Source organism: Talpa occidentalis, unplaced genomic scaffold (genome assembly GCF_014898055.3).
Source record: "Talpa occidentalis isolate TD23 unplaced genomic scaffold, MPIMG_talOcc4v2.1 talOcc4.16, whole genome shotgun sequence".
NCBI classification, from domain to species: domain Eukaryota; kingdom Metazoa; phylum Chordata; class Mammalia; order Eulipotyphla; family Talpidae; genus Talpa; species Talpa occidentalis.
In genome coordinates, this window is record NW_023601653.1 from 85633441 (window position 1) to 85694058 (window position 60618).

The 60618-nt window shown below is 68.2% G+C and overlaps 3 protein-coding genes across 8 annotated transcripts; 1 reads left to right on the forward strand and 2 right to left on the reverse strand.

Moving 5' to 3' along the window:
• Positions 1 to 555: 555 nt before the first annotated feature.
• On the reverse strand, positions 556 to 10361 carry LOC119248130 (actin-binding protein WASF1-like). 6 transcript variants are annotated; one of them, XR_008552326.1, is made up of 10 exons: positions 10226 to 10361; positions 8193 to 8377; positions 6281 to 6417; positions 5433 to 5690; positions 2481 to 2687; positions 2176 to 2279; positions 1781 to 2044; positions 1280 to 1654; positions 916 to 1153; positions 556 to 785 (listed from the first exon to the last, which is right to left on the reverse strand). XR_008552326.1 is itself a non-coding variant. In XM_054696756.1 (9 exons), exons 5-9 carry the CDS (start codon positions 2507 to 2509, stop codon positions 984 to 986), a joined length of 939 nt encoding a protein of 312 aa, XP_054552731.1. In that variant the 5' UTR covers positions 2510 to 2687; positions 5433 to 5690; positions 6281 to 6417; positions 8193 to 8377; positions 10226 to 10361; the 3' UTR covers positions 556 to 983. The 6 variants fall into 6 exon arrangements, 5 of the variants coding, with proteins under 5 accessions (XP_054552731.1, XP_054552727.1, XP_054552728.1 ...); XM_054696756.1 differs by having other exon boundaries at positions 556 to 1153; positions 1781 to 2041; XM_054696752.1 differs by having other exon boundaries at positions 556 to 1153.
• On the forward strand, positions 10190 to 11982 carry ALG10 (ALG10 alpha-1,2-glucosyltransferase). The gene is made up of 3 exons (XM_037513331.1): positions 10190 to 10372; positions 10628 to 10825; positions 10935 to 11982. Exons 1-3 carry the CDS (start codon positions 10190 to 10192, stop codon positions 11964 to 11966), a joined length of 1413 nt encoding a protein of 470 aa, XP_037369228.1. The 3' UTR covers positions 11967 to 11982.
• Positions 11983 to 30703: 18721 nt separating this feature from the next.
• On the reverse strand, positions 30704 to 58162 carry CPNE8 (copine 8; the record flags this gene model as incomplete). The annotated part of the gene is made up of 20 exons (XM_037515124.1): positions 58065 to 58162; positions 49391 to 49431; positions 48944 to 48990; positions 48556 to 48659; positions 47764 to 47803; positions 47219 to 47295; positions 44397 to 44460; positions 43939 to 44042; positions 42773 to 42877; positions 41887 to 41928; positions 39463 to 39538; positions 38603 to 38656; positions 38032 to 38093; positions 37631 to 37677; positions 35225 to 35406; positions 33827 to 33954; positions 33014 to 33116; positions 32402 to 32459; positions 31640 to 31713; positions 30704 to 30859 (listed from the first exon to the last, which is right to left on the reverse strand). Coding segments are annotated over exons 1-20 (1662 nt in total), but the record flags the coding sequence as incomplete, so codon positions are not given.
• Positions 58163 to 60618: the final 2456 nt, after the last annotated feature.

Consider the following 60618-nt stretch of genomic DNA (forward strand, 5'->3'; position numbering starts at 1 on the left):
GCCTGTGCGTCTGGGGGGGGGGGCTGTGCGCCGGGGGCTCCAGCGCTTCATAGGATCCTGCTTCCCGAGCAGAGGCGGCCTCAGGTGAGGGGACGTGGCGGTGGCTTCTGCTTCACTCTGACCCCGGATCTGTCGTTTAACGAAGCTCCGGGGCCGCGGCCCGTCGTCGTCACGCGGAAGGCACCCCCGGGTGTGTTCGTGTGTTCACAGCAGCCAAGTCTCAGGGACAGCTTGGGAGCCCTGCGGCCCCCGTGTCCACGGTCATGGCCGCGAGGCCGGCACGAAGCCGAGGAACCAGCTCGCGGGGAGGAGCCCCCGGGCTCAGCGAAGGCCGAGGTGGAAGGGTCCCGGGTGTCGGGGCCCGGTCGGCACCGCGAGGACACGGTTGCGGACGGGGGGCCAGGACAGGCCCCCAGAGAGCGGGCTGGGCAGCAGAGGGCGCTGGGTCGCCCGCGTGGGAGCCTCACGGAGTGTCACGATGGACGCGGACTGAGGGCGAAGTGCGGAGTGGACGGGCCGCGCCCTCCCCACCGGAGCCCTGGGGCCCAGCCCGGCCGCCCGCCCGCCTCTGCTCCCAAAGCCTTCCTCCACCCGGGGCGCGGCGGCTGCGCGCGGGGACGCCTCGGGGTGTTTTCTTCATGTCCGCTGTAGGGACAAGCTAATGTTCTTCAGGAAAGGTCGGCAGCCTGTCAGCCATCTTTCCTGCCGGTGTCTGCCCGTCGGAGAGCGCCTCCCCTGGACGCGCCGGGGCGGGGGCACTGGCAGGGCGGGGGAGCAGGCTCTGCCTGGAGACAAGGGGCCGTTTCTGGGGCAGCAGGTGGAAGGCCCCGGCGTCTTCCCTCTGACAGGCGCCCCCGTGGGGCCGGCTCGGCGGGGGCAGACAGGGCAGACAGGCCGGGAGTGGGGGGGACAAACCTGAGTGGGTAGCGGCACAGGAACCCTCTGCGCCCCGCACCGGGCTCATGGACGACAAAGGGGCAAAGTTAACAATGATTCGGTTCAGAAAACGGCTCCTCGGGAGGGAGGCAGCGCCATGGGGCCGGGCGTGGGCGAGCACCTGTCAGAGGCACAGCCTGGACGGGTTCGCGCTGCCCCCGGGGGCTGACAGGCAGCAGCGAGCTCCGGCCTGAGCTTCGTGCCCGAGGGGAGCGAGCTGCGGAAACGGAAAAAGCAGCTACTAAAATAACTGCTGCGGCCCGGGGCTGTGCTGCGTCACTGTGATTCATGGTTCGGAGCCTGTCGGACAGACGCGCACGATTTACAGCGCTGGGAAACTCACCTTTCTCTGTCGGCTCCGCCCCTCCAGAAGCGATGACACACGCGGTCACGAGCAGGCCTGGCCGCGCCCCCGTGACAGGAGCCGGTGGGGGGGAGGGGGAGGGGGGCAGCTGCCCAGGAGGCTCCCGCAGCAGGGGCCGGGGCGGGAGGGCTGGGCAGGCCTCCAGGAGCTGGGCCTGAGGATAAGCCTCATGGTCCACGGCGCATGCAGCACGGCTCCCATGAGGACGGCCGGCCCCTGTGTGCCGCCCGCAGAGGCTGAGGACTGGGGGCGCCCCACAGCAGAGCAGGCATGAGTCGGGGCTTCTCCCACCGCGAGGGGAAGTAGTGTGTGCGGGTCCGGCACCCGTGGGGGTCACGTCGTCGCTGCGTGTCCCTGCAGTACACACACACGGCAGGAGGACAAGGCAGGGGCAGGAGGGGGAGAGACGGTGTCAGGCTTCACCTGGGCCCAGGACGTGGCCTCGCTAGGCCCTACCCTGACCCCAAACACGCATCCCACCTGTGAGGACACAGCCCAGCAGCACCCCAGGGTACCGCACAAGCCAGCCAGGCCGCAGGGTGATGGCGGAGGACGGGGTGACCTCACATACAAGACACGGCCTCGAACAGATTCTCTCTTCGGGGGAAAGTGCCGGGAAGACTGTGACGAGGGCCTCTGAGGAAGGCAGGGTGTGGGCCCCCTCGGCCTCGCGCTGCTGTGCTGACTCTCCCGGGACGCTGTGGTCCTCTCTGGGCCAGAGGCCAGTGCTCTCAGGGAGACCTACTGAGAGTCTTAGGGTTGGAGTCTGGAGGCACGTGTCTCCAGAACACTTTTTTTTTTTAAAGATTTATTTATTTATACATATACCAGCTGGGGTACAGGCCAGAGTTTTTTAGGGGGGTGAGAGGACTCACCAGAGACAGAGTGGGGAGCAGAACAGGCAGACTGACTGAAATCCACTGCTGAGGGGAGCAACGGGTGCGACAGGAGAGGTCTGCTGCGCCGTGTGGGTAGCTCCCTGGAAAGGAAAGGATCGAACTTGTGCTGCAGAAGCTGCGGTGAGCTTCATAGGTTGCGTCTTAACCCCTTGCGCCACCAGGGAGGCCCCTTCTCCAGAACACTCTTGAGGTTCAAAAAAGGAATCTGCGGGCCAAGAGCGAGCCCTGAGGCAGCAGAGGCCCCTGCTGGCCTGACAGCCGCGGGCCCCTGCATTGCTCACAGCTTCTCCCAGAGCTGGGAGTGGGTCATGTGGCCAGAGTCAGCTCGGAGGCCCTTGCCCACGTGCGGCGTGGCGTGCTGTAAGGTCTGTGCCGAGCTCGTCGCCTCCGCTTTTCTCTGGGGTCCTGCCCCCGCGTCCACCAGCACCGCCCTGGCGGGCAGCCTGTCCTGGCTGCTGACCGGACATCTTGACCGTGCCACCAGGCCTCTGAAAAATAAAACCAAGTGGGTTGTCTGAGCGGCCAGCAGGCCCTGCATCCTCACGCCGCCCTCCCCACCCGTGGGCCCGCGGCCGGACAGGGCACGGGGACTCGTCTTTCCTGCTTCTCTTTGAGCAGAACTGAAACCGCGCGCCGGCTGGCGGCGGTCCCCGGGGCCTGCGCTCCTTGGAGGACGAGGGAGAGACGACACGTGTACCTCACCTCTGCCGTTCCCGCATCCCAGAACCGGCTTGGAAACCGTGGGAGGGAGCGTGGCCAACCATCACCCTCCGGGCAGCAGGTGCCAGGCAGACGCGGGGGTGGGGTGGGGAGGGGAGCCGGGATGGGGGTGGGGGCTGCGGGCAGCCTGCTTCCAGCCGCTCAGCTCTCATTCCAGTTTATTCGACTCCAGCCACGTCTCCTCCTCCCCTGGATCCCAAACGCCAGCCATGTCTCCCTGGGACAGAAGCCCCTTTGGGACTGAGAGGCCTGAGGGTCTGACCGATTCCAGGCATCCTCCTCCTCCCGGCATGCTAAGCGCTGAGAACTGTGTTCTTGTAAATGTGACAATCACGGATATTTCCCTCCCGGCCTGCTAGAAGACCCAGTCTTTCTCGCCTGAGCGACAGGGAGACTGCAGGGCCTCAGAGGACGACGTGCCTGGGCGCAGACTGAGCAGCATGGGTGCGTGTCAGCCTCCAAGAGAAGACAGGAAGAAGCAGGAGGCTGGCAAGGAGTGCTGCACCCAGCTCCCGCAGGGTCCTCGGTTCTGAAGACAAGGCGAGGGGAGCACCCTCAGGACATAAACACCTCTCACCGATGAGGTGTAGGGCCACTGCAGCAGAGGTGATCAGGTGACTGAGAACTCAGATTCATAAATAATAGAAATTAAAGTATCTTAACAATGTAAAATAGGGCCTCCCTGGTGGCGCAAGCAGTTGAATGCGGCACTGTGCAGCTGTCCGTAGCCTCTGCAGTGCGGGTTTGATCCAGGCCGGCTGGCGAGCATCCCACATGGCGAGGCAGACCTCTCCTGTCTTTCCCGCTGCTCCCCTCAGCAGTGTATTTCATCAGTCTGCCTGTTCTGTTCCCCGCTCTGTCTCTGGTGAATCCTCTCACCCTCGCACGCATCTGGCCTGTACCCCAGTTCTTGTATAAATAAGTACATCTTAAAAAAAAAAAGTGAAATAGGGGATGTCATCAGTATGGCCGAATAAGCAGCTAGCAGCAAAGAAAAGCATGGGGCAAGATTCACCACCCACTTATGATAAAACTAGAACTAGAGTAACTGAGGTCACAAGTGATAAAGTCACAGCCGGCATCACACTCGACGGTGAAAGATTTTCCTCTGAGGTCAGGGACAACGTGAGGGTGTCCCCTTCTCCACTGTTACTCACTGCAGATGATACAGTAGCTTACATTACAAAAGATTCCACTAAAAAAAGGTAGAGATAATAAATGAATATGAAAGGGCAAGATAAAAATCAATATATTAAAATCTGTTGCACGTATATATGCCCGCAATTAGAAGAAAGAAATTAAGAAAGCAATCCCATTTACAAACTGCACCACAAAGGTAAAATAGCTGGGGCTAAATTAACAAAGGAGGTGAAGTATACATCCTCTGATAATTCCAAGATATGTTAAAAGAAATAGGAAAAAAAACCAAAAGAAATGGAAAGTTTTATGCTTGTGGGTTGGAAGAACTAACATTGTTAAAATAGTATCCTGACCCCATGCAATATGCACATCCAATAATCCCTAAAACACCCCCGTGGTACTTTTCCAGGAAATGGAACAAAGAATACTAAAATTTATATGGAACTACAAAATAACCCAAAAGCCAAAACAATTCTGAAGAAACAATGAAAGAAAATGAAGGTATCAAAGTCCCTGACTTCAAACTATATGACCAAGCCGTAGTCATCAGAACAGTCAGGTACTGAAGTAAAAACGGACAGACAGACCAATGGAATGGAATTGCGAGTCCAGGGATAGAGTCACACAAAATCTGCAGTTAGTTTACGACTCGGAAGGCACGAGCACACACTGGAGAAAGTCTGTTCAAGGAATGGTGCTGGGACGACTGGACAGCGGCATGCAAGAGAGCGAGACTCGTCCACCGTCTCACGCCAGACCTAGCAGTTGTCAAAATGGACTAAAGACTTGGCTTTCCAGCCTGAAGTCACACAATGCACAGAGCAGGCGATAAACTCCATGACACGAGCTTCACCGCCATCTCTGGGAACTCACCACTGTGCACACGCCAGGTCCAGGCTCAGACCTCGCCACATGGCACCACCAGCTGTAAAACTCCTACCTAACTCAACCAACGAGGAACACTGAGGAAATGTAAGGACACCGGAGAGCTGGAGGGCGGGGTGGGGGGCACGCGGCCGGGGCTCCCCAGGAGCCCAGGGAAGCAGCCACAGCCTGACACAGTGACAGACTGACCTGCGACGTGGGGACCGGGCAGGAGGGCATGACACTCAAGGGGAGGGTCAAGCAGTGGCCGAGCCACAGGTCCTGGCTGGTGGGCAGGGCGGAGGCCCCAGAGGGTGAACGTGGCAGAAGAAAGTCACAGGAAAGTGGGAAATCACGGGCTGTGTGCTGTCAGCAGGAGGCAGAGGCGCTCGAGCCGAGGAGGAGCAGGATGAGGAGGGCGAGGGCCCTGTCCGCTGAGTGCCCCCAGGGGCCCCGCCCGCCCGCTGCCCGGTGCCGCTCCTGAGCCAGCCCTGACCCTGGGTCCGCACCTGGAGGCCCCAGCACGCTGTGTTTGGGGTCAGAGACTCTGGATGGGCGTGTTTCGGGTCCGTGGCCTCAGTTCCCATGACGCAAGCTCGCCGCAGGCCAGTGAGGCGCCCCGACCCGTCCGTGGTGGGTCCGGGAGCATGAACCCTGCGGCCCTCGCCGAGCCCTGGCGTGTTGAGGGGGGTGCTGCCCCTTCTGCGGGCGCCACACAGTCCGCGCTGGAGGGGTGTGCTGCCTTGGAGACTCCTGAGGTTCTGGCCCTGAGGATGCAGAAGCAGCATCAGCCGTGGCACCACTTCCGGGGGTGAGGGAGTTGGGGGCGCAGTGCCCCAGCCCCGCCGCAGGACACGGGAGCCCTCAGGCCCCCTCTTGGCTGAGTCCCTTGTGTTCTGGACAGAGTCGTGGAAAAAGCTGTTCCTTTAGCAGGGAGAGGACTGCTCCACCCTGGTGCACTTCCGTTCCTTTACCGGTAAGGCTTTTTGTAACGGGGAGTCCCCAGGAAAGGGGGGGTTCCAGGTCCCCTGCCTGGACCAAGGGAGGTGGGGGAGAAGCTGGAGAGGAGCCGGGAGGAGGAGGGTGGGGCGGGAGGAGCCCGGGGAGGACGGACGCGGAGCGGAGACGCGTGAGAAGCCGCGGGGCCTTCCCGGCCCTGGACGGTCGGGACGGACGCGGGCCCCAGGGCGGGACGGGGCAGCTCGCACCTGGATTCTGAGGTTGCTCTTTTCCTCCCGGACGCGCCGGCCCCCGCTGCCCCTTTCCCGCAGGTCCCCAGGAGGGGCCGTAGACCGGGGCCGGCTCTCGGGCCTCAGTGGCCCTACGTTGGGCCAACCCTGCTTGCCTGGAGCCATACCCCTGAGGGGCGGGTGACTTTGGGTGCTGGGCTTGGAAACGCTCTTCTTCCCCTTTTCTGTGCTGCACGTTCACTGCACGGACGCTGCTCCCCGCCGCGGTCTGTGAGTGCTGTCCTGACGCGGCGGACGGCAGAACCTGTTTAGAGCGGGCAGGTTTGGGGGCCCTGGGCTGCCCCTTCCTGCCCTGTAACAGCTTCATTAGTGCTCGCATTGAAAGGTTCGTCTTATAATTAGAGATCTTCCAGCTCGTAGTTTCTACTAGTTGAGAAGTGTTAAAGAAATTCATTTTCAAAGGAGACATTTGCCACCTTCTGTGTGTAACAGAATCGAATGCTCAGAGTGTGGACTTCAAGTGAGCAAATCCTGAAATACATTTGCTCCCAAGACGAGATGTAAAATAAGTGATAAAATCGAGTGCATTTCGGGGCATCCCTGGTGGCGCAAGGGGTTTAGCACAGCAGCTGTGAAGCTGTCCGCAGCCTCTGCAGCACGTGTTCGATCCCCGGCCAGGGAGCTGCCCACAGGGCGCAGCAGACTCTCCTGCCTCCCCGCTGCTCCCCTCAGCAGTGTGTTTCAGTGGATCCGCCTGTTCTGCTCCCCGCTCTGTCTCTGGGGAGTCCTCTCACACATACCCCGCCTCTGGCCTGTACCCCAGTTCTTGTATGCATAAATAAATATTTTTTAAAAATTGAAAAAAAATAAACTCTAGTGCATTTCTGTGAACTACGATGCTTTGTTCTTTGCAATTCTAAGAATGGTGATTCCTGGAGCAGCTGCTGCTCTGTGCAGAAGGAGGTCACAGCCACGTTTCGGAGCTGCTGTGTGAGCGGCTGCTGCTTGCAGACCTCCTCTTCTGGGTGCAGGCCTGTGAGCCGGCCACCGGCGACAGGCTGGGGAGGGCACGGTGGGTTCAGCCCTCGGCCTTTAGACCTGGGCACTGGAGGCTGGTGGGCCAGGAACTGGCAGTGGACCCCAGGCTCTGGCCACCCCCCACCCCCGCCCCGGTGCAGGGACCCGCAAGAGGCCAACACTGGACGACTCCATGTCCGTCTCTGCGCGGACTGGTTCAGGATTTTTCTCCAACGTGTTTCCTCTAACCTAAACCACGATGGCCTGTGACGCTGCAGCACTGGAAAGCTGACATCAACGCATACGTGTGTATTTTAAAAATTAAATTTACAGTAAAAACACCCCCATGGCACTATCCGTAGAGCCAGTCCTGCGATCCCGGTGAGCTTCCCCAGCCGCCCCTCGGCGGAGGTGATCCCATCAGGCGAAACAGCCCACGCTTGCAAGCGGAAGAGAAATCAAACCACAGACCCGCAAAGATCTGTGAAAGGCCTCCACCAAAGGGCTGCTCTCCAAGCAGGGAACTCGTCACACTTGGCAACCAGCAGCCCAACCAGACGGTGGCAAAGGCCTACAGACCCCTCCCTGGAGGCGGCCCAGCCCTGGCGGGCCTCAGCTGCTGCGGGCCACCCTCTGCAATCGCGCGGACTCGCTGAGCCGAGACGGCGAGAGGAAGGAGGCGACGCTGTCCTTGAGCGTCTGGACACAGACCAGCAGAGCCCACGCCCCCGGGCGCCCCGGGCTGCCATGCAGTGAGCGCACTCCGGGTGCAGGGCCGCGTCTGGATGTTCCCGGGGGACGGAGGCCGGGGCTGAGGGCTCCGGGCCAAGACACCACACGTGACGCTGCTCCCTCTCCTGCCGAGAGTCGGGGCACCAGCTCGACCCCGGACACGTGCAGTTCGATTTTACGTGTCAGCGCAATGTCCCCGTCGCCTGCGGGCCCTGAGCCAGGACTGGTGACTAGACAGTGGGCCCGGCAGCGGGAGGGGGCTGAGGGCTCCCGAGTCGAACACGCAGGAGAGTTTCCTTCCAGAGCTGTCATCGCGGCGTGACCACTTACCCTGTGCCGCTGCCAGCGCCGCGTCACCCCAGAGCCGAGCTGCCACCGGTCCCGGGGCTGTGACAGACCCCACTGCACACCCCGCCGTCCGCACAGACGTCGACTTCAGACCTCGACGACGGGAACGAAGTCGGCCTCAGAAACGGAACATTCCTGGACGCCGCTGTCCTCTGCCGCGGTGCGATCTGTTGTGGCGAGAAAACATTCACTTTGAAGGGCCTTAGGGACAGAAACCCGGGCCGCCGCCTCCCTGCCCTCAAGTCCACGCCCGCTCCCCAAGGTGCCGCTGGTTCGGGCAGGAAATCCAGTCACGCGGAGGCGGGGGTGCCGGCCTGAGCCCGGGCAGCGGCGAGGAAAGCAACAGACTCCACCAGCATCGCCGCGGGTCTGGCCGGCAGACGGCTCTGGGCGACGTCCCTGGGCCGAAGCACGGGCAGAACCCGGGGTCCCGCCAGAGACCCCCAAACCACCAGGGAGACCCACTTTCCACTTACCTCGTGGGTGTATGTGAGGCGTGGGGAGTCCCAGGGGCCCCCTGAGCTGTGCTGAGCGCAGGCAGCGCCCGAGGGGGCCTGGCCCTCTATTCTAGGCTGGGGATCCCAGACGCCCCAGGCCAAACTGGCAGGGGACACTGAAAGTTTGGGGGGTCCGAGAGGTGGCAGTGAGGAGGGGCTTTGCGACACCACGAAGCAGGTCCCCTGCGCCCAGAGGCGGCCCCGGCGTCTCCGAGGACACGGGGCAGCGCGGGGCGGCGCCCACCCGGGGACAGTCGGCTCCGGGGCTCGCCCTGCGGGGTCTCGGGCAGCAGCGGGGTCCGCGGGGGGCGGGCTTGGGGCGCAGAGCGCGGGTCGTCCCCAGACTCGCTGCCGCGCAGGCGAGCCCAGTGCAGGGCAACGGGGCGGGGTGTCCCCCGACCTCCCCGCGCCCCCAGAGCAAGGAGGAGCCGGCGGAGCGAGCCCCAGGGGTCTGGCTGCCGCCCTGACGCCTCAGCCAGGCCGACCCCAGCCCGGAGCCCGCGGGCCGGGTCCTCCGGACAGCGAGGGCGCCCCCACGGCCGCGCCGGGGAGCTGGGGGGGCGCGGAGGGAGCTGGGGGGCGCGGAGGGAGGGGGTCAGGGAGCGGGAGGGGGGTCGCGGGGGGGCGTGGAGCGAGGGTGCGCGGCTGGGGGGACCTTTGGGAGGAAGTTGCGGGGACCTGGGGGGAGAGGTGGGGGCGGGTTCCCGGCTCCGGACAGGCTGACCCGCGCCCAGCCCTGGCGCCAGGAGCCCGCGTGGCCGGCGGCGGGGGGAGGAAACGGCTGGGGGCGCGGGGCGCCTTGAGGGGTGGCGGGGGTTCTGGGGGGGCCTGGCCGGGGCGGGGGCCCGAGGGGGGCGGGGGCCTGAGGCGTCCTGACGGGGGCGGGCACGGTGGGCGGCGCGGGGCGCGGAGGCCCGGGCGTGAGGGGCCGGGCTCCTCGCCTCAGGGCCGCTTCGCGGACGCGCGCCGCCGCCCGCGCCCGGGGGCCGCCGACCCGGCTGCCCGGGACCTGAGCGCGGCGGCCGCGCCCCCTGCCGGCGAGCGCGGGGCGAGCAGCGGACGCCCTCCTCGCTTCCGGCCGCCGCGCGCCGCCCGCCCCCCGGCGCCCCGGCCAATCCGCGCTCGCCGCCCGCCCCCCCCCCCAGCGCCCCGGCCAATCCGCGCGCGCCGCTCGCGCCCCCCGGCGATCCGGCCAATCCGCGCTCGCCGCCCGCCCCCCCCAGCGCCCCGGCCAATCCGCGCGCGCCGCCCGGCGCCCCGGCCAATCCGCACGCAACCCGCCCCCCGGCGCCCCGGCCAATCCGCGCGCGCCGCCCGCCCCCCTGGCGATCCGGCCAATCCGCGCTCGCCGCCCGCCCCCCCACCGGCGCCCCGGCCAATCCGCGCGCGCCCCGCTCAGACGGACAGGCGCCCGCCGCGCCCCGCCCCCGCGGCGGCTGCTTCCGGGCCCGGCGCGCGCTCCCCGGTGCCCTCCCCGCGGCCATGGCGGCCCGCGCGGCGCCGCTCGAGGGCTGCTACCTGTCGGCCGCGCTGAGCGGCGCCTTCCTGGTGTCCTGCCTGCTCTTCGCCGCCGTCGGCCGCGCGCTGCGCGAGCCCTACATGGACGAGACCTTCCACGTGCCGCAGGCGCAGCGCTTCTGCGAGGGCCGCTTCTCCCCCGCGCAGGTGAGGCCGCCCCGCGGCCCCCGCCCCGGATCCGAGCCCGCCCCGGCCGTGGGCCGGACCCGGGCCCGGACCCGGACCCGGGCCCAGTCGGGATCCGGCCGCCGGCCTGGCCCCCGCCCCGCCCCGCCCCGCCCCCGGGCCTGGCCCGCCCCACCTGCCCCGCCCCGCCCCGCCCCACCCCGCCCCGCCCCGCCCCCCGTGGCCCGCGGCCCCCCCTCCTCGGCCGGCCGCGGGCCTCACCTCCGCCCCCCGCAGTGGGACCCCATGATCACCACCCTGCCCGGCCTGTACCTGCTGTCGGCGGCCGTGCTGCGGCCGGCCGGCTGGGTCCTCGGCTGGCCGGCGCGCGTGGCCTGCTCGGCGTGGACGCTGCGCCTCGTCAACCTGCTGCTCGGCGCCGGCAACCTGTACCTGCTGCACCTGCTGCTGCGCGAGGTGCAGCCCGGCCGCAAGGTGCGTGCGGGGGGGGCGCGGGGGGCGGGGGGGCGCGGGGCGGGCGGCGGGGCTGCGGGCGCGGGGGGCGCGGGGCGCCGCGGCCCGAGTGACCCCCGCCCGCCCGCAGGCCGCCTCGGCCGCCCGCCGCGTGCTGTCCGCGCTGACGCTGGCCGCGAGCCCGCCGCTCTTCTTAGTCACCTTCCTCTACTACACCGAGCCCGGCGCCGTCTTCTTCGCGCTGGCCGCGCACCTGATGGGGCTGCGCGGGCGCCACGGGGCCGCCGCGCTGCTCGGGCTGTGCGCCGTGCTGTTCCGCCAGACCAACGCCGTGTGGGCCGCCTTCTGCGCCGGCGACGCGGTGGCCGCGCGGCTGGCCGCGGCCTGGCGGGCCGAGCGGCGCGCGCGCGACGGCCGGCGCCCCGGGCCGCTGGCGCCGCTGCGCTTCGCGGGCGCCTACGCCGCGGCGCCCCGGCACCTGCGCGCGCTGCTGCGGCTCACCTGGCCCTACGCGGCGCTCGGGCTGCTGTGCGGCGCCTTCGTGCTGCTCAACGGCGGCGTGGCCGTGGGCGACCGCGGCAGCCACGAGGCCGTGCTGCACCTGCCGCAGCTCTTCTACTTCCTCGGCTTCACGCTGCTCTGCGCCTGGCCGCACCTGCTCTCGCCCGCCCGCGTCCGCGCCTTCCTGCGCGCCGCGCGCCGCCGCCCCGGCCTGTCCTGCGCGCTGGCCGCGGGCGCGCTGCTGGCCGTGGGGCGCTGCACCCACGCGCACCCCTACCTGCTGGCCGACAACCGGCACTACACCTTCTACCTGTGGCGCCGCGTCCTCCAGCGCCACGCGGCCGTCAAGTACCTGCTGGTGCCCGGCTACCTGTTCGCCGGCTGGAGCGTGGCCGACGCGCTGCGCGCCAAGTCCGTCTTCTGGGTCGCCATGTTCTTCGCCTGCGCGGGCGCCGTGACGGTGCCGCACCGGCTGCTCGAGCCGCGCTACTTCATCCTGCCCTTCCTCTTCTTCCGGCTGCACGCGCCGCTGCCCGCCGTGTCGCGCCTGCTGTGCGAGCTGGCGGGCTACGCGGCCGTCAACGCCGCCACCTTCTACGTCTTCCTCTACCGGCCCTTCCGCTGGCCCGACAGCCCCGACCTGCAGCGCTTCATGTGGTAGCGCGGGGCGCCGCCGACCCCGCCCGGGCCGCGCCCCCGGGGCCGAGAGACCCCAGACGGGCCCCGAGGCGGCGACGACGGCCCCGAGCCCGCCCGAGCCCGCGGCCTCGTCCGCCCGCACAAGCCCCGACGGCGACGGCGCAGGCGGCCCCCGACGGCGGCGCGCACGTGACCGGGTCTCGGGCCCCCCGGGGGCGCCGCGGTGGAGCGCTGGGCTGTGCTGCTGCGGCCTCTGCGGCGCCGGTTCGATCTCCTGCTTGTGTAAATAAATAAATAAATCTTTTAAAAATATGTATTAAAAAAATTTATTTATTTACTTACACAGGCACTGGGCACAGTCAGAGGCGCGGGAGGGTGAGAGGATCCCCCAGAGCCAGAGCGGGGAGCAGAGCAGGCAGACTGACGAAGTACACTGCTGAGGGGAGCAGCGGGCACGGCAGGAGAGGTCTGCTGGCCAGGAGGGTTGCTCCAAGGCCCGCAGAGATCGAATGGCACTGCAGAGGCTGCAGACAGCTTCACAGCACTGCACTCAATCATCTGCGCCACCAGGGAGGCCCCAAACCCGAAGTTTTCTTTGGGGGAAAGCTGATAACTACAAACCCACTGCTTTATAAAACACAGGGAAGTTCAGGTTGTCTATGTCTTCTTTAGTGAGCTGTATAGTGTCTCTTGAGAAATCTGTTTAGTCTAAGTTGTTGAATTTACTGGCACAAAGTTGATCATATTCACCTTTTTTCTTTTTTTAACAGTGATGCCATTGCTCTCATCTGTGATACTGTGAATACTTTTTTTGTTGTTGTTCAATCTGGCCAAGATTCTATTATTGAAATCAAAGAATCAGCTTTTGGCTTTAATGATTCTACTTTTGTTATCTATTTTATTTTATTATTATTATTTTTTAAAGATTTATTTATTTACTTATACAAGCACTGGGTACAGTCAGAAGCGCGGGAGGGTGAGAGAATTTACAGGAGCCAGAGCGGGGAGCAGAGCAGGCTTCTAGAAGGACCGAAGGACACTGCTGAGGGGAGCCGCGGGCGGCAGGAGAGGTCTGCGCGCCACGTGGGACCCTCCCTCCGCCGGTGGCCGGGGAGCAGCCGGGGATCGAACAGGCGCTGCAGAGGCCGCGGGCAGCTTCGCCACCCAGCGCTCAGCCGCTGCGCCACCGCGGAGGCCCAATAAATAAATCTTTTTTTAAAAAAAAAAAAAGCCCGGGTCTCACTCTTGACGGCACAGTGGGCTGACACCCCTGTGGTGTATTTTCGGCCACTGGGCGGGTGGATGCGCCCCCGCCCCCGTGGGAAACCCACACAACTTGCAGCCGGGAGGGCACCCCGGGGGTGCGAGGCTGCAGCAGCCGTGACACAGGGGGGGCCGGGGGCTGCCGTTCCAATGGCTCTGGGCGCCCTCCGGGCTGGGCCCCGGGAGTCAGTTTCTGCCCCTGACCAATCCCTGCCCGCGCTGTCTCCCCTCGGGACAGCACCGCGGGGTGCGGCCGCCCCCCAGGATGGCCTGGTGGAGGTCGCGCTCTCAGTGGTGTCCACAGACACCCCTTCTCCAGTTAGGCCGTTTTTTTATTTAAGATTAACTTAGGCATAGAGGAGCCGGGGTGCAGGCCAGAGGTGCGGGGGTGAGAGGACTCCCCAGAGACGGGGGGAGCAGAACAGGCGGATCCCCGGAAACCCACTGCTGAGGGGAGACTGGAGAGTCTGCTGTGCCCCGAGGGTCACTCCCGCCGGGGATCGCCCTCCGGCCTCGGTGGTGACAGCCGGACACTCGCCGAGGCCGCAGGGAGGGCCGCGTTTTCGGGGTCCAGTGGACTCTTCTGTGGGACGCCGGTGCGCCCCGGAGGTGGCCAAGGAAAGGCGCTTTGGGGGCGAGTCATGCGCTTCCCGGGGCGCCCGGCCGTGGGGTTCGAGGGAACTGGGTTCGGCGCCCTGGCCCGGGCAAGTCACCGCCAAAAGGACGTTGGGGTCACCCGGGCCCCAACAGCGCTCGCGGCGGCCCGCCGGGTGGGGTGTGCGTGTCCCGGGCCGGCGCCCGGCCTGGCCCGGCAGCTCCCGTTTGAGCCGCGCGGCTGTTCCCGCCTTCGCGGGCCGGGCCGGGCCGGCGCGTGGGGCCCGCGCGGGGCAGCGGGGCGGGTGGTCGCGCGGGGGGGGCGACGCGCCGTCTGTTTAATTTATTTTGGGTTCGGGAGACGCTCAAGTCTGGGTTCTGGGAAGCGGTGGAGGCGCAGGCGGCGGACCGGCCCGGGGCTCCCCCACGCGGCGCGGCTCGGCTGGGGCCGGCGGGACCTGGTTCCTTCCGGGGGGCGGGGGCCGCGGGCCGCGTCCAGCCCGATCGCGGGTCCCGCGCCGTCGCCTCCCCGCGGGGGTGTCGTCTTAGGATGAGGATCCGTGGGGCGCCGGGGCGCGGGCCGGAGGGCGGGAGGGCGGGGTCTGGGGGGGCCGGCGCGGGGGGGGCCGGCGGGGTCGGGGGGGCCGGCGCGGGGCGGGGCGGGCGGCGCGGGGCGGGGCGGGGGCGGCGCGGGGCGCGGGCGGCGGGCGGCGGCCGCAGGGGGCGCTCGGGGGCGCGGGCAGGGGAAGCCGCTCCGGCCGGGCTTCCGGGGGGCGGGGCGGCGGCCGGGGCGCGGGTCCCCGTCGGTCCCGGGGCGCCCTGGCCGGGGCTGCGCGGCTCCTCCGCCCGGGGGGGCCCAGGTCGCCCCGCTCGGGCCCTGGCGCTGCTCGGGGCGTCGGGGCGCCCTCGTCTCTGCGGGGGGCCCGCGGGGCGCCCTCCCGGCCGCAACCCGAGGCCGGAGCCGCGCCGCGGGGCGCCAGGTGAGTCCCCCCGCCCGGGGCCCGCGCGGGGGGGGGCGGGGGGCCCTGGGGGGCCGGGCGGCCGCACCCGCAGACCCTGCGGGGACCGGGGCTCCCCCAGAAGCGGCCCTCGGGGGCGGGGCTCGCTCACTCGCGCCTGCGCTGCTGGGGGGCGGGGTTCACCTGCCTGTCGCGCGGCTGAACCCCTAAATCCCGGAGCGACGAGTTTGGCTTCTTTATTTATCCACGAACCGGGGCGCAGGCCAGAGCTGAGAGGACCCCGGAGACAGTGGGGGGCAGAGCGGGCGGAGCCCCTCGGGGGCGGCGGGGAGACCGGGGGTCCGCCGCGCCGCGTGGGCTGGGCCGGGGCCGGGGCGCTCGGCGCCCCCAGGAGGCCCCTGTTTGCTGGGACTCGGGGTTCGGGTGACGCTGCTGGCCGGAGTCCCTGGGTTTTGGGGCGAGCCTGCGTGGGGGGTGAGTGTCCTGCAGGCTTGGGCCTCGCTTGGACGCCGTGTGTCTGGGGGGCTGTGCGCCCCGTTTCGGCCCCTCTCCGCGGCGGGTCGGTCTGAGCCCGCGTCCCGGTGCCGCGTGTGCGCGGCCGTCGTGGCCTCGGGGTTCCGCGGCGCGTGTGCTGCGCCCCCCCTTTCTCCCCCCCCGCCCCGCCCTTGCGTCTGTCCCCCTCTGGGCGGCCTTGTCCCCCTCCCGGCTTCGGGGCGCTGCTGCTTCTCCCAGTTCTTTGGGGTGAGCCCGGGGCTCACCTGCCGCCCCTGTGTCTCCGCTGAGGCCCGGCCCACCCCGCGCGGGGGTCCCGGCCCCCCGGCGGTCCCCCCAGTCTCCCTGGTCCCCCCGTCTCCCCGGTTCTCCCCCCGTCCCCCTGTTCCTCCCGGCCCCCCGTCCCCCCGGTCTCCCCGGTCCCCCCCCGGTCCACCTGTTCCTCCCGGTCCCCCCCGTCCCCCCAGTCTCCCTGGTCCCCCTGTTCCTCCCGGCGCCCCCCCCGTCCCCCCAGTCTCCCCGGTCACCCCCCGTCCCCCTGTTCCTCCCGTCCCCCACGGTCTCCCCGGTCCCCCCCCCGTCCCCCCAGCCTCCCCGGTCCCCCCCCGTCCCCCTGTTCCTCCTGGTCTCCCCCCCCGCCCCGTCCCCCGGTTCCTCCCGCCCCCTCCCCGTCCCCCCAGTCTCCCCGGCCCCCCCTGGCCCCCTGTTCCTCCCGGCCCCCACCCCGTCCCCCGGTCTCCCCCGTCCCCCCGGTCCCCCGGTTCCTCCCGGCCCCCCTTCCCCCCAGTCTCCCCGGCCCCCCTGGCCCCCTGTTCCTCCCGGCCCCCCCCCCGTCCCCCGGTCTCCCCGTCCCCCCGTCCCCCGGTCCCCCGGTTCCTCCCGGCCCCCTTCCCCCAGTCTCCCCGGCCCCCCCTGGCCCCCTGTTCCTCCCGGCCCCCCCCGTCCCCCGGTCTCCCCGTCCCCCCCCCGTCCCCCTGTTCCTCCCGGCCCCCCTTCCCCCCAGTCTCGCCGGTCCCCCTCCCCCCCGTCCCCCTGTTCCTCCCGGTCCCCCCGCCCTCCTAGTCCCCCTGTTCTTCCCGGTCCCCCTTTGCCCCCTGGTCCTCCTGGTTCCCTGGTCCTCTCGGTCCCCCTGGTCCCCACCCCGGTCCCCCGGCCCCCCGGTCCCCCGGCGGCCTCGCGGGGCGTCTGGCCCCTGCTCGCTCCGGGGCGGGTGTCCCCGCGGCTGTGGCCGGGCCCCGCCCGCTGCGGCGTCTCAGCCTCTCCCGTGCGGGGTGGGGGGCTGCTCCGGCCTGGGGCGCGTGGGGGTGGGGGCGCCCGGGGACCCCGCGGGGGCGAGGCTGTGGCGACCCGGGGTCCCGAGCCTCCGTCCCGGGGACCGGCGGGCCCAGCTGGTTTGCCAGAGGCCGTCGAGGGGAGCCCTTGCCCCGGCCCCCCACTTCTGCCCGGAGGCCAGGCCTCGCCGCCCAGGCTTCGCGTGGGGCCTGGTCCGGCCCCGCGAGGCCCCCGTGCTGGCGCCCCCGTTCCCGCCCGCCCCGCCGGGGTTCCCGGCTCACACCCTGCGGGGCCCCCGCCCGGCCCTGGGCTCCCCCTGGGCCCCCTGGCCCCGCCCGGCCGGGGAGCCCCGAGCCGGGCCCCGGGAGGGACAGGCCAGCGGCGGCCGCGGGCGGGGCTGCCCCGAAGGCCACGGGGGCCCCTCACATGGGCCGAGGCGCCCCAACACAGAGAAGCCGCGGGCTGGGGGGCGGCGGCCGCAAGGGGGTGCGAGGCCATCGGGTCAGACGGCGGCGTCCCCTGGACCGGCTGCCGCGCCCCGCCCCGCGCACCCCGCGTCCATGCGGGGCTTGGGGGGCGCCTCTCCCGGCTGGGCCGGGTGGGACCCCCCAGCGTGGGCCTGGGGGTCACGGGGCGGGGGGGGTGCGGGGCCGGCAGGGGGTGGCGGATCGTGGGCCCCGCGGAGGACCGGAGTCCAGGTGAGCACCGCCCCCCCCCCCCCGCATCCCCCCTTTCCCGCCCCACCCCCTCCCAGCTTTCCCGCCTGGCTCCGCCCCCCCCCCCGCAGTCTCTGCCCCCCCCCGCCCCCCGCAGTCTCTGCCCCCCCCGCCCCCCGCAGTCTCTGCCCCCCGCCCCCCCCAGCGGCGCAGGTCGCAGGAAGGCGCGGGGCGCAGAGGAAGCGGCTTTATTTAAAGTCCCCGCGAGGGGCAGAGGCTGGGGGGGGGGGCCCCCCCTGTCCCAGCCAGGCCCAGACCCAACAGCCCCCCGGCCTCGCGGGCCCCACGGGGGGGACGGGGACCCGGATGGGGCGGTCCCCCCACCTCTCCCGCCACCCCCTCCACCCTCACCCCCCCTCCACCCCCCTCACCCCCTTGGCTGTGTCATATCCTATATGCCCCTTCCGCCCCCTCCCCCCACCTCCCCCCACCTCCCCCTCCCCCCACCTCCCCCCACCTCCCCCTCCCCCCACCTCCCTCGCCCCTCCCCCTCGCCCCGCCCTCGCCCCGCCCCTCCTCCCTCGCCCCGCCCCTCCTCCCTCGCCCCGCCTCCCTCGCGCCTCCCTCGCCCCCTCCCTCGCCCCCTCCCTCGCCCCCTCCCTCGCCCCGCCTCCCTCGCCCCCTCCCTCGCCCCGCCTCCCTCGCCCCCTCCCTCGCCCCTCCTCCCTCGCCCCCTCCCTCGCCCCTCCTCCCTCGCCCCGCCTCCCTCGCCACCTCCCTCGCCCCTCCCTCGCCCCGCCTCCCTCGCACCCTCCCTCGCCCCGCCTCCCTCGCCCCGCCTCCCTCGCCCCCCTCCCTCGCCCCTCCCTCGCCCCTCCTCCCTCGCCCCCTCCCTCGCCCCGCCTCCCTCGCCCCTCCTCCCTCGCCCCGCCTCCCTCGCCCCGCCTCCCTCGCCCCCTCCCTCGCCCCCTCCTCCCTCGCCCCGCCTCCCTCGCCCCTCCCTCGCCCCGCCTCCCTCGCCCCGCCTCCCTCGCCCGCCTCCCTCGCCCCTCCCCTCGCCCCGCCTCCCTCGCCCCACCTCCCTCGCCCCACCTCCCTCGCCCCTCCTCCCTCGCCCCTCCTCCCTCGCCCCCTCCCTCGCCCCTCCCTCGCCCTCCTCCCTCGCCCCCTCCCTCGCCCCTCCTCCCTCGCCCCTCCTCCCTCGCCCCGCCTCCCTCGCCCCCTCCCTCGCCCCTCCTCCCTCGCCCCCTCCCTCGCCCCCTCCCTCGCCCCGCCTCCCTCGCCCCCTCCCTCGCCCCACCTCCCTCGCCCCTCCTCCCTCGCCCCGCCTCCCTCGCCCCTCCCTCGCCCCGCCTCCCTCGTCCCCTCCCTCGCCCCTCCTCCCTCGCCCCCTCCCTCGCCCCTCCTCCCTCGCCCCGCCTCCCTCGCCCCTCCTCCCTCGCCCCGCCTCCCTCGCCCCCTCCCTCGCCCCGCCTCCCTCGTCCCCTCCCTCGCCCTCTCCTCCCTCGTCCCCTCCCTCGCCCCGCCTCCCTCGTCCCCTCCTCGCCCCACCTCCCTTGCCCCCTCCCTCGCCCCTCCTCCCTCGCCCCCTCCCTCGCCCCACCTCCCTCGCCCCACCTCCCTCGACCCCTCCCTCGCCCTCCTCCCTCGCCCCTCCTCCCTCGCCCCCTCCCTCGCCCCGCCTCCCTCGCCCCACCTCCCTCGCCCTCCTCCTCGCCCCCTCCCTCGCCCGCCTCCCTCGTCCCCTCCCGCCCCGCCTCCCTCGCCCCCTCCCTCGCCCCTCCTCCCTCGCCCCACCTCCTCGCCCCTCCTCCCTCGCCCCGCCTCCCTCGCCCCCTCCTCGCCCCGCCTCCCTCGTCCCTCCCTCGCCCCTCCTCCCTCGTCCCCTCCCTCGCCCCGCCTCCCTCGCCCCCCCCTCGCCCCGCCTCCCTCGTCCCCTCCTCGCCGCTCCCCGCCCACCTCCTCGCCCCGCCTCCCTCGCCCCTCCCTCGCCCCCTCCCTCGCCCCGCCTCCCTCGTCCCCTCCCTCCCCTCCTCCCTCGCCCCACCTCCCTCGCCCCTCCTCCCTCGCCCCGCCTCCCTCGCCCCCTCCTCGCCTCCTCCCGCCTCCTCCCTCGTCCCTCCTCGCCCTCCTCCCCGCCCCGTCCTCGCCCCTCCCTCGCCCCTCCTCCCTCGCCCCCTCCCTCGCCCCCTCCCTCGCCCCGCCTCCCTCGTCCCCTCCCTCGCCCCTCCTCCTCGTCCCTCCCTCGCCCTCCTCCCTCGCCCCTCCCTCGCCCCACCTCCCTCGCCCCCTCCCTCGCCCCTCCGCCCTCGCCCCCTCCGCCCCACCTCCCTCGCCCCACCTCCCTCGCCCCCTCCCTCGCCCCTCCTCCCTCGCCCCTCCTCCCTCGCCCCCTCCTCGCCCCGCCTCCCCGCCCCGTCTCCCCCCTCCCTCGCCCGCCTCCCTCGCCCTCCTCGCCCCGCCCCTCGCCCCCTCCCTCACCCTCCTCCCTCGTCCCCTCCCTCGCCCCTCCTCCCTCGCCCCCGCCTCCCTCGTCCCCTCCCTCGCCCCTCCTCCCTCGCCCTCCCTCGCCCCTCCTCCCTCGCCCCGCCTCCCTCGTCCCCTCCCTCGCCCCTCCTCCCTCGTCCCTCCCTCGCCCCTCCTCCCTCGTCCCCCCTCGCCCCGCCTCCCTCGCCCCCTCCCCTCGCCCCGCCTCCCTCGTCCCCTCCCTCGCCCGCCTCCCTCGCCCCCTCCTCGCCCCGCCTCCCTCGTCCCCTCCCTCGCCTCCTCCCCTCGCCCCCTCCTCCCTCGTCCCTCCCTCGCCCCTCCTCCCTCGCCCCCTCCCTCGCCCCGCCTCCCTCGTCCCCTCCCTCGCCCCGCCTCCCTCGCCCCTCCCTCGCCCTCCTCCCTCGCCCCACCTCCCTCGCCCCTCCCTCCTCGCCCGCCTCCCTCGCCCTCCCTCGCCCGCCTCCCTCGTCCCTCCTCGCCCTCCCCCTCGTCCCTCCCTCGCCCCGCCTCCCTCGCCCTCCTCGCCCCGCTCCCTCGTCCCCTCTCGCCCGCCTCCCTCGCCCCACCTCCCTCGCCCCGCCTCCCTCGCCCCTCCCTCGTCCCCTCCCTCGCCCCTCCTCCCGCCCCCTCCCTCGCCCCACCTCCCTCGCCCCCTCCCTCGCCCCTCCTCCCTCGCCCCCTCCCTCGCCCACCTCCCTCGCCCCACCTCCCTCGCCCCTCCTCCTCGCCCCCTCTCGCCCCTCCTCCCTCGCCCCTCCTCCCTCGCCCCTCCCTCGCCCCGCCTCCCTCGCCCCGCCTCCCTCGCCCCTCCCTCGCCCCGCCTCCCTCGCCCCCTCCCTCGCCCCCTCCCTCGCCCCCTCCCTCACCCTCCTCCCTCGTCCCTCCCTCGCCCCTCCTCCCTCGCCCCCTCCTCCCTCGTCCCCTCCCTCGCCCCTCCTCCCTCGCCCCTCCCTCCCCTCTCCCCTCGCCCCGCCTCCCTCGTCCTCCCTCGCCCCTCCTCCCTCGTCCCCTCCCTCGCCCCTCCTCCCTCGTCCCCTCCCTCGCCCCGCCTCCTCGCCCCCTCCCTCGCCCGCCTCCCTCGTCCCCTCCCTCGCCCCGCCTCCCTCGCCCCCTCCCTCGCCCCGCCTCCCTCGCCCCCCCCTCGCCCCGCCTCCCTCGTCCCTCCCTCGCCCCTCCTCCCTCGCCCCACCTCCCTCGCCCCTCCTCCCTCGCCCCGCCTCCCTCGCCCCCTCCCTCGCCCCTCCTCCCTCGCCCCCTCCTCCCTCGTCCTCCCTCGCCCCTCCTCCCTCGCCCCCTCCCTCGCCCCTCCTCCCTCGCCCCGCCTCCCTCGTCCCCTCCCTCGCCCCTCCTCCCTCGTCCCCTCCCTCGCCCCTCCTCCCTCGCCCCCTCCCTCGCCCCACCTCCCTCGCCCCCTCCCTCGCCCCTCCTCCCTCGCCCCCTCCCTCGCCCCACCTCCCTCGCCCCACCTCCCTCGCCCCCTCCCTCGCCCCTCCTCCCTCGCCCCTCCTCCCTCGCCCCCTCCCTCGCCCCGCCTCCCTCGCCCCGCCTCCCTCGCCCCTCCCTCGCCCCGCCTCCCTCGCCCCCTCCCTCGCCCCGCCTCCCTCGCCCCCTCCCTCGCCCCCTCCCTCGCCCCCTCCCTCACCCCTCCTCCCTCGCCCCCTCCCTCGCCCCTCCTCCCTCGCCCCTCCCTCGCCCCACCTCCCTCGCCCCCTCCCTCGCCCCTCCTCCCTCGCCCCCTCCCTCGCCCCACCTCCCTCGCCCCACCTCCCTCGCCCCCCTCCCTCGCCCCTCCTCCCTCGCCCCGCCTCCCTCGCCCCCTCCCTCGCCCCTCCTCCCTCGCCCCGCCTCCCTCGCCCCCTCCCTCGCCCCTCCTCCCTCGCCCCACCTCCCTCGCCCCCTCCCTCGCCCCTCCTCCCTCGCCCCCTCCCTCGCCCCTCCTCCCTCGCCCCTCCTCCCTCGCCCCGCCTCCCTCGCCCCCTCCCTCGCCCCGCCTCCCTCGCCCCAACCTCCACCTCCCTCTCCCTCGCCCCTCCCCCTCCCTCTCCCTCTCCCCCCTCTCTCCCCTTCCCTTTCCCCCTCTCCCCCCTCCCTTGCCCCACCTCCTTCTCCCCCTCCCTAGCCCCCCTCCATCACCCCCTCCCTCGCCCACCTCCCTCTCCCCCTCTCTCCCCTTCCCTTTCCCCCTCTCCCCCCTCCCTTGCCCCACCTCCTTCTCCCCCTCCCTAGCCCCCTCCATCACCCCCCTCCCTCGCCCCACCTCCCTCTCCCCCCTCCTCCCTCCCTGCTCAGTGTGTGCTGTGCCCTCTGTGTTGTGTATCTGTTGTGGGTCCCCCCACCCCGGAGACGCCCTCTGAGCAGGTCACTGGGGTCCTGGGAGCACTGGGGGGGGGCGCAGGCACCAGGGGGGTCTCGCTCGGTCATGGGCTGGTCTTGGCTGCTGGGCAGGGCTGGGGCATCCGGGCCTCTGTGTCCTGCTGAGCGACTGGAGGCGGTGGGGACGGGGCCGGAGCGACGGGGGGCGTCGGGGCCTCTGTGTCCTGGTGCGATGGGGGGCGTCGGGGCCTCTGTGTCCCGGTGCGACGGGGGGCGTCGGGGCCTCTGTGTCCCGGTGCGACGGGGGGCGTCGGGGCCTCTGTGTCCCGGTGCGACGGGGGGCGTTGGGGCCTCTGTGTCCCGGTGCGACGGGGGGCGTCGGGGCCTGTGTCCTGGAGCAACTTGGGGCGTCGGGCCTCTGTGTCCTGGTGCGACGGGGGGCTTCAAAAGCTGCTGACAGTGCCTTGCTGGGCGCTGTAAGGGATGGGGTGAAGCTGTAACGGGGGCCCCCACGAAAAGGAAGTTCCAGGTTCCTGCACCCCAAGGGCAGTGGCTCCGAGCAGGGGAGACGCTGGAGAGGAGCCGGAGGCGGCTGCGGAGCCGAGACGCGGGAGAAGCGGCGCTGGCCTCTGGGCCTGGACACTTACCCCCGGGGGGGGGGGGACTCTGGGGCCAGGTCTGGAGACCCCGCGCCTCGGTGAGGCCCCGGCCGTAATAAAGCTCCTTCCCCTGAAGGTCTGTGTGTTCTGTCTCGACGCGGCGGAGAGCCTTGGAGCCGGCAGGTGTGGGGGCTCTGGGTGCCCCTCCCTGCCCTGTCACAAAAGGGGGGCCGTCAGCCTTTCCTCTCAGCCCCACAGCCTGGCGGGCGCCCTCCTCAGAGGGTGTGAAGGGGGTGACTTTCCCATCCCCTAGAAGAGCACCGGGGAGAGGGGCGGGGCCTCCCGAGAGGGTCCCCGGGGCGGGGCGGGGGCATCTCCGCGGGGTCTCGGCTCTGGGCCTGTGGCTGCGGCTGCTCCGGGGCGGACACGCCGAGGCTCAGCGGCCCCGCAGACCCGCAGGCCGGCCGGGTGGTGTCCAGGAAGAGCCGCCTGCTCCTGCTGGACGTGGCCCCTCCAGACTCCGAGGCCAACCGCTGACCCCCGCCGCACTATGGGGGACCGGGGGGCCCAGCTGCTGGGGCGAACGTGCTGGGGTGGCTGCTTTGCTCACCGTGTCCCCAACACCCCCCGCCCCAGTCTCCGCGGGGCGCGGCCCACGCTCTGCTGCTCTTCCGGGGCCCGGCGGGCACCCCCACCCCGCCCTGCCTACCTCGCGCAGGTGGCCACGCCGGTTTCGGGATGCGCTCGGCCAAGCCGTCCTCACTGCCCGCGCCGGCCGCCCAGCACCCGCGGCCCAGGTCTCCTCAGGCCACCCAGAGTGGCCGCGTCGCACCCCCCAGAGCTGGCTGCGGGGAGGAGCAGGTGCTCTCGGCCCGCACAGGCGGCCCCACCCTAGTGACCCCGCAGGACCTGGCCCCAGATGCCAAGCGGCACCGGCACCTGCGGACACAGCCTGCTGCTGCAGTCAGTGGTGCCCGCTCTCCCGGAGTGCTGCTGCCCTGGCCCGTCCGGCAGCGACCAGCCTCTGCCTCATGCCACTCTGAGCCGCGACTTCTCTCCCCACCAAGACGCGCCCCTTGCAGTCTTGCCCGGGAGCCCAGACGTCCAGTCCTGACTCGGTCCCCTTGGGCGCAGCGAGCCCGGGTCAGCCGGTGCCCCGACCTGTGCCCAGCATCCCCACGGGCCTCTCTGCCCCTCGCCCTCCGAGTGTCCCAGCCAGTGCGACGGGCGCAGGGTTCCATGCTGGCTTCAGGCACTCAGCAGAGTTGCTGCATGGCCTGCGGTGCAGCCGGGGTCACTGTGGGGAGCTCTGTCCCCGGACCAGACAGCCCCGCCCCCGGCCGAGACTGCAGAGCTCACCCTGGCGAAAGGCCTGGGGGACGCGGGCTCGGGCGATGCTCCAGCTGCAGCTGGCAGAGTCCTCGTGGTCCGGTGCCGCCAGGAACGACCGTCCTCGGGGGAGGGACAGGCGAGTGGGGGGGTCCCTACAGAATGAGAGTGACGTCGGGGAGGGGGTGAGCCAAGCGGCCCCAGCACCTCCCAGGGTCTCCGGCTCCTCCCGTGAGTCCACCCCGAGTGATGGTTGGAACTTACGGCCGCCTGCGCGGTGCGCAGCCACGGCGGCGTCCTCACGGCCGTGTGACGTTCCACAGAGGAAACACGCTGCAGCCTGCTCGCTGGTCTGCTGCTGTGGCTGCCCCGGGAGGGGGTGTGGCCACCATGTGCGGGTAGGAGGGGGGCGGGGCACACCCCACACCCTGTCCGTGCTGCCCCCCGGCTGGGCCGGCTGGGAGCCAGGAGTGGCTGTGACTTGCATCTGGAGGAAGAGCCATGACAACAAGGGGTTGGCTGTTTGGGTGTCTTCTCTCCTAAAGTGCTGAAGTGTCTTGCCTGTGTGTGTGGGTGTGGTGTGTGTGGTGTGTGGTGTGGGTGTATGTTGTGTGTGTATGGTGTGGTGTGGGTGTGTGGGTGTGGTGTGTGGGTGTGGGTGTGGTGTGGTGTGGGTGTGTGTGGTGTGTGTGGGGTGTGGGTGTGGTGTGTGTGGTGTGGGTGTGTGGTGTGTGGGTGTGGTGTGTGTGGTGTGGGTGTGGTGTGGTGTGGGTGTATGTTGTGTGTGTATGGTGTGGTGTGGGTGTGTGGGTGTGGTGTGGTGTGGGTGTGGTGTGGTGTGGGTGTGTGTGGTGTGTGTGGGGTGTGGGTGTGGTGTGTGTGGTGTGGGTGTGTGGTGTGTGGGTGTGGTGTGTGTGGTGTGGGTGTGGTGTGGTGTGGGTGTATGTTGTGTGTGTATGGTGTGGTGTGGGTGTGTGGGTGTGGTGTGGTGTGGGTGTGGTGTGGTGTGGGTGTGTGTGGTGTGTGTGGGGTGTGGGTGTGGTGTGTGTGGGTGTGGGTGTGTGGTGTGTGGGTGTGGTGTGTGTGGTGTGGGTGTGGTGTGGTGTGGGTGTATGTTGTGTGTGTATGGTGTGGTGTGGGTGTGTGGGTGTGGTGTGGTGTGGGTGTGGTGTGGTGTGGGTGTGTGTGGTGTGTGTGGGGTGTGGGTGTGGTGTGTGTGGTGTGGGTGCGTGGTGTGTGGGTGTGGTGTGTGTGGTGTGGGTGTGGTGTGGTGTGGGTGTATGTTGTGTGTGTATGGTGTGGTGTGGGTGTGTGGGTGTGGTGTGGTGTGGGTGTGGTGTGGTGTGGGTGTGTGTGGTGTGTGTGGGGTGTGGGTGTGGTGTGTGTGGTGTGGGTGTGTGGTGTGTGGGTGTGGTGTGTGTGGTGTGGGTGTGGTGTGGTGTGGGTGTATGTTGTGTGTGTATGGTGTGGTGTGGGTGTGTGGTGTGTGTGGTGTATATGTTGTGTGTGTATTGTGTGTGTGGTGTGTGTGTGGTGTGTGTGTGTGCGTGTGGCGTGTGGTGTGTGTGTGGTGTGTGGTGTGTGTGTGGTGACTGTATCAACCCCCACAGCTGCTGTGCCTGAAAGGAAACCCCCCCCAATGAAAGCACTTACGAAGGGGAACAGGCTGGCGCCCCCATCTGATGAGGGGCTCGTCCTCGAAGCCGCACGGGTCCCTCATCCTCTGCAACAACAAAGAAGCCAAAGACCCAAATGAAGCGGCGCAAAGCACGGCCCTGGGGACAGACCGGATGGGGGGGCGGGAGCGGGGACACATGGAGCCCCGCTGAGCTCCCGCCCTGGGGCCCACGCCCGGCAGGGTGTGCACAGGAGCCGCAGCCTTGCGGGGTGGCGGCCGGCCCAGCCGCGAGGCACACGGCATGAGGCGCGTCCCGGATGTCACCACGGGATGGCGCCGGCCGGCCTGCGCGTGGCGGGGGCCCAAAGGCCAACAGCGCCAGCAGGGAAGGCTCCCCCACGCCCGCCGCAGCAGCGCTGTGGACAGCAGCCCCCTGCTCCCGGGGCCCTCCCCTCCGTCCCTTCTCCCGGCCCCCTCCTGCCCAGGCCTCTCCCCCAGCCCCCCGCCCTGCAGCGCTTGCACCGGGTCTCCCCAGACAGGTGCCTCACCCCCTTTCTGAGGCTGTCTATCGGGGTCCCCTGCCCCGTCCCCAGTGGCGTTTGTCTCCTCAGGGAAGGGCACGAGCCCATACCCGTTGGGGGGTGGCCCTGGTCAGACACGCCCAGTCGCGGGGAGGGAACAGCAGTGCAGAAATCCTCGCGAAGCGTCAACAGACCAGACTCACCCACCCATGGAAGAATCGTGTCCAGGGATGCAAGGAGCCTGGGGCCAGACTCAGCACCTCCTCCTGACACAAGCCCTCAGCACTCCGCCTCGCGGGGTAAACCCCACCCAGAGCGGAGGGGTGAGAGAACCCGACAGCCCTCCTGCGAGATCAGGACACGACCAGGACCGCGCCCTCGCCACCGCCGCTCCGCAGGGCACCGACAGCATCTATTCAGCAGAGTCAATGCCTCAAAGTAAATGTAACGGAAGAAGAAGCCGTGAAAGACCCGCGCTGTCAACCCCAGGACGCGGCTGCGGGAAACGGGAAGGCGCACGCGCCTGGAGAGCGCCCTGCGCGCAGCCTGGAAGAAGGGACATTGTTAACATGGCTACAGACCTTCCCCGCAGACTCAAGGCAACCCCGAGCACAGGGTCCCTGGCGTTCTCGAAATAAACAGAGCCGGCTTCCCCGAAATTCACACGGCGCCGCGCAAGAGCACGAGGAACCGAAGCGACGCTGGCGGGAGCAGAACACCAGCATCGCGTTTGCAGAATTCAGATTATACTGCAGACCTACAGCCATCAGCACGGCGCGGCAGCGCCATCAGGACACACGGCGACAAACGACGGAGAGCTCGTTGTAGGAAGTGATTTACAGGCGTGAGGGCCAGCAATGGCGCAAGGAAAGCTCTCCAATACACGCCGCTGGGAAGCCGAACGGCCACGTGCAAGAGAGCAGACCTAGACACTCTCTCACACCACACACAATTTCACTCACATGGACGTGAACGTAAGACCCGAGAGCACAGGAGACGTAGAGGACAGAGGCAAACACTCCACCACATCTGCCTCAGCGACGTCTTTGGGGAGACAAAAGCAAAAATACATGGCGCGGCTGACGACAAGCTAGAAATCTCCGCCGGATTTTTAGGGCGGGAAGTAGCCGGCCGTGGAGAAGGCAACCGAGGGGGCCCACAATGCAGGACCCTGTGGGACGCGCACCCCACGCCACCTGGGCGGATCAGGAGCAGGTCCGGGTGGAAGTGACGCCCGAGCTGAGGACCGACGGGGGTCCGAGGCTTGAGGTGGTGGGGGGAAGGAGGCCCGCACAGGCACGCCCGCTTTGCTGCGTGGACTGTTATTTGGGGCACCGGCGATTCCTGGCTTGGAGGAGGCCTAAGCGAAGACAGAATGCGGAGGGAAGTGGCAGAGAAAGAGTCCCGGAAAGAGGCGCGCAAGCCCGGGAGGGAGGGGTGAGCCCCAACAGTTCAGAGCTGTCCTGTCTCCACAGACCATTGCACACGGCTCGCCAGGAGTCAAGTGCAGCAGAGGCCCCCGGCCCGCAGGTGCACATGGCTCACCTGGCCGCAGGACAGCGGGCGGGTGCTGCAGAGGCACAAGCAGCGGCACGTTTTCTGGAAATTCTATCCTGTTGCAGGCACCAAATACAAATTATCAGTGAAACCAAGAGACCAGACATAAGACTAAAAATACAGATCTTGGGCCTCCCCGGAGGCGCAGCGGTTGAGCGCTGGGTGGCGAAGCTGCCCACGGCCTCTGCGACGCAGGTTCGATCCCCGGCTGCTCCCCGGCCACTGGAGGAGGGTCCCCCATGGCGCGCAGACCTCTCCTGCCGCCCGCTGCTCCCCTCAGCAGTGTCCTTGGGTCCTTCTGCCTGCTCTGCTCCCCGCTCTGGCTCTGGTGAATCCTCTCACCCTCCCGCGCTTCTGACTGTGCCCAGTGCTTGTATAAACAAAACAAACAAACAAACAAATAAATAAATAAAGCATGCCTCTATAAAATAAATAAATAAATAAAATTGAAAAATAAATAAATAAAGTATGTTTAAAATAAATAAATAATGAAAGCACAGATCTTAACATTGCGGACACTGACGGTTTCAGGGAAACGCAGTCACTGGCTCGTGCGCGCCAGGAAAGATGGGCGGTTTCAAGGAGCGCGGAGGTGTATAAACTGAGTGAGAATAAAATAAGCAAAAGCGAGACTTCCGCAGCTGGGTCCAACAGCACCTGGGGCCGAGAGGCCTCCCGAGCGGGGGGCAGGAATCGAGCCGCGGAGACACCAGAGAAGCACCAGGGCGCGCCCAGGGCGCGGCGGCAGCTGCGGGAGCCGAGGGGACACGGCGGCGGACCCATGGTGAGAGGATCACGAGTGGCACTTTTCCAAGATATCGGCTCCCGGTTTTAAAAAGCTCTGCGCAGATGCAAACAGACAGAAGGGAAAGCCCGGAACATCAGCCTCGCGCTGCACTCGAGAGCAAGCACTCCTCGGGCTGGAGCCGAGCGTCCCCGCGCCCCCTGGGCCGCGAGCGGCCGGGAAGCCGAGGGGAGCAGCAGGGCCGCGCCCGGTAAAGGTCGACCCTCAGGCCCTGCCGAGAAAACGCCCTCCAAGGTAAACAAATAAATCTTTAAAAAAAGGAAACACAAAATAAGGCCCTTCGCAGAAAAACGGAAACGCCGCACCAGCTCCGAGTCGGGCTCTCGCAAAAACGGTTCGAGCCCGAGGCGCAGGGGCTGGGGAGGGACCCCGCGGTCAGTCCGGGACCCCGCGGCGGGGAGCCCCACTCGGCCGTGACGAAGGGGACCCCGACACGCGCGGCGCTGGGGGCTGGCGTGGGGCGGCAGAGCGTGGACGGCTCCGGACGGCGTCCCGCGTGGGGCCGAAGGGAAAAGGCAGAAGGACAGACGACCCACCCCAGCACGCCCGACGCCCGCGGCAGGACGGAGGCGCCGGGCGGGGAGGCCGGGCCCCGGGGCGGACAGCGCGGGCGCCCTCGGGCCGGCCCAGGACGGTCCACTCCAGCCCCGAGCCGGACCGGCGGCCCCACCCCGCGGCCCCGGGGGCGCGAAGGCCGAGCCCTCGGAGGGCGGGTGCGGGGCTGGGGCGGCCGCGGCCGGGATGCGGGGCGCCCGGGGCCCCCGGGGCTCGCTCCGAGCACAAGTGGGGTCCGGCGGGCAGGCCCGCGCCCGGCCCCGCCGCGGCGGCTCCTACCTGCGCGGCCCCGCGGCGGGCGGGCGGCAGCGGCGCCTCCGGGGGCCTGGGCGGGTCCGGCGTCCGGCCGGGCCGGGCCGGGGCCGCCGGGCGCGCTGGCAGTTTCGGGGCGCGGGGAGCCCAGGCGCGGGGGGCGGGGGAGGCCGGCGGGGTCAGGCCCGGCCGGGCCTCGGCTCGGGGCGCGGCCTGCGGGGCGGGGCGGGCGGCGCATGCGCTCCTGCCGGCCGGCGCGGGGCGTCCACGGGCCGCGGGTCAGCGCTGGCCGCGCCGGGCCCTCCGCGGGGGCTGCTGGACGCCGGCGCCCGGCCGCCTCTGGAGACGGTGCGCCGCCCCAGGGACCCCCTCGCCTGGGCTCGGGCGCGTCTGGGGCGCAGCCCGGGCCGCCCGGCCCCCCTCGGCTCGCCCCTCCGCCGACCGCCGCCCCCAGCCCGAAGCGGCGATTTCCCCCTCGCGGCGCGGCCCGGCCCGGGCTCCCAATCGCCGCGCCCGGGGGGCCCGTGGGCCGGCGGCCCCGCGCTGGCCACGACGCGCGGAGGACGAGCGCAGAGACGCTCGCGGCCTGCGCACCCCGCCCGGCCGCCCCGGCGCTCCCCGGGCGGGGCTGCAGCGGGGTGGGGGCGCCGCGCCCCAGACCGGGCGTCCTCAAGGGCCGGAGGAGCCTGGGGGCTCTGCCGCCCTAGGGGCCCCGGGGCCGGACACCCGGGGGGCCAGGCTGGGCCTGGGCAGAGCGCAGGCGCCTCCCGGAGCCTCGCGGGGGCGCCCCGGGCCCGCGGTCCCCCCACCTCCCGCGGAGGAGCCCCCGCTGCTCTGCGCCCCCAACCTCGTGCTCCTGAGTTGGCACCTGCAGCCCCGAGACGCGCGTCCTGGGCCCCCCGAGGGCAGCTGCGCCCTCGCGTGTCCCCCCGGCCCCCCCGTGGCCGCGCACGGCAGGGACAGGCTCCGGGCGCAGGGAAAGTCCAGGCTCGCGTTTATTTTTGGGTTTTTTGATGAACAAACGTCAGTAGAAACGCGCGGGGAACGAGCCCTCCCGGCAGCCCCGCGAGTCCCCGGGGGGCGTCGCCCGAGGCCGGCCCGGGAGGCTCCGGAGCCGCGGGGGGGGGGGGGCTTTTCCGTGGCCCGCGGCTAAGGCGCGGGGGGGGGGGGGGCTCGGCCCGCGAGCACCCGGGGCGCCGGGGCCAGCACCCCTCGAATGGCGCCGTCTACACCAGCGGGAATCCAGTCCGAAGGCGGACGCCCTCCTGTGCCGGGCCGGCCGCGCCCGCTCGAGGACAGGCGCCGCGGAAGCGCCGCGTTGAAAGTGGTGACTGTGAACGGCCGCCGGCGTCCCGCGGGCCGGGGAGTCCGAGGCAAAACCAGTTTGCGCTGCCCCGGGACGGGACGCCGCCCCCGCGCGGGGCTCCGGGCGCTCAGATCTGCGTCTGCAGCGCGGGGGGCGCGGGCGGCGCGGGGGGCGCGGGCGGCGAGTAGGGCGGCGGCGCGGGGGCCGGCTTGAGGCCGCGCGCGCGCATGTAGGTCAGGAACTGCTCGGGGATCTCGGCCAGCACGTCCTTGGCCAGGCGCGCCATGCTCAGCACGTGGTTCCCGCCGCGGTCCACGTAGTCCCTGAAGGGCACGAACTGGCGGGCGGGAGGCACAGGTGAGCGGGGGCGAGGGGAGCCCCGGGGAGCGGGGAGGGGAGCTGGGGGCGGGCCCAGGGAGCCCAGAGGAGGTGGACAGGGAAGGCGGGGCGAGACCCGGGCGCTTTCAGCTCAACCTCCTGGGGGCTCCCCGGTGGCCCCTCTGAGATCTTTGGGGGCCCGGCAGGCGGAGTCAGGGGTTCTGACGTGGCCGAGACACAGCGCGGGCCGCAGAGAGGAGTGTCCACGGCTTGGCTCTGCCCTTCATGATGCTCTGGGCCCGCGGGGGCACCCCACGCCCTGCGGGAGGTCGGGGCTCCCGGGCGCGGGGGGCCAGACATGCAGGATGCACCTGCACCTCCATCTGGGGTCCGGTCTGGGCCACCGCGGATGGGGTGCAGACCCCACAGAGCCCTCGCTGGGCCCAGGCCTCCCCTCGCCAGCCAGGCTGCCCAGCCCCACGGCAGGCTCAGGCCGAACTCGCCCTCAGGTACATCTTTTTAAGTCGGCTGCAGCCTGAGACGTGCTTGTGCCGCCGCTGCAGCCGCTCGGGTGCCCAGCACAGGCCAGGCGACGCCGGGCCGACCTCCCTCCAGGGCTCAGAGACATTCTCATGAAACAGCAGGAAAAATGCCTCCACCACCCCCACCCCTGTGTCTGGGGGGCCCCACGGGTGCTTATTCTGGGGCTGGGACCCGCCAGTCCTCCCGGAGCTCCGCCAGCCTCACGGGAAGCTGGCCCGGCGCAGGGCCTCGTCCGCGGGGGCTCCCCTGGCCTCACCTGCACGATGTCCCTCTCCGCGGCCCTTCCTCGGGAGGACACTCTCACGTCATCTCCGTCCAGTTCCACCATTGCTTGAAGACAAAACAGGGCAGTTCTCAGCCACGTAAGCACAGGGTGCAAAGCCGGGGTGCCCGGGGCCTGGCAGCCCACAGGGAAGGGGCACCGGCCTGGCCCTGGATGCCAACTGCCCACCGGGACCCCGCGGGCCTGGCCCAGTTCTTGGGCCCAGTCAGGGTCTGCGCCTGAGCACCGGCCGGACGGGACCCAGGTTGACTGTCCCTGCTCTCTTCTAGGGGGGTACCTTGCACGGTCAGCGCAGAGGTCCTGACACTAGAGCCTGATCTCGGGGATGCGACAGGGTGGGACACCCGTGCACGCCGCCGTGTGGGCAGACTCGCAGCCACGGCCCTGGCTGCCTTTCTCCAGGCGGGCAGGCCCAAAGGCCAGTTCCCCCAGTGATTATGAAATCACCCCGGCGCCCAGGCCGGCTGGAGGGGGACGCGGGTGACAAAGCACGTGCTGGAGTCAGAATGTCCAGGGCCCACTGAGCTTCCAGTGCGGACTCTGAGTCACTGCTGACGCCGGGATGCCGATTCACGCTTAAGGCCCAGCCCGATCCCGGAGAATTCACCCTGCACACACGGGGAGGCCTCTGCGGCCGTGTCCAGGCGCACACGGCATCCACACCCACGTCCTGAGCAAGGCGGGCAGAGGCCGGAGAACGGGCCTGGGGCGGCGCAGGCAGGAGCGGCCACTCACCATCAAATTCGGCGGGCCCGACGCCAACGATGATGATGGACATGGGCAGTCTGGACGCCTGGGGAGAGCAGAGACAGGTCGGGAGCGGCTCGGAAGGACGGAGGCCCGAGCAGCACCCGGCAGACTTCCCGGACGCCGGTGGGAACAGCTCGGGACAAGCTGGAAGTGGACATGGAATCATCTGCTCGGCTCCGCCCCTTCCCAAGCCCTGGGCGTCGCCAGCTCCGGGGGCCACTCAAGGAGGTGCTGCCCGGCCCCCGGCCGCCTCCCTCCGCCTCCCGTCTCTCTCAGAGCTCCGGACTTGCCAACGCCTTCAGCTGCCAACTAGGAGCGAAAGCTGTACCCTGTATGTGAGGCGGCAGCAGCCACCTGCCCCCCCAGCCCCAGCTGCCCCCAGCAACCTCCACAGACAGCAGGTGCCGGCGGGCCCCACAGAGGGCGAGCGAGAAAGGGAGTGGAGCCCCACACGCAGCCCACACGCGTGTCCCCTCAACGATGCGCTCCCTGGAACCGCCGCGTGCAAGGGCAGCCAGCAGCCTGACCCGAGCCTGCGCGGGCGGAGTCCGTGACCGGAGCAGGGTCTGGCCCAGCCGGCCCCGCGCAGACACTCACATTCACGATGGACTCCTTGGTCTGCGCCATGTCCGAGATGACGCCGTCGGTCACGATGAGGAGCACGAAGTACTGGGAGCCGTCCTGGACGGAAGACGCATACCTGGAGGGCGAGGGGGTGAGGGCCGGCCGAGGAGCAGCTGTGCCGGCGGGACCGGCCGGTCTGGAGGGCCCCAGTTGCCCCCGCCAGCAGCCTGCGGTCAGGCCCAGACGCCTTCGAGAAGGGGCTTCGCGCCACGACACGACTGGGCCTCTCCCGGCCAGGTGCAGGCCCTGGGAGCGAAACCGTCGTCCCGCGGAGAAAAAGCAACTCCAGCTCCAGGCCACCCTGCCCAGCCGGCCCCCACCTGACCCACAGCCTCACTGCGTGGGCAGGTCCTGGAAACAACCCTCTGTGGCGTCAACACCTGATCCCTCTGCAGCGCGGCCCACCTGCTGCTGGCCCCTTTGCCTGGACACCCCGACTGGCCGGCTGTGCCAGCCCCACGCCACAGGGCGGAGCAGGCTCATCGCTGAGTGTCCTGCTAGACCCCGGTGCCGACCACACTCACGCCCACTGCAGAGTTAACCAGAGTGTGGGTCTTGGGCGGACGCAGGGGCGGGGCCTTAGGTTGTCACCTGCCTGCTGCCTGTGACGGGTGGGAGGGGGCACTTCTCACAGCCCCCTGCTGTGCTGGGACCTTGGTCCGAGGGCGTGGTCTCTCCCAGTGCCTAGGCTGACGGGACCACCTCTCCCAGGGCTCGGGGCTGACAGGACAGTCTCTCCCAGGGCTCGGGGTTCACGGGACGATGGGCCCGGGACCGGGCACTCACCTGGCCACGTGGTTGATGACGGGCGCGAAGTTGGTGGGCCCGTAGAGCTGCACGGACTTGAGGCTGCGGTAGTAAGCCTCCATCACCCCGTCGATGCCCTCGCAGTAGGGGTTCTGGGGGTTCCCATTCTGCGGGGGCCACAGCAAAGACACAGGCGGTTGGTGCCCGTGAGACAGACAGAGCGGAGGCGGCACTGGTCTCACCAGGCCTCCAAAGGACGCCTGTTCACACACTATGAGGACAGACATGAGCTGCCGCAGGATGAGGCCCGAGACAGGCCGTGTGGTCACTCAAGCCTCTCCTAGAAAAGGGAGGGGTTCCGGGGGGCTGCTCCCTCGTCCCAGAGCGAGCACTGTGCACCCCCACGTCCTGGGCGCGAGTCCCCTCAGTGGCTCCCAGCGCTGTGCCTGCTGGCCCAGCGAGTCTGTTTTCCATGGCGACGGGTGTTAACGTCAGAGACAAGCGCTGCCTGCTGTTGCACCCGACAGAAGGAAAAGACAAAGTACCCCCAAGCACTGTCAGTCCCAATTGATGCCCGATTGGAGGGCTCGAGGGAATGTGATTTGGGGTGAGAGACACCAAGTCAGGGTCAAAGGAGAAAAGAGGGGGCCGTGTTGCTAGGGAGATGGGCTGTGTTGCTAGGGAGATGGGCTGTGTTGCTAGGGAGACGGGCCGTGTTGCTAGGGACATGGGCCGTGTTGCTAGGAGATGGGCCGTGTTGCTAGGGACATGGGCCGTGTTGCTAGGAGACGGGGTATCCCACAAGCCCCATGGGGCTCCATCCAGACCCTACATGGCTGGAGGTACTACCTTCTCACACAGCTCTGTCCTGAGGAGGCCAGAGCCCCAAGTCCAGTCCCCACAGATGACACACACTGGGGTCAAGCTTTGAGGCCCAGCTCAGCTGGGGGGCTCGGCTCAGGTCACCCCTGGGTGGGTCAAGACCCTGAGCTCAGCTGCGGCCACCCTGGAGCTCTCCAGGGGCTTGTGTCCACGGCAGGGGGTGGGGCTGGAGGGGACCCTTCTGTAGGCTGTGGGACATTCTCCTACTCCTGCTGGTCTCCCAGAAGGAGCCCTGAGAGGCAGGGAGGATGGAGGAGGCAGAGGAAGGAGTACGGAGGCGGAAGGGAGAGGAGCAGCAGGGAGGAGCAGAGAGGAGCAGCATCAGGGAGGAGCAGGAAGCACCGGCCTGGCCCCTCTCCAGCATGAGTTGCTGTGGCCCAACCCAGCAGGGGGCGCAGGGCCGACCTCCTGAAGGTGGGTGGACAATGGGCCAGGCACACTGCCCTGCCCACACGGGATGGACCCACCTCGGGCCCGGCCTCTCCTCCCATGGGGATGGGCCTGTCTGGCCCAGCAGCAGAGAACCCGCTGTGGTGGCCGACCGGGTATCCTCACCAGGGCGAACTCGTGGGAGACCCGGCCGTCGGGGGGCAGCTTGGCGCCAAAGCCCAGCGCCGGGAACATCTTGTCGCTGTCGTAGTCCTGCACAATCTCGCCCACGGCCCGCAGCGCCATGCCGTAGGCGTTGAGCTGGTAGGGGCTCATGTAGTGCAGCGAGGTGGGCTGTGCCGGGTGCCCTGGGGAGGCAAGCAGGTGAGCAGCCGGGGCTCCCACGTGACCTGCGAGGGCCCCGCCCATGGCCAGGAAACACTCTCCAGCTCTGGTGCCCAGGCCGAGCTCCGGCCTTAGAGGAAGCAGGAGCCTGAACTCTGGCCAGTGGAAGCAGCTGACTCAGCAGCCCGGGGCTCCTGCAGTCAGCGGCTCGTCAGAAACACCCGCGTCTCCCTCCCTCCCAGCAGGAGTGGCTGGGCTTGGCTCCCAACCTGACCACGGGTGCTCACTGGCTCTTGCCGCACGGTCCCCGCAGCCAGGAGCCAGGGCTCTCGCCGCCTGCCAGACACTGGCCGCCTGGGACAGGCCCTGGCTCTGGTGGGGGCAGGAGCTGCGGGGGAAGGACGGGGACCACAAGCAGTTCCAGCCATGCCGCTGTGACCACAGGGCCGCCCCACACTCGTGCAGGGGCTGCCGTTGCTCAGGCCGTCCACAGGTGGACGCAGAGGCCGAGAAAGTGACCCCCAACTCTGCGCCCCCCACATTCCAGGCTGCTGCAGGTGGACAGCTGGTCAGGGCGCTGGCTGGCTCACTGGACATCACTGGACGTGAAAGGAAGGGAGCAGCTTTTCTATACTGGTCTCAGTCCTTCCGTGCCGAGCCTGCTCGAGAGTCCCAATGGGGCTTCACCTGGTTTCTTGGGCTTTTTGGCAGCAAAGGTCACGTCACCACCAATAGGAGCACGAGCGGCCACTTGGTCCTGGCTGCCCTCACCAAACAGCCCTGAGGCAGCCCGGGGCCAGGGGCCAAGCTCACAGCTGCAGCGCTCACCTCCGGACGCAGGCCCCAGACCACCCCGCAGCCGCCCTTCCGCGCACGCCCTGCGGGAGCCTCTGGTGCAGTGACAGGACAGGAAAGCTGTGTCCTCACCATGTCCTGCTGCTGATGGGCGCTCGCCACTGGTCTCTGTGCTGCTGCCCCTCCGGGTGCAGCCGGGCTGGCCGCCGCAGCCCCTCCCCCATGCGGCCAGGCGCAGCCTCTGCCTGATCCCTGCTGTGTGGGGACTCTCCCTGGCCAAAGTGGTCTCTTCTCTCTCGGGCCTGTCTCTGGGCGGGCTGGGACCCGGGAGATGCTGGGCTCAGGGACGAGCTGGGAAGTGCCCGCCGCTGTGTTTGGGTGTCTTTGCGGAAAGTTCTGGGAAGAACTGGGATTAATTCTTCGTTAAATATTTGGTAAAATTCACCAGTGGCGCTGCTGTGGCCTGCGTCCCGAGGGGCTGGGCTGCTCAGCTGCAGGCCCTGGAACGGCCTCTGTCTTCAGTCAGTGGAGCCGGCTGGTCAGCCACACTGGGTGGGCTGGAGTCCCACCTCGCCTGGACGCGCCATCGTGTCTGTGCCGCTCACTTGGCGGCAAGCCCACAGGTGACCCTGCCTGCACCAGTGTGGAAGCGGCTTCCCTCCTCCACATCTAACGACAGGCCCACTGAGGGCATCAGCACCGCCCAGCCTGAGAGTGGCCCAGGCCGCCGCAAGGGCCTCTGAGGCCGCTCCGCCCTAACGGCCTGCTCCTCTGCGGACTGCGGGACACCTGAGTCTGACGGCAGGAAGCCGAGAACAGGACTGGGCAGGGGAAAGAGAGGGGCTTCCAGGGAGGGCCACGGGCCAGGCCTCGCCCCTGGCTCCCTCCCACTTCAGCCCGCCACAGGGCCAGCTCCGCGGAGAAGCCAATTCCCACTGTGGCTCCTTCCCAAGTCTGCTGCGACCTGCGCGGGGGTGGGGGGGGGCGCCCCAGACTCCGCGCAGCGACGTGTCCTCACAGTGACGGCGTGAGAGCTGGAGGGACACGGGCAGGCAGGCGGGTCAGGCCCTCATGCCGTAGAGGCACTGTGCCTGAGGCTGAGATTCTCTCCACACACAGGATGGGGGCGGGGGACGGCCTGAGTGGGGCCAGCACTGTCTCATGAAACCCACGGAACAGCCGTGCCTGTACGCCAACTTTCAGTAAAGCCGGTGAGAACTATTACGCATTCTGTGTCCACCGTGGTCAGCATTAAACGTTTGGCTTAATACGTATATTGTAGCTTTATTGCATTTCTGAACTGTTTCCTAGTATGGAAAGGGAAAATTATCTGAATTTTATACCAAAAAATTCAGAAGCATCGAAAAACGGGAATAAAGTAATTAAACCGCGTGAAAATAAATATCCCCGTTTCACTCCATCGCGGACCGCTTTTGTCAGGGGTGAACTCACCGTTTGATGCTGTGAAGTCAATGGCCACCGTGAAGTTGATCTGCGTCCTGGGAAACAAGAACTGTTGATCATTCACAGCCCCTGGAAAGGTCTCCATGTGTGGGGTCATTTTCTAAGCGTCTCTGGTCCCACAGCTGCACTCGGAATGCAGCGGGGAGCACCACACTGGCCGCTTCAAGATGTCAGAGCCCGACAACAGCTCCTCAGACCCCTGAAGCTCACCAGTAGGGATGGCTCTGCCCAAGTGCTTCTGAGCGGGAGGCGGCCTCAGGCCCTGCAGGGCAAGAACCGCTCCAGGACCACCAGGCCCAACCGGGGTTTCCTCAGAGACACTGCAGACAGGACTGCTTGAGGCCAAGCGTGCGTGCTGGACACTCATGATTATCCACAGCAACACTTACCCGCCCTTGATGTAGTCCAGGAAGGAGACTTCGGTTTCCACCAGGAAGGACAGCAGCGTCACCTGGCGGGGAGGAGGCGAGGGTAACCCGCCAGCCCAGCGCCCGGTCAGCCAAGTACCGCCTTGCCTGGCCCGCGGGGGGCAGAGACCCCACCAGGGCTGTGGAGGGAGGCCCCCTGCAGCTCCCCCGGCCAGGCGGCGGTCAGCAGCCAGGGCAGGGGCCTGGCATCAGGTGGAGGAGCCTGGAGCCACCAGAGCTCTACTTGGGGCGTGTGGCCAGGAGGTGCCTGTGCTGGGTGGCCTGGCCCTCGGTGTCCGGCCTAACGGGCACTCGGGCAGCTCCGCCTTTCGGGGGCTCAACCCTGAGGCAAGGTCTCAGGTATTTTCCAGACACAGGCAGCTTTGATCCCCACATGCCAGGACACGTCCCCCGGGCCGGTGCCCCAGACCGTGAACGACACCCCTGCACCCCAGCAAGGAGCCCGACAGCCAGTGTGCTCTTGGGGCACAGCAGGGAGAGCTCACCCGTCCCCCCTCAACCCGCCGTACAGCCCCGGGCACCAGCCGCTCACTGTGCCCGAGTTGGTGTACTTCTTCTTCTTCCCCTTCTTCTTGGGGTTCACCACCTGAGGAGCAGGGCGGCAACGACAGCGGGTCAGGCTTCCCCACGCGCTTCCGGCCGCTCACGCCTAAGCCGGCCCTCGGAGCCACGTCGGGAGCAGCGACTGCTCTGTGGTGACAGGCGCTGGTGGGCACAGCCAGAGACGCAGCCGATGGGCCCGCAGGGTAACGTGTGGAGAGTCGCCCAGGGGCCAGCACTCGGCCTCTACACAGGGCGTCTAGGCCGGGTGCCCGCCCGGCCAAGCGTGAGGTGGGGAAGGGCGGCCCCGCCTGGCCGCAGGGAGGAGGCGCAGGGAGGAGACCGTGCTCCAGCCCACGTCAACCCAAAGGCACAGGAAGCCACAGGCAGGAAAACCCAGGGCGAGGGTCTGGGCTGAGCGTTTCCAGCAGGACTGGGTCAGAGCCGCTGCAAGGGCCTCGCCCCTCCGAGGAAGCGAGCAGGGTGGCCGAGGGCGTGCTGGAGGCCTCCCCATGTGGTGGAGCTGGGCAGGAGGCCGGGCAGCCTGATAGGGAGGAGGCTGTGCCTCCTTAGCCCCCGGAGCTCCGCTGTGTCACTGCAGGGGGCCCCGCTCCTGCTGGGCACAGAGACGCCTGCTGGGTCATCATGGCACCACAGGGCAAGCCACAGGGGCCGGGCCGGGGGGCGGTAAGAGCGGTGAGGCCGCCCGGGCAGCTGCAGCCACGGGAGGCCAGAGGTGCCCGTGCCCCGCGCTGGCCAGACTGGTCCCGGCTAGGCCACCCGCCCCTCCCCCGGGGCTTACTCCTGCCACGACAGCCACGTGGACGGGTCCACAGAGGACGACGGCCTCACCTCATACACGTTGAGCTGCGACTGCCCCCGGGACAGCTCCCTGTAGCTGGTGGTGAACTCGCCGATGAAGTCGTGGCTGGAACGAGAGCACGCAGCATGGGTGTCCACTGGAGCCCAGCGAGGGCCTCCAAGACGTGGTCTGACCTGACACGCCTGGGCCCAGGCGGGCGTGACCTCACTGACCGGGTGCTGAGGGGCCTGACCCGCCGTGTCCTCAGTGCAGTTGGGAGGGCCTCAGGGTGCCCACCAGGGAGCAGCATCCGCCCACGAGGGGACAGCTGGACACCAGGCCCAGTGCCTGCGCCCAGGGCCAGGCATGGTGCGTCCTGGGGCGAGGTGGCCACAGTGGACGTGAGGCCATGGCCAGCACCACAGCCATGAGGCTAGACCCACTAGCTCCATAAAAGCAGGCATGGCGGCCACAGAAGAGGGCGTCTCCCGGGCTCCTCAGACACTGTCTCAGCTGTGAGCGGCTGAGAGCTGGACCCGTGACTGGGAGGCCACCCAGAGGCGCAGGCAGGCCTACCCCGAGGGGAGGGACGGCACGGGGGGAGGTGGGAGAGAACCTTTGCAATTCCCCTGAAGCCAGCTCCTGTGGCTGCCCGCCGCATGGGAAAACACACGCCCAGCACCCCTGGCCCCCGCCTCTGGCCCACCGCTCCTGGACCAACTCCCCAAGCTGACCTCCTGTGGGAAGTGCGAGCAGGACGCCACGGGTGGGCCCAACCCCACACACATGCCCCACACGCCTGACAGCAGAAGCTCCCAAGGCTCGTCAAGCCACGTTCAAAGTCGGGACATCTGCGAACATGCTGGAAACGCTTGGCCACTCTGGTCCCAAGGCCAGCACTGGCCCACTGGCCCGAGCCAGCCCCTGTGCCAGCCGCTGCATCCAGCTGCGGTCCTGCTGCCCGCAGTGGGAGCCCACGCCAGGTGATCAGTGGGGCAGACGTGGGCGACAGCAGGACCAGACCAGGAGCTGCGCCGGTGTCACGTCAGACACGAGGGCTGTGCCGGGGCCATTTATACACAACACGGACACTGGACGCTGGCCCTGAAGCCCCAAGTCAGGAGGCGGCCACCTGGGGAGGGCACTGGGGGGAGAAACAGGGGGGAGCACCAGGGAGAGGACGGGGGAGGGAGGAGCAGTACGGAGGGAGAAGCACCGAGGAGGGAGGAGTCCCAGATTCAACCTCAGGAGGGCGTTGCCCTCGGCCCAGTGACACCACGACATGGTGTGGTCACAGCGGACGAGGGGCCGTGGCACTGCACCTGGCAGCGAGAGCAGGGGCTCGACAAGGTCGCAGGCCCCGTAGCCGCCACGACAGGGCAGCGCTGGACACAGCACGAGGGGAAACAGTGGTCCAGATGAGGACGAGATGAGGACGAAGCTGCGGGAGGCCTGACTACCGCCCGCAGACACGGGGACCCAGTGGCGAGGCCCCCTCCCCCGAGGGCTGGACACTCTCTGGACCTGCCCAGAGCCTGGGGGTGGGCCCAGGAGGGGCGGGGCAGACAGGGTGGGTCAGTCCCACGGGCGACCACCTCAGGGGACGCGTATTCAGGCTGGGCCGCCTGGGCCCTTGCCCTGCACCAGAGCCAGAGAATGGCCTGGGCCCCGCGCTGGGCCGCACGGCCCACGCAACGGACCTGGAGTCCAGAGGGGAAGCTAGACTGGACACGCCGGCCTGAGGGCTTCGATGGGTGGCTGCTGAGCAGGTGACCGTTACAGTACGTGTGCGAGGGACAGAGCTGATGGTTCAGGGACCGACAAGATGAGGTCGGAGAGCGGGCACAGCACCAGGGGCTGCGCGACAGCGGGTGACGCCTCGCAGCCGCCAAAGACACAGAAGCCCTCACGGATTCCCCAGCATCTCCAGACCTAGCTGGGGCGCAGGTGGGCACCCTGGGTGCCGCAGGCTGGTTCTCGGCACCCCCTTTCCTGCAAGGCTGAGGCCCGCAGGATCCAAACGCACTGCCGGGCCAGGGAAATGGGCGGGGCAGACACGTGCGTGGCCTGACCCTGCAGCCCTGCAGCTGAGAGGCCCCGCGGGGGTCCCTGGCTGGACTCCCCATGAAGAGGTGCAGTGGGGGCCTGGCCTCACTCAGAGGCAGGGAGGGGCCCCGCTCCTCAGACATGGTGTGACCACGCCCTGGGGGATGCCACAGGGTCTTCCCCATGGGCATGGCTGGGGGGGCCTGGAATCCGCCCCCCCTTTCCGGCAGGCCCAGGGTCCGGCCGCCCACCACGCCCAGCTGCAGGCACGGCGTGAGTGGTGGGGGCCGTGACGTCCTGCTCGGTCCAGACCCGCAGTTTTTCTCCTTTTATTAATTTAAGGAGCAAAACCTGTCGGGAGTCAAGCGTAAGGGCTGATGGAGCACACAGACCCCGGGAGACCCTCCGATCCACGGCCGGACGCTCACCTGCCGTCCCGGTCCCAGTCAAGCACCTCCACCTTGATGGTCCTGGCGGGAGACAGACACCGTCAGGGCTCGGCCGAGGCAGGAGCCACAGCAGCTACAGGGCCTGCAGAGGCGCCAGGCTGGGGCTGCCTGGGCCGTGTCAGCCCCGCTGACCCCTGGACGCCTTGGGGGGGCCAGAGCCACCTGGGAGAGGTGGGTGTGGGCAGGCCTGGCACCCCCAGGGCTAGCGGGGGGACTGGCCCCCCAGGGTCAAGGGGGCAGCCAGGGACGCCGCCAGGAGGAGCCTCCTGAGACTGCAGACTGCACGACAAGCGGTGATCAGCCTGCAGTTCCTGTGGGCTGTTGGTTAATGGAATAAATTCTCATCTTTCTGCTTTACCATTTTCAAGACAAATAAGATCACAGGGCGGGCTGTCCTCTTTCTACTTACTTATGTTCTTTTTGAAGCAAGTAGCATTTTACATCGTTACCTTAAGATCAATTCTCACAAAAAAATTGAAACTACTTTGCTATTAGGAAGCTGTCAGGGGCCCACAGCTGCAGGGCGGGGGGCGGGGCTGAGCGTCTCCCTCTTCATCCACCGCTGCCTGTTCTAGAAAGCGCAAGCCAAGCAAAAGCCAGGGGACAACTAGCGTTCTGGGGTGACTTCTGAGTAATGTGGGAAAACGTAAACTCACATTCAGAGTATTTTTAGCACTCTGTATGTTTTCGTTCTTGACAACTCGGTTTAAATTTTAATGCATCAAATTATTCCTCTCCCTCAGATGATCACGGATTGTTTCAAGCTCATTCTAAAATTCTCCCCAAGTCACTGCACTTCTGTGAGCGCAGTCACGCTGGCGGGGAGGCTGGCTGTGGTGGCCCAGCTGGCGGGGCGCCGCCTCACCTGTCGTGGTCCGCGTTGCACAGGGCTCTCACGGAAACCTTGAACGCCTGCCACACCGGGTTCAGTGTGTTCTTAACAACTTCTGTTTTATGGCAGATGGTAAAACTAAAAAAAAGAAAAAAGGTTCCTATTACTTTCAGGACTCCGCTGTTTCGAGTCACTCGTCTCTTCCTGTGGAGGCAGAGTAAATGCTGCCAGGCCCTAAGAGGCGTCCGCACCACTTAACACAGAGACACTGGCCTCACTGGCAGGGTCACTAGGACGTAAAGTCACAAGGTTCGACGGCCACTTCACCAAAATCACCTCCATAAATTCAATCAATCCCAAAGCTGCTTCAGAAATAACATGACATCTGAGACCAAAAAGAGCGCCCAGGCCTCTCAGACCCCCGAGGGCCTTGTCACGTAAGACAGATGGACAGACGGTGATTGATCGTTGATCAACTGACAGACAGACAGATGGGGTCTTCAAACTAACATGAACAACAGTCTGCTGGGGTTTTGGCTTCTCTGCTTAAATCAAAGCTGTTCTATCCCTCGTGCCCCTGCCAGAGTCCACAAACCCTCGGACACTTGGACTCTCCTCCTCTGCGAGGGTGAGGGAGGGGCGCATCTGCCCCTGCAGTGCTCGCTGGTCATGCCCCGGTGAGGCGGCCGGGGAGCCCAGGCCCAGGCTCGGGGCATGAGGGTGTGGTGGGTCACACAGCATCATGAGATGGGTGCCCGGAGTGCTACCCAAGGCCCGGAAGCCAGCCTGTGCTTGGCGGGCGGGTAGAGAGGGGAGCACGTGCCGAGTCCGCCAGCCACCAGCGAGGGGCCCGCTAACTGGGAGACCAGGTGTCAGCGGGGAGAACCTGTCCCATAAAATGCACCCACAAATCCGTCTCCTCCTCCAGGGAAAGGCCAGCTACTCGTCTCACACAAGACACACATCCTCGCCCCTCCGGACGGCCCCGGGACCAGCCCCAGGCAGGGGCACTGAGGGGACGCAGAGGAGACCTGCCACTAGGCAGCGAAAATTGTTCCTTTCAAAAGTCAGGCCAGACATTTAACAGGCTAATCGCTGCTCTTCAGACACAAGAATCTCGTTAGCATTTAACCCACCGAAGAGCCTCACTCTGACCCCCGTGACAACGAAGTGCTCTCCAGGCCACCCTGGGGACCCACCTGCCGTCTTCATTGCTGCGGTAGAATACCAGGAAAGGGTCTGACTTCCCAAAAAAGTCCTTCTTGTCCAGCTTGTTGGCACAGAACTGCATCAGAACAGCGTCCTGGAGACGAGTGATCAGAGCAGCTCAGAGCCTGTCGTGAGGACCGGGCGGCCCGGGCCCCAGGCGGGGCCAAAAGGCAGAGTCGCGGCAGTGTGAGTGGCCGGTGGGTCGCTGCCCAGTGCCAGGGTAGGCTCCGCCCAGTGGGGACGTCTGTGCTAAATCGCGGGGCAAAGGCTGCACAGAGCGACCTCACGCGAGTCCAGGGACCTGCACAGCCTGGCAGCTGCAGCCATGCGAGCAGCCTCACGCCAGCAGCCCTGGGGCTCATGGACGCTTCGGGGTGCGGGCACTTTGGGGGTGCGGGCCCCGGCACAAAGGTGCCACATGTCAGGGGCTTGAGACACCCCGCCTTACCCGGCAGCAGCTCAGCTCCTCAGCTGTGAGTATGATGGTGCCACACTTCTTCCCGGGGATCCCCCTGAGGCGACAGAAACATCATCTGTGAGCACTGCACACCCACACGGAGAACAGGTCATGCCCGTGTCCCCTGCAGCCACACAAAGGCCCCCGCCTGCGGCCCATTCCCAGCGCGGCCCACTGTCAGGGAGAGGCCGGCCAGGCCTTTGTTGGGGCCCCAGGGAGAGAGCAGGGCAGAGCAGGCTATCCGTCCCGGCTGCCCTGCCCAGTTGCTCCCGTAGGACAGGGGCCCAGATAGCAGAGGCGGCGGGGGCTCCCCACAGCCGAGGGAGGCGGGGAAGGAGCTGAACAGCCCACGCGCCCGCGACTCCAGACCGTTGGCCTCTGCCGGATGAGAGCACGGCTCCCGCCACGGATTCAATGTGACAGCACTCGGGTGACCCGGCCTGAGTTGGTCACAGGGGCTGCGGGGCACGGAGGGGCCTCAGCTGGCCTGCTGGGGCATCCCAGACGGGGCCCCATGATGAGGGTGGGCAGGCCTCCCAGAGCCAGAGGTGGTGCGCCCCGTGCTGGCACACGCCTTGCTGCTGCTGCCTGTCAAGGCCCCGCTTCTCACCATGGTGGGGTGGGGGTCTGCACCCAGGGACCTGCCCCCAGGGAGCCGAGAGCATCTCTGGCCAGAGGTGAGCGTGGCAGGTGCATGCCAGGAGCTGCTGCGGGTCTTCCAGCTGGCCAGACTTGCCCGGCCCAACTGAGCAGCCGAGCGCCACAGGCAGCCAGGGCCCCCGCCCTGCACGGGCTTGCCTGTTCTCTGGGGACCCCGGGCCCCGGGTCCCAGCCACAGCCTCACAGCCCACTCCGCGGGCTAGGCATCCCACGGGGTGACCGCGGCGTCCCCACGTTTCTGCTGGGAAACACTCTGTGTCACTTCAGAGTCTTCTGGCTTCTGATGGAGAAAATAAGGCGGGACAGAAACCCCACAGGAAGAGCCCAAGGCCTCCAGTCTGTAAAGTCCTGTCCTGTGTTCCCACCGCCCATTAACTCTCAATTTTAAAAACAGAGAATGTTAAAGACATCTATAAGTGTTGTTTTTAAAAATTATTTTTTTAGATTTCCTTATATTGCTGTTATTTCTGTATCTGGATTCTCCCCGCAGGCATGGGCCCCACGGTTCTCCACCAGCACAGCCCCAAGAACTCTCCACCGTCCTTGCGCCCATCCCTCCCTCCCCCTCCATGCTGGGTGCTGGGCAGCTGCTGGCTTTATCTTTTCCTTGACCTTTTGTTCAGGTCACCTCTGTTCCTCCTGTAAGTGACACCATCTGATATTTTTCTTTTTTCCTCTGGTTGATTTCACTGAGCAAAATCCCTTCCAGCTCCACCCATGTTGCTGTGGATGGCAGTTTTATCCTTTTTGATGGCTGCATAGTATTCCATTGTGTATACAGACCACATCTTCTTAATCCATGTCTGGAGGCATTTAGGTTGTTTCCATATCTCAGCTGCTGTAAACAGTGCTGCCGTGAACACAGCAGGGCAGGCGTCTCCTTTTGGATTAATGTTTGGTGTCCTGGGGTAGATCCCTAGGAGTGGAATCAATGGGTCCTATGGAAGCTCCATTTTCAGTGTTCTGAGGATCCTCCACATGGGTTTCCACAGTGGCTGGGCCAGTCTGCGTTCCCACCGGCAGCACAGGAGGCTCCTGTTTCTCCACATCCTCACCAGCATTTGTTGTTGCCAGTTTTTTTAACGTGAGCCATTCTCCCTGGAGTGAGGTGGTTTCTCAGTGAGGTTCTACTCTGCATTTCCTTCATCGTAAGTGACGTGGAGCATTTTCTCATATGGCTGTTGGTCATCTGCATTTCCTCTTTGGAGATGTGTCTATGTCATTCTTTTGCCTGTTATTTGACTGGGTTGTTTGCTTTGTTTCTGTTGAGTCATGTGAGCTCTTCGTAGCTCTTTGGTATCAGTCCCTTATCGACTGTGCAGAGTGCAAATATTTTTTAAGTGGCATTTTACATACTGTTGATTCCTTTTCCAGCCATAAAAGGGGTGAGTTACTGACCTTGCAAGGGCCCCGCTGGACTAGAGAGTGCAGTGAGCAGCCACACACTCCCTGAAACATCTGCACCACAGTCTCCTGCCCTCTGACTTACTAAGATGCATGTATATATACCTAAACCATAAGTTTCCAAACCCCACAAAGATGTGAAAGCAAAGCACACATCGAAAGAATGTTTAAAGGCAGTAGACATGAAAAGTTCTCAAACAGACACTCAATAATAATTTTCTATGAAATTGAGGTGAAAGAAAAGAAACCAGAATTCATGGGCTCACCGGCCCGTGAGGACCGGGGCTTGGAGCCTCCTGGCCTGGCGCGAGGGCTGGCTCGCAGGCCCGGCTCGCAGGCCCTACCACAGCGCTGGCTGGGCAGCTGGGGCGAGGGGTGCCACGCAGAGCCTGGGACAAAGGGCTCAGAGCTTTCATCAAAACAACCGCGCTACAGCTCAGCAGAGCACCCGGCAGGCACACGACATCCTCCTGACCACCCCCACCTAGTCCCCCACAAGCGGCCCCCCACCCCAGCACAGCCCCCACTGTATCCCCCGTATCACCCGCTGCGTCCTCCACAAGCATAACCCCCCCAAAATGTCCCCCACGAGCATCTCCCTCCACGCCCCCCGCAAGGAATTTTCCTTCACATACATGAGAGATTAACCGAAGTCTCTCAAAGTCGCTCTCAGCCCAGACCACGCCCTAGCCCCAGAGCACCACGTCACCCCAGAGCCCAGCCTGGGACTGGCTGGTGGAAACACTCACACGATGGGCTTCTCCAGGCGGCTCCCCGGGGCGCCGACGACCTCCCCCAGCGTGCACAGCACTTGGCCCAGGAAGTCCTAGGACAGAGGTACGTGGGTCCCTGCTCCATCTCACGGGCCATGCGCAGAGCAGAGCCAACACAGGGGCCAGCAGCTGCAGCCCCAAGTCTGCAGGAGCCACAGGCTCAGAGGCACCCCCAGTGCCATCACGGGGACGGGCAGGACCTGCTCAGCAGGCACCCTTGTCAGGCCCACGGGGCATGGGACAGACCAGACTCCTCAGCTCCGCAGCCCACCCCCGTCCGGCCTGCCGGGAGCCCACAGATGGGCTGGGAAAGCAAGGGCTTGGCGCTCAGGCCCGGGTGCCCTGAGCCCAAGACCACAGGCGGGACTGAGGATGTGGGGCCTTCGGAAGCGCCGAACTCCTGGGCTGTGGCGGCTGGCACAGGGTGGGCCTGCGGCTGGACCAGACACCACAGGGGACGCTCTGGGGGCCGTGACCTCGCGCAGAGCAGGCACAGGGAGGACCCGACCCCACGGACTCACGTGCTTGGACAAGTTGGGGCTCTTGGAGTCGACGTCGTATCTGAAAGATGAAAAGACTTCAGTAATTGCCACAAAACAGAGAAACAAGTCAGTGTCCCCAAAGCATAAATAACAGAAAACTCAAAACCGAAGCAGAGGCGGGAAGCAAGCGCAAGGCCTGGCAGGCGGCGGGAGCCCTGAGCCCACCTGGCAAGCGCAAGGCCTGGCAGGCGGCGGAAGCCCTGCGCCCACCCCAGGAGGAGCCACCCCCACAGCTGCGCTGCTGCACATGGCGAGCCTGAGGCTGACACTGCCCAGCACCGGGAGGGCACCCCTTCCTGTGGAAACAGCGAAGGTGCAGGGTCTGGGGTCAGGTGGCTCCTGTGAGCATCTGGCCTGTGCTTCACGCCCGGGGCCGCTGCCAACGTCCGGATGTTGGTGTCCGTGCGAGCGCCCTTTGCTCTCCCTCCCTCTTGTAACAAACCTGCCCTCTGGACACAAGCAGTGTCTCTGTTGCCTGGGAACTCGGTGGTGCCGCCGAAAGAGGGGCTCTGGGGAGACCTTTCCTGGAGCAAACCCTGGACCCGCTCTGGGGACCCAGCACCTTCAAACCGACGTCAAGAGCAGGGCAGCAACCTCGGGGTGGAGGAGGGGCCCGGGGGACGCAGGGGCCCCGTGGGCAGTGGACCCCTCGGAAGCAGGGCCCTCTGCCCCCAGCCAGGCCCGCGTGCCGCAGGGCTGCCCGCAGCGCCCCGCCCACCCTACAGAACCGCCTCAGTCAGCTCCTGGAACATCAGTTGAGCTTGAACTTACAAGTCAAAACGAAGATTCTCTCTTTCTTCAAAAAAGTAGTCCAGAATAAATTTTCTCACAAAATCAGGATTTAGCGTATTATCGATCACTTCAGTCCTTCCGAACTGTCGGGAGAGAACGCGTGAGGTGTGAATCCAGCCTGCAGCTCACGCCCGGCTCAGCAGCCCAGGAAGCCACCCCCGCCCAGCCCGGGCAGAATCGGACACGGCCGGCTACGTGCCTTGGGAAGGCCATGGACTGGCCGGCCGGGACAGCTGGCACAGAACGGGAAGCTGTTCGGTCTCTGGTTGAAGAGACACAGAACTAAAAACAACGACGTCGCTCCTGCACAAGCTGTGCCTTAGCCCGCGTCCTGCGGGGCGATTTTTAGGAAATGTTCCATCCTTACCTCTCTCCATTCTTTATTTCCAAGTCCTTGCACGTATAAGACACAAACTAGGAAGGGAAAAAAATAATCACAGGTGAACACCAGCTCTGAACGCTCGCGATCCCTCTCGGCTACACCGAGCGCACGCCCAGCTGGACCGGGCAGGAAAGCCAGTGCCGTCCTCACGCCACGGAGGCAGCTGTGCAGAGACCGAGGCCCAGAGCCGCACAGCAGCCGGCCCTGAAACGGGGCCAGAGGCAGCAGCGGCAGGGAGCCCCGAGGCCGGCTGCTCAGCCCCTCCCCCTGCACCACCTGGACTCCCCCGGCCCGGGGCACTGGTGGGCAGTGCCGCCCCCCCCACTACTGCCTTCCCCGCGTGGACACAGGGATCACGCGGCACTTTGCCATCTACGTGGCATCTGAATCAACCCAACGGAAGACGACGGCGCCAAAAAGCTGCCAACTTACTGGGGTCGGATTTGGAAAAGGTGTCTCTGTCCAGGAGGTTTCTGTGGGGAGAAGCAGAACGTGGGAGGTGGTGTGAAAGGCGGCTGTGCTGCGGGGGACACACGTAGGACCCAGGGTCCGCCCCCCACGGCCCCCTACACCCCGGAGCGTGGCCACTCTGCAACCCAGTCACCACCTGACCCGGTGCTGTGCCTGGCCCACCTCGCTATGGCTTCACAGGCGCCAGGCTGAGTGGAGACAACCCGCTAGGCTGCCCTCCCCTCGCGGCGGCTGCCGGAACCGCCAGGCCCCGCGACAGCGGCCCCGCGCGTCGGTCAGGCCGGAGCCGTGTCTGCGTGAGCACCGCCCCCAGGCGCTGACAGGGTGGGAAGGACCGCCCCCAGGCGCTGACAGGGTGGGAAGGCCGGGCCTCCCGGGGCTCAGAGGGGCGGCACCAGGGTGCACCCCGGGGGCTGCGGACTGGGCTCCGCCTCCACACCCTGCGCGGCCCCACTGATGTGCAGTGAGGTGCGGTGGAGGGAACAGCAGCCGCTGGAGAGGCCGGAGAAGACGGCGTTGGCCACATTCTCGGCACAAAGGAGACTCCGGGACTTCACACAGAGCCTGAGAGGAACCTTCTCGACGACAAACGCGACCGATACAGAAAAAGACACAACAGTTAAGGGAGCAACCTCCGGCCCCCGTGAGAGCTCAGGTCAGCGGCGCCAGCACACACTGCGCCCTGGGCAGGGGGAGGGCAGGGGCGCCACCGCCGCCGCCCTGGGGAGCCTGGACACGGTCACCAGCGAGACCGGGCTCCGCCCGGGACACAGGCCAGCCGGCAGCGTGTGGCTGGGCGTCGAGCCCCGGGACACAGAAAGGGAGATGGAGGACGAGGATACGCGAGCCCCAGCGGGGCGGGTCAGGAGCCTGGCTGGGCCCGGGGAGGACTGAAGCCAGGACGGCCCACAGAGGCCGCGAGGCCCTGGGAGGGCGCGGGCAGGGCGGTGAGCGCAGCAGGTGGCCCCTCCCGGAGCCTGGGGGGGGGTCCTCGGGGCACCGGGGCAGACGGGGGCTCCGGACGCCAGGGAGACGCACCCCTATCCCGGAGCAGCCGGACGCAGCAGGGACGGCCCCGCGGGCGTGTGGCTGGGCCGGAGGGCTTCCGACCCCTCTGTTCCTGCGGGCGCGGGCTGATCTGCTGTGGCCTGTGGCTGACACCCCTTTCCTCAAAAGGACGTGATCTGGGGCCTGTACCAGCCTCCGTGAGGCCCGCTGTGTCCAGTCGCTGCTGCTGGACGTCAGCGTGAAAACACGAGCTCCCCGCAGAGCGACAGAGACCGTCAACACAAATGACAGGATCACGTGCGCCCCTGGAGCACGGCTGTGAGGGGGCGTCGGTGCCCATTTCTAAGCCAAAGCACAGGGATTAACCGGCTTATCTGAACTCCCGCGCTGAGAGCAAAAGGACGCCGTGGAAATCAGATCTTTCCAAAGCAAAGACCAGGCTCAGCCAGCTCGAAACAGACCCTGGAAACTGAGGGCGAAGGGCCCTGCACCGTGGTGGGGTGACACACGCGTCTGCAGGGGGTCTGTACCCCTAAATCATGTGCAGTGTGACAGGCCACTTACCCGATAGAAGAAACAGTAAATGCAGGCCTCCCCGCCCAGCCCTGCGTCTCCTGCACACGGACGCCACGTCCCCCGCACGTCAGGCCCGAGACTGCATGTCCTGCCCCGCAGCGGCCCCAGCCAGGCTTCCGGGTCCCCACGGCGAGGGCCGCTGCCCTGGGGATGGCAGGAGAGGTGCCCGGCCCTCTGGGGAGGACCACGCCCAGGACTCAAGCCTGCGTTTCCGTCTATACCGCAGGCTGCCGCACAGGCGGGGCTGTTGAGGGGAACGTCTCCAGTAAGGTTCATGGCTCTGAGTTGGCTCAGGCGTCCCTCCCTGGCCACCGGCCCGCACCGGCGAGACCGCCAGGGCCCACGGACAAGGCTGCCCGCTGCCCGCAGGCCTGAGAGGTGTCTCCGTGGCAGGCGCTGAGCCCTGGACAGTCACCGGCCTGGAGGACAAGCGGCAGTGAGGAGACCCCTGTGGAGCGTCATAGAGGCGAGACTCCGGGGAGGAGGTGGCCCCGACCAGGGAGACGGAAGGCACCCCACACCCCACGCTGGGCGCGGAGGACCAACCAGGAACTCGCCCGACTCGGAACTACTCCTGAAACAGCTCGGGGGCCAACCCGTGTCACCCCCAGAGTCAAAGGGCAGCTGAGGGCCGTGCCCGCCCGCACGCCCTCCCCAGCTGCCCTCAGAGCTGTGGGGACTACCTGGGGGTCAGGCCCGCCCAGCAGCACGTTCAGGACTGGGCAGCGCGGCCCCCACCCCACAGCCCCGCCCCCGGCTATGCTCGGGGGACACTTCGCCTCTCGCCTGTGCACGTGAAAATAACTTCGGGGTGTTTCTTTTTTCCCCCCCAACAAACCATGGCTTCATCTCCCGTCAGCCCACCCCTGAACTTTTAAATTTTGGTTGAACTAAGGCTTTTCTCTACGTTCCTCCACCACTCTGTGGCACGAAATGAAAACGGGCAGAACACACGGGAGCACGAGCACGCAGAAGCCACTGTGCCCCGAGGGGCCAACAACCCCCCCCCGCCTGTCAGCCCGGCTCACACCCTCGGCGCCAGGCCGCGCACTCGTCCTCTTGCCTCCATGTCCACGGGGCCATCGCACGCAGGCCCAGGCGCCTCCCCTCGCTCGCCCTCTCTCTCTGCATTTTACCCCCGAGTGGGAAAACCGGGGCAGGACAGGACAAAAGGAATCCGCGCTGGAGAGGGGGCCAGCCCGGTCCGCTGCGGTGCGGGCACAGCCCTGAGGCCGCCGGCGCGGCGCCGAGCAAATACATGACCGTGGCAAAGGGCGGGTCCGGGGTCAGCGCGCACGGATCCCGGGTGCTCTGCAGACAGCAGCTGAGAAGGAAAAGAAATCCAGGCAACAGTTTCATTTAGTCGCTGGAAAAGAGTAAGAGAGCGAGGAGCGAGTCACGCAGGGGGCGGGCACGCGAGAGGAATCACAGGCTGCTACTAAGGGCGACGGGCCCCGGCCAGAGGGAGCGGAGAGGGCCCAGGCCCACCGGGCAGTCAGCACAGTCCACACGGCTGTTCCCTCAGAGTGAGTCTAAATTCAGGGTCGGGCCTCCCTGGGGGCGCAAGGGGTGAAGACGCAACCCATGGGGCTGTCCGCAGCCTCTGCAGCGCGAGTTCCATCCCGGCCAGGGAGCTGCCCACAGGGCGCAGCAGACCCCTCCTGTCTCCCCTGCTCCCCTCAGCAGTGGATCTCAGTGGATCCCCCTGTTCCGCTCCCCGCTCTGTCTCTGGGGAGTCCTCTCACCCCCGAGCCTCTCGCCTGCCCCCGAGGGCTGTGCGGGAGCCACGCCCAAGAGCGCGACGGAGCGTCCTGCTTGCCCCGGTTCGGTGCCTTGGCCGCAGGTCTGGCCTGGCGCCAGCGGGGACCGCGTCGTCCCGGGCGGCTCGGGCACATTCCCCTCGGGGACAGCACCAAGCCACGCGCCGCCAGGGTCCGGAGGCTCCACTGCTGCGGGGCCTGGCTCTGCCCCTTCCGCCTCCCCACAAGCAAGCCGGGTCTGCTTATGTAAACGCAGAGCGACCACCCTGCAGAGCTGCGCGACGAGTCCCCGCGGGACAGACCAGCTGCGCCGCCACGGTCCGCCCGCCCAGCAGCTGCCCAGGGCCGCGGGCGCACCAGGACACGTCGGTGCCCGGCAGACCCGGGGCGCCCCCGGCTGCCCGGACAAAGCGGGGCCGCTGAAGGCGGGTAGTGGCGAGCCGCCACGGGGCACTGGATCGTCTCTCTCCAAAAAGGCTCTGGAGTCACCAGACGGCCGATCGGGTGGTTTTTATTTTTCCCGAGCAGCTCGGCAGCGATGGGCCCACTGTTCCCGCGCCCGCGGGGAGATGGCATCAGGGGCACCAGCCTCCCGACGCACCTGCGCCCCCCCTCAGCGGAGAGCCGGGGTGTCGAGCCCGCCCGACGCCCGGCGAGACCAGCCCTGGAGTCCCCTCGGCCTCTCGGGGGCCGGCGCGGGGCGCAGTCACCGGGCGTGAGCGCAGTGGGCACGGAGCCACCCTGGCAGCACCGTGATGGGCGACACACACAGCTGGTCCCGCGCCGGACACCGAGGCTGCGCCGGCAAGAGCCACGCGTCGCTTATGACAGAGACACAGAGCCAGAGCCGGACACGGAGACACGGAGAGAGACACGGAGAGAGACACGGAGACACGGAGAGAGACACGGAGACACACACGGAGAGAGACATGGAGACACACACGGAGAGAGACACGGAGAGAGACATGGAGACACGCACGGAGAGAGACATGGAGACACGCACGGAGAGAGACACGGAGAGAGACACGGAGAGAGACACGGAGGGAGACACACACGGAGAGAGACATGGAGACACACACGGAGAGAGACATGGAGACACACACGGAGAGAGACACGGAGAGAGATACGGAGAGAGACACGGAGAAAGACACAGAGAGAGACACGGAGGCGGCGGGGGAGCAGCGACAGAAAGGCAAAGAGCACAGACAGAGCCAGGGTTGGAGAAGCGGAGTCGGCACAGCTGACCCAGCAGAGAGCTGAGGAGGGGGAGCCGCCCCGCTGTCCTCTCCGCCCTTCAGCCCCCCAGTTCCCTGCCCCCCGCCGCTCCCCAGCCCTTCGGCCCCGCCCTGGCCCGGGCTCCCCCAGTAGCTGCTCCTCGCCCGTCTCCTCACTCCTCTCCTCACGGGTCTCCTCACTCCTCTCCTCACCCGTCTCCTCACCCGTCTCCTCACTCCTCTCCTCACGGGTCTCCTCACGCCTCTCCTCACCCGTCTCCTCAACCGTCTCCTCACTCCTCTCCTCACAGGTCTCCTCACGCCTCTCCTCACCCGTCTCCTCACGCCTCTCCTCACCCGTCTCCTCACTCCTCTCCTCGCCCGTCTCCTCACCCGTCTCCTCACTCCTCTCCACTCTCCTCAACCGTCTCCTCACTCCTCTCCTCACAGGTCTCCTCACGCCTCTCCTCACCTGTCTCCTCACTCCTCTCCTCACCCGTCTCCTCACTCCTCTCCTCACCTGTCTCCTCACTCCTCTCCTCGCCCGTCTCCTCACTCCTCTCCTCACAGGTCTCCTTACTCCTCTCACCGGTCTCCTCACCTGTCTCCTCACCCGTCTCCTTACCTGTCTCTTCACTCCTCTCCTCACCTGTCTCACCTGTCTCCTTACCCGTCTCCTCACCCGTCTCCTCACGCCTCTCCTCACCTGTCTCCTCACTCCTCTCCTCGCCCGTCTCCTCACTCCTCTCCTCACAGGTCTCCTTACTCCTCTCACCGGTCTCCTCACCTGTCTCCTCACCCGTCTCCTTACCTGTCTCTTCACTCCTTCCTCACCTGTCTCACCTGTCTCCTTACCCGTCTCCTCACCTGTCTCCTCACGCCTCTCCTCACCTGTCTCCTCACCTGTCTCCTCACGCCTCTCCTCACCCGTCTCCTCACGCCTCTCCTCACCCATCTCCTCACGCCTCTCCTCCCCCGTCTGCTCACCCGTCTCCTCACTCGCGAGCTCGGCGGGACACGAGCCTGAGACCGGGCGAGCCGGGACGGGACCCCAAAACTGCCGCTGACAGCGCGGGTCACAGCCTCCGTCCCCGCCGAGCGCCGAGCGCCAGAGCCTCGCGAGGCCCGCGGAGCCTGAGGCCGCCCAGGCCTGAGGGGCAGCGGGCTGGTCTCACGTGACCTGCGGCTGCGCGGCCCCGCCCGAGGCCCCGCCCACTTCAGGCCCCGCCCCGAGTCCCGCCCGCCCCGCGAGGCCCCGCCCACCGCAGGCCCCGCCCCACATGAACGTCCCGCGCCCGCAGCCGCCGCCCGGGCCCCTCGGCTCAGGTGCTGCGCCCGCGTGAAGCACGCGCCCCGAGGGGGAGCTGCCGGCGGGAGGGTGGGCCGAGCCCCGGGGGGTCGCCCCGGCAGCCGAGCCCGGAAGGGGAGGGGGGCTCCCGCCTCCGCCAGGCTGCGCCCGGCCCGCGGCTGCGGTTGCTGCTGCGCGCGCCAGCCTGGGCAGGGCGGGCGCCCAGAGACGGGGGTCCCCGGGCCAGGAGGTGGCGGGGGCGGCATTTTAGCCCAAGCGCCTCCCCCTCCAGCGGCCGGCAGCCTCACAGCACGCGCCGGGCCCCGGCCTGCCCGCTCCCGGCCCCTGTCCCGTCCTGCCCGCTCCCGGCCCCCGGGGGCCCGTCCTGCCTGCTACCGGCACCCGGGGCCCGTCCTGCCCGCTCCCGGACCCCGCGGGCCCGTCCTGCCCGCTCCCGGCCCCTGTCCCGTCCTGCCCGCTCCCGGCACCCGGGGCCCGTCCTGCCCTCTCCAGGCACCCGGGCCCGTCCTGCCCGCTCCCGGCACCCGGGCCCGTCCTGCACCGCTCCCGGCACCCGGGGCCCGTCCTGCCCTCTCCAGGCACCCGGGGCCCGTCCTGCCCTCTCCAGGCACCCGGGCCCGTCCTGCCCGCTCCCGGCACCCGGGCCCGTCCTGCACCGCTCCCGGCACCCGGGGCCCGTCCTGCCCGCTCCCGGCACCCGGGCCCGTCCTGCACCGCTCCCGGCACCCGGGGCCCGTCCTGCCCTCTCCAGGCACCCGGGCCCGTCCTGCCCTCTCCAGGCACCCGGGCCCGTCCTGCCCGCTCCCGGCACCCGGGCCCGTCCTGCCGGCACAGGCACCTGCACAGGAGTGGCCAGAGGACGCAGGTGTTGCTTACGCTGTATTCAGTCTGACAAAGTAGGTTAATGGCCCCAGCGTGCAGGGCACGGTTGCGGCACCGCAGCCCGGAGCTCATTCGGGCAGGGCCAGCGCTGCCCTCAACCCCACCTTGTTTCTCCCTGCACCCAGCGTGGACCACGGGCACCGCTGCCCACACACACCAGGGTGAAGGGCCGCATGGGCCAGCTGACCTCCCTGCTCTCATCACTGAACAGGCGATTGCTCAGAGGAAATAACAAAAATCCCGAAATCCTGCGTGAGGAGCAGCCTGGCAAACCCAGCCCCGGGCGGCGGGCGGCGTCCCCCAGGGCCTGGCCTCCGCTGCAGTGCTCTTTTCAGAAGACAGAGGGAACAAGCCAGGTGAATCTTCCTTTCTGAGGTCTTACCATTTCAGCTATACACATTTTAATTGGGTTACCTAATTAACTGAAAAATCTATGAAAATTAACATAATGAAGAGAAATGATTGTAAGCGGAGCTCAGTAACGGCAGGAGAGGTGGCTGCACCACACCCAGAGCCGCACCGAGCACCTGAGCAAGGGCCCCCTAGCCACCTCCGGCTGCCTCCAGGGGCCCAGCCACGCCCTGGCCTGGCCCCAGCAGGGCCTGGGGGTCCCAGCAGGGGTCTCTTCCTGTGGGGGCAGGAGGCCACAGCACCCCCAGGTGTCCTGCAGGAGTCACCCCCAGCCAGAGCTCACAAAGTCCACCGTCTACACCCCCCACGAGGTGACTCCCCTGAATTCTGCTCCCCTTCAAGCTTCTGCACCCAAGTGAAGCCCGGCCCGTTGTGAAGCTTCCCGAGCCTCGTCCCCCTCAGGACTCTGGCACCGCCCCAGCCACGAGGCCCCAGCCACGGGTGAAGCGCAGGCAGAAGTGGGGCAGGCAGGGGCCCCGGGTCGGCGGCGGCCAGTGCAGGGGTCACAGCGTCCACACGCCCCGCAGACGGGCTGGGTGCTGGGGGGGGTTCCAGAGGACCCTCTGTGGCGCCCCTGCACACTGGCACCCCCACGGCGCGCGGCTTTGGAGAGGAGCCCCCGGCGCACGGCACCTCCCCGCCTCGGCGGAGCTGCCTCCCGCTGACCCTGGTCGCGGGGCCCGGGGCACGCTCCGGAGCGGCCGCGTCCTTCGGCTCCGGGCTTGTTCTGGAGAAACGAGCCGAGCCGGAGCGCGCAGCCGGGGGCTGTGCACACGGAGGCCGGGCTGGCGGCGGCGCTGCGCGGGGAGCAGCCGGAGCTTCCACACGTCCCAGGGAAGCGCGGCGAGGCTTCCCGCCGGCAAAGGGCAGTGGCGGGGAAGGGGCGCCGCCGACAGGACCCGCTGCTCCGGCTGCGATCTGGGGGCGCCGCCCGCCGGTCCTCTGCGGGAAGCCGGCCGGAGGGCCGCGGGGCCGGGCGGGCGGCCGCGGGAGCGGGGCGCGGCGCCCGGGAGAGGCGGACGGTCGCGGCTCCCCCGCGCCCAGCCGGGCCGCACGCCGCGGGGAGCCGGCCGCGGGCCAGCCCGGAAGGGGGGCGGGGGCGCCGGGAGGCGCAGGAAGTGGGTGGGGAGGCGCCGGCGCCGGCGGGGTCCCGGCGCGCGCCTCGGACGGGTGCGGCCTCCGGCCGGCGCGCGCTCGCGGTCGGGGTCCCGGCGCCCCTGCGCCCCTGCGCCCCTGCGCGGCTGGTCCCGACGGCTCGGGGCGGCGGCCGGGTTCCCGCGCTGAGTCACAGCGCGGCCAACTTTCCCGGCGCGTCCCGGAGAGGGGAGCCACGTCCCGGCCGGGAGCCCCGCTGAAGCGCCCCTCCCCGCCGCGGCGCCCCTCCCGGGCGGCCCCCCGGGCGCCCCGCGCGCAACTTGGCGGCCGCCGCCGGGCCCCGCGCGCCCCCGGCCCCGCGCGAGGACGGGCGGCCTCACCTGCAGGACACCGACAGCTCCACGCGCGTGGCGGGGATGGCGGCGCCCAGCGGGGCCAGGTCCGCGAGGCCCGGCGCGCTGGCGCAGCGGCTGTCCATGCTGGCCGGCGGCCGACTGAGCCCGCGGCCGCGCGGGAGGAGGCGCGCGGGGCGGAGGCAGCGCGGAAGGGGCGGGCGGGGGCGGGCCCGGCGCCGAGCGGGGAGCCCGGGGAGCCCGGGGAGCGGGGCGCGCGGGGCCTCCGCTCCGGCCTCTGCGGACCCCCGCGGCGGCGCGGGGAGGTGGCGCCCCCAGACCCCGCCGTCCGGCAGGCGGACCCCGCCCGCGCCGCCCGCGCGTGCCGATCCGGGCGACGCCCGCTGGGCTTCCTCGCGGCGGACGGCCCGGGCGCGCGCTCCCCCGCCGGTCCCGGGTCCCTGCGCCGGGTCGCGGGTCCCTGCGCGGCCTCCCGCCGTCCGCGCCCCCTGACGGCTCAGGCCCGGATGGGGCGCGGCGGGAGGGGAGGCTGCGGGGGGGGCCCCCCTCGGGGTCCCTCCTCGCTTCGTGCTCCAGGACCCGGGGCCCCAGCCCGACGACCTCGCTCCCAAAAGCCAAGTTCTGCCTGGAGCCGCAAGGCCCCCCCCCGAGAAGCGCGGCCCCGCTCTGCGCCCCCATCTTACGGGTCGGGACCCCGGAGGAGCCCCGCGAAGCGGCGCAAGGAGCCGGGCGGGCGCAAGGGGTGCCCGGGCCTGCATGCGGCGCCCCCCCCCCCCTCGCGCGGCGGGAAGGCCGAGGCCTGTGACTGCGGCCCCAGCCGCGGACCGACCCCTGGAGGGGCCTGGCTGCCCCGCACACCCCGCCCGGAAGCCGCGCCCCACGCGCAGCGTCCCCCGCGATCCTCGTGTCCCCTCAGCACCACAACAGCGGCCACAGCCATCTCGCAAACCCCAGGCTCGCAGGACTCGGCCGCGCCCCGCAGCTTTTGGGGGGCCCTGGCTGGGCTTCTGCACCCGGGTAGGGCTGCGCCAGGCACACCTGCAGCCCGGCCTCGAGGTGGACACCCGCGTCCCTGCTTCTGGGAAGGGTGTGTCTGGTACCGGGGAGCAGGTCACCAGTGTGGATGTAGGACCCGCTGAGAAACTCCTAAAACGTTTTACAAGGTGCTCCGACTGCCATCCCTCCCCACAGCCCGTCTCATTTGCTCCCCGTTGCCCCGGGGGGCCTCAGAGGGCACGGCCTCTGCAGGGCGGAGGGTGAGTCCAGGGGCTGTTTGCTGCCGGTGCCTTCCTTGGCCGAGTGTCTGCTCCCTTTGCTGGGCGGTGCCCACGTGCTCCGGGCCGCTCCAGCATGGCTCCCGAGTTTGGGGAGGTCTTGGTGTGTCCTGTGTGCAGCTTTTTGCCCGGCTGACTCACGAGGTAATGCTGATTCCAAGGCCGCTGCAGAGCTGGCCTCTCTCGGGTGAGAGTCCTGACGGGACATGTGCATCTCCCACTTTGTGAGGCTCCTTAACATCTCACAGAGATAGACATCCTGCAGGAGGAGGGGTTTGGAGACAGCCACACAGGAAGGACATGTGACCAGAGACAGGGGCTGGAGTGGCGCTACCCCGCTGGGAGGGCCCACGGAAGTGGGGGCACCGCCAGGATGCCCCAAGGAGCCCCGAGGAGGAAGGGGCTTCCAGGACCAGAGGCTGGAGCAGCCGCCCGCCCAACTGCCCCATGGATTGTTGCCCCCTGTGGTCCAAGCTTAACGAGCTTTTTATCAAGTGTCCAGGTGCTGTGGCCACGCCCCGCAAGGACCCTGGAGGAGAGCCGTGAGGGCGAGCAGGCTCCCGAGTGCAAGGTTCTGAGGCTTCTACGGAAGACCCTGCAGCCCTCACTGGCCAGCCAGCTGTGCGTGAAGCAGCTCCGTTCAGCACATGCAGGCGCGGAAGACACAGCACAGGTGGCCAGCTCCACAGCCCTGACGTGGCCGCGCTGGCCCACCCCGCAGCACTGCGTGGCTGCGGCTGAGGAGCCCCTCTTACTTCCACATGAAGTCAGCAGTAGTTTTGCAATGATGTAGTTTCACACGTCTTTCAGAAACATTATTTTCAGGGCCTCCCTGGTGGCGCAGGGGTTGTCTCAGCGCTACGAAGCTGTCCACAGCCACTGCAGTACAAGCTCAGTCCCCGGCCAGGGAGCGGACCCACATGGCGCAGCAGACCTCTCCCGCTCCCCTCAGCAGAGGATTTCAGTGGATCCGCCTGTTCTGCTCCCCCACTCTGTCTCTGGGGAGTCCTCTCACCCCTCCCCCGGTTTTTGTGTGCATAAATAAAAAATAAAAATCTTAAAAAAAACACAAAATGTTATTTTTGCCTTTTAAAAATTCAGATATTTTCCATAAACTCAGTGCCCACATGCTGCCTTCTGAAATGCATTTTATTTTTTTAAAAAGCCATCAAACAGGATTTTGCATTTTAACTTCCCAAAGCAGCAAGGCCAATAATCCAACAGATTATAATGAGCAAACAACACAGTCCACAGAAAGGAAAAACAAACACAAAATGGTGTCACCCTCTTATCACAGGCGTGATTCA

Excerpts from the sequence above, each read along its gene's own strand:
- LOC119248130 (XM_054696754.1), bottom strand. The coding sequence starts at position 2,509 with ATGACCCACTCCCAGCTCTGGGAGAAGCT. Across the intron at positions 1,655-1,780 it reads GCTGGGCTGTGTCCTCACAG|GGACACGCAGCGACGACGTG; the intron begins GTGGGATGCGTG and ends TGTGTACTGCAG. Across the intron at positions 1,154-1,279 it reads GGCGGAGCCGACAGAGAAAG|CTCGCTCCCCTCGGGCACGA; the intron begins GTGAGTTTCCCA and ends CCGTTTCCGCAG.
- ALG10 (XM_037513331.1), top strand. The coding sequence starts at position 10,190 with ATGGCGGCCCGCGCGGCGCCGCTCGAGGGCTGCTACCTGTCGGCCGCG. Across the intron at positions 10,373-10,627 it reads GCCGCTTCTCCCCCGCGCAG|TGGGACCCCATGATCACCAC; the intron begins GTGAGGCCGCCC and ends CGCCCCCCGCAG. Across the intron at positions 10,826-10,934 it reads AGGTGCAGCCCGGCCGCAAG|GCCGCCTCGGCCGCCCGCCG; the intron begins GTGCGTGCGGGG and ends GCCCGCCCGCAG.